Source organism: Rhodamnia argentea, chromosome 2 (assembly GCF_020921035.1).
Source record: "Rhodamnia argentea isolate NSW1041297 chromosome 2, ASM2092103v1, whole genome shotgun sequence".
NCBI classification, from domain to species: Eukaryota; Viridiplantae; Streptophyta; class Magnoliopsida; order Myrtales; family Myrtaceae; genus Rhodamnia; species Rhodamnia argentea.
This window is the reverse complement of record NC_063151.1, coordinates 31,444,096-31,514,654: the sequence shown is the minus strand read 5'-3', so window position 1 is coordinate 31,514,654 and position 70,559 is coordinate 31,444,096. Positions and strand designations below refer to the sequence as shown.

General features: G+C 40.4%; 5 protein-coding genes across 9 annotated transcripts; 3 read left to right on the top strand and 2 right to left on the bottom strand.

Moving 5' to 3' along the window:
- Positions 1–26,569: 26,569 nt before the first annotated feature.
- On the top strand, positions 26,570–30,839 carry LOC115734174 (metal transporter Nramp5-like). The gene is made up of 13 exons (XM_030664797.2): positions 26,570–26,812; positions 26,968–27,046; positions 27,786–27,826; positions 27,924–28,002; positions 28,087–28,191; positions 28,281–28,390; positions 28,895–29,076; positions 29,196–29,265; positions 29,382–29,555; positions 29,648–29,752; positions 29,849–29,980; positions 30,081–30,176; positions 30,349–30,839. Exons 1-13 carry the CDS (start codon positions 26,597–26,599, stop codon positions 30,685–30,687), a joined length of 1,728 nt encoding a protein of 575 aa, XP_030520657.1. The 5' UTR covers positions 26,570–26,596; the 3' UTR covers positions 30,688–30,839.
- A 998-nt stretch (positions 30,840–31,837) lies between these two features.
- Positions 31,838–38,948, bottom strand: LOC115734163 (SWI/SNF complex subunit SWI3C). The gene is made up of 9 exons (XM_030664784.2): positions 38,686–38,948; positions 37,987–38,547; positions 36,154–36,692; positions 35,613–35,976; positions 35,461–35,534; positions 34,824–34,963; positions 34,118–34,164; positions 33,842–33,999; positions 31,838–32,436 (listed from the first exon to the last, which is right to left on the bottom strand). The coding sequence occupies exons 1-9, from the start codon at positions 38,711–38,713 to the stop codon at positions 31,966–31,968; spliced, it is 2,382 nt and encodes a 793-aa protein (XP_030520644.1). The 5' UTR covers positions 38,714–38,948; the 3' UTR covers positions 31,838–31,965.
- A 3,321-nt stretch (positions 38,949–42,269) lies between these two features.
- Positions 42,270–45,218, top strand: LOC115749785 (N-glycosylase/DNA lyase OGG1). The gene is given in 5 exon segments (XM_030686789.2): positions 42,270–42,448; positions 42,451–42,512; positions 42,514–43,067; positions 43,650–43,860; positions 44,522–45,218. Coding segments are annotated over 5 exon segments (1,206 nt in total). The 5' UTR covers positions 42,270–42,273; the 3' UTR covers positions 44,726–45,218.
- A 271-nt stretch (positions 45,219–45,489) lies between these two features.
- Positions 45,490–53,087, bottom strand: LOC115736273 (beta-galactosidase 16-like). 5 transcript variants are annotated; one of them, XM_030667886.2, is made up of 20 exons: positions 52,942–53,082; positions 52,412–52,604; positions 51,677–51,772; positions 51,477–51,589; positions 51,220–51,286; positions 50,953–51,045; positions 50,719–50,862; positions 50,301–50,395; positions 49,846–49,951; positions 49,549–49,633; positions 49,355–49,473; positions 49,099–49,260; positions 48,682–48,863; positions 48,487–48,578; positions 47,391–47,500; positions 47,019–47,111; positions 46,457–46,564; positions 46,153–46,298; positions 45,904–46,029; positions 45,490–45,742 (listed from the first exon to the last, which is right to left on the bottom strand). In XM_030667886.2, the coding sequence occupies exons 2-19, from the start codon at positions 52,580–52,582 to the stop codon at positions 45,909–45,911; spliced, it is 2,103 nt and encodes a 700-aa protein (XP_030523746.2). In that variant the 5' UTR covers positions 52,583–52,604; positions 52,942–53,082; the 3' UTR covers positions 45,490–45,742; positions 45,904–45,908. The 5 variants fall into 5 exon arrangements, 4 of the variants coding, with proteins under 4 accessions (XP_030523746.2, XP_048130365.1, XP_048130366.1 ...); XM_048274408.1 differs by lacking the exon at positions 46,457–46,564 and having other exon boundaries at positions 52,942–53,085; XM_048274409.1 differs by lacking the exon at positions 47,391–47,500 and having other exon boundaries at positions 47,019–47,104; positions 52,942–53,084.
- Positions 53,088–61,366: 8,279 nt separating this feature from the next.
- On the top strand, positions 61,367–69,129 carry LOC115736144 (signal recognition particle subunit SRP68). The gene is made up of 13 exons (XM_030667670.2): positions 61,367–61,523; positions 61,647–61,713; positions 61,852–61,962; positions 63,607–63,802; positions 64,255–64,340; positions 64,583–64,778; positions 65,682–65,793; positions 66,100–66,227; positions 66,341–66,547; positions 66,677–66,786; positions 67,648–67,777; positions 67,917–68,066; positions 68,616–69,129. The coding sequence occupies exons 1-13, from the start codon at positions 61,442–61,444 to the stop codon at positions 68,832–68,834; spliced, it is 1,794 nt and encodes a 597-aa protein (XP_030523530.1). The 5' UTR covers positions 61,367–61,441; the 3' UTR covers positions 68,835–69,129.
- The last annotated feature ends 1,430 nt before the right edge of the window (positions 69,130–70,559 follow it).

The window sequence follows — 70,559 nt, the reverse complement described above, 5'->3', positions numbered from 1 at the left end:
ATTCGAGGCTTGGCGGGAGTGTTCTAATCGAAGCCGATTTGGCCCATAGAGGAGCTCACCTGGAAAAATGAGGAGTCACTTTGCCACAACTCGGTATATTCGGTTTCATGCCATCCCCGCTGAGATACTCCCGAAGATCCCGATCGTGACAATGCAGCATACCCGTCAAGCTCAACTCAAAGCTAGCGAAGAGAAGGCGATGAAGGCCCAAGAAAAGGCGAGATGCTTTGGCAAAGGAGAATGCACGATTGCGGCGCGCCTTGAAGGCCCATTCGTCTATAGATCACGTGGCCTCTAAAAAAGAAAAACCGTTTGATTTCTTGGTTTGCTTAAATTGAGTCATGTATTTACTTTCATAAGTTGATTGTTTAGGAATCTCATCGTCTTATTTCCAATTTCACACTTTGCTTATGTAGTTTTTACAATTTCATCGGTTGTCCTCAATTCGATTTGGCTTGTTCTGTTGTACGATTTTTACTAAATTCTATGATTGAGTTTTGAGTAAGTGCCAAACACGAAAGTTGTAGACCTATGTTTGAACTAATGTCTTACAAAATTTCAGAATTAAATTCATAATTTAATATGGCCCTTCGTTTTTTCAACAACATGCGGCTATAATAGTTTTCTGAACGTGATTTTTTGGAAAGACACATTAAACTGCTTTGATCCGTGCATTTCTAATCCGATTGGCCAACATAAAAGTTGTTCATCATCTTCTCAACTATAAGCTCGTAAAATTTGGACATGTTTTGATCAACGCGCAAAATTGATACGGATTTTTTCGTAAAAGCGGACAAACTGAAAATTACATGTTTCAATCCTTTGGTTATAATCACTTTGTTCGTTTGAGTCTAGAAGGATGCCATGGACCGGCTCGATATTCTTGCTCTCTGTACTCATTTTGCGTTTATTACTACGTACGGGTAATTTATCACGGATCCTCCACATATTACTCGATCGATCGCGAGGAAGATGGCCGACATCAACGCCACCGTCGGTCTTGCCCTAGACGAGAAACTTGGCTCCTTGACCGAGCGCTTCGAAGGGATGATGTCCCGAAAGATGGAAGAAATGATGGCTGCCTTCGCCGCCAAACTTCAATCATCCACCACCAGCCCACCGCTAACCATTCCCGCTCCATTTCCTCCTATGGACAACTCCGGTAAAGCCACGGAAACCTCCCTATCGAGACAATGCCGCTAGAAGATGTGATCTTCACAAGCGTGAGCGCGAGCACGAGCACGCCGCCCGTAGTCCCAATCCCCCAAGCCAGCCCCGTGGCCCCGGGTTGAATGGTGATACGGCCAAGCGGTTGGCCCAAATGGAACAGAGGATCCGAGAGGTTGAGGGGACTCACAACATACCCCAGATTGACTTGTCTGTCTTTTCAAAGGTCACAGTGCCGGAGAAGTTCAAGATGCCCGACTTTGAGAAGTATGATGGAACTTCCAACCCGGTTCAGCACGTTCGGATGTACCAGGCAAGAATGAACAAGCATGCGACCAATGGCCCCCTAATGGTCCAGACTTTCCAGGCTAGTTTAAAAGAAGCTGCCATGAGGTGGTATACGGACTACGAGATCTATCGGATGGATGATTGGGAGAAGGCAGCTAATGCTTTCATCAAACATTTTAGCTTTAACTTGGACGTACTCACCACCAGAGAAGATCTTGAACAGCTTGAGATGAAGAAAGGAGAAACAATCAAGCAGTATGCCACCGGGTGGAGGAACGTGGCATCTCGGTGAAACCCAGTCCCTCCCGGAAAGGGAGCTCATGAAGTTGTTTGTTTCCACTCTGCCGCGAATTATGAAAACCCGAATTCAGGGATCCGTTGCTACGTCATTCAGCCATCTCATCGCAATGGCTGAAGAAATTGAAAACGGTATGAAGAAAGGTTGGTACGATGATGTCACCACGATGACTAAGAGGTTTGCGGTAAGGAAAGATAAGGAACCGGCTCCACAGGTTAACATGACCTACACCCGAAACCCATGACCCGGGACGCCGGTTGTGCAGATTCCTAATCGGCGAAAGGGGCTAATTTCGGCGTGCAACGACAAAGAGGGAATCAACGGCCCCCTCGGCGGTTTACTCCTCTACCAGGGAACCCCGTCACGGTACTCGCGGTTCTACGTAAGAGAGGTTTACGACTTCGAGCCTCTACGATCCGGTAACACGAGCTCGCCAAGATATGATCCATCAAAGAAATGTGATTACCACTGCGGGGAGCCTGGACATGACACCGACAATGTTTTCGTGTTGAAGCATCGGATTCAAGATCTTCTTGATTCTAAGGCATTCTCGTTTCAAGGCAACAAACCGCCGAATGTCCAGAATAATCCTTTGCCGGATCATTCAAGTAAAGTTAATGCTATATTCGGGCCGGGGATTAGACGGGTTGGTCTTTGTTAAAGTTGAAGTAGCCGATGTTCTCAATGCTCCGATCGGGCGAGGATATTATGAGGTCGGTGAACCAATATCACTCGATCGAGTTGAAGGAAAAGGTCTCCGCTCTCATGAAGAATGGATTCATAGTCCGGGCAAGTCAAACTGGGACGGTGGCCACTATATCCCAGTTGTCATTGGTCGGATCGGGAGCTTGCAGCTTTGACCCAACCCGGGACTTTTCAAGAGTCTCGGGTGGAAGATGCTGATATGACTAACTTGATCAAAAATGACCCGAGGTAGCGAGACATGCCCGCCTTGGAAGATGTAGCGGATGACGAACTTGGAATAGTCATTGCCTCGCCTCAGCCTTTTCCGTACGCTAATGACAAGGCGGTTCCTTGGTCCTACGATCTTGCCACGATAACAAGATCGGGACGCGCTTATAGTGATGACCAACCGACTAAACAAGTCACCGAGAAAGATGCTAAGGAATTCTTGGCTGTAATCAAGGCGAGTGAGTACGGCGTTGTCGACCCGATTGCGGAAGTCACCGGCTCGGGTATCCCTACTCGAACTTCTACGAGTCATCCGAGAAGCATCGGGAGTCCTTGATGAAGGTACTCGGCGAAATTCACGTACCCGAGAATGTTGAACATGACAAACTAGAGAACTTTGTGGGGACGATCCTTCTAAAGGATCGAGGTTGCATTCGGCGACGATGAGATTCCTCTTGAAGGGCGAGGTCATAACAAAGCTTTGCACATAACGATCAAACATAAGCAAACTCACGTAGCTCGGGTACTTATTGACAACGGGTCGGCACTAAATATTTGCCCATTAGCCACATTGAATCGTCTTGGAATCGACTCGCCGGGTTGCGGACGGCCAAGACTTCCGTCCGCTCATTCGATGGCGTAAAGAAAGATGTCTTTGGGCGAGATCAACTTGGAGATTCAGATCGGGCCTTCTTTGTTTGACATTCTCTTCCAGGTATTAGATATTCCTTCGGCCTTTAACCTTCTCTTAGGCCGACCTTGGATTCATAATGCCGGAGCTGTCCCATCAAGCCTTCATCGAAAAATTAAGTTCGTGGTCGAACGAAGTTGGTATTTGTCCATGGGGAGGAAGATCACCCGATTTTCAATGAGACGGCCATCCCTTACATCGAGCCGACTCATGTTGAAGAAGATTCCTACCACGCTTTTGAGATAGTACACACTATCCATGCATCACCGAAAAAGTCCTTTGCCGAGTTCCCGAAATATCAGCCACTTCTCTTATGGTGGCTAAGATAATGGTTGGCAATGACTTCAAACCCGGTATGGGTTTAGGTCGACATGGCCAAGGGATTCGCACCCCAATTGAACCCAAAGGCCAATCTCATACAGCCGGTGCGGGATGTCGAGGACGTGGACATAAAAGAGGCGTAATGGGTCGCGGTAGCGGGCATGCGATCCTTTACCCCCACCTCTATATACCACTTTCCGATCACCTGGAGTGGTTGGAGGTTACGATAATTTGACCCAATTCGAAGAAGACTTGGGGATTGTGTTCCCCAACACACCGAAGGATCGAGGTATTCCAGTTGAACCCATAGGGTCCGAAGAAGATGAAGGAGTCTTCGATATCGCTGGTTGTTTTGACGATGTAACCATTGCTTTGCTATATCCGAAGACGGAGCGCATGAAGAGGAACCTTACCCAGCACCTAAACCTTCCAAATCATTCGTCAATGCCATATGTGATGATCCACTTGGAGGGTTTAGATTCGAGAGTAACATCTTTATGTTTATGCAATCCCTGCGTGGGACCTTTTCTCGTTTCCTTTAGGTTTTGGATCACATTGGGATTTCTATTACGTGTTGCACTCTTGAATTTTTTCCTAGAAGATGTAATTTCATATCAATAAAATTGCACTATTTTTCGAATCTTGTTGAAGTATCCCAAACCAACCCGATGACGATAACCAACGACCAACAAGTTTGTCATCATGGTAAGAACCGAGGGTTGGGCTTCTTCAAGAATTCATGTCCCACGGTTTTGAAAAAAAAAAAAATAATAACAAAAAATAAATAAATAAAGTTCTTCAAAAAAAAAAAAAAAAAAACACCGCAATTAAACCTTGTTTGTTTTTCTGATTTTGTTACTTTATGTTTCGGGGGGATACATGAGGAGGGAAATCTAGTGGATTCAGAAGTATACGACCTAGATGAGTGCAGTCCAGATTATGAGGAAATTCGTCGGGATTTCGAACGACATGAGGAGATCAAGCCCTTGGCCAGGTGAACAAACTGTCTCGGTCAACCTAGGCGATGCAGAAAACCCTAAAGAAGTTAAGATCGGGGCAAACCTTTCCAAAGAGATGACTGAGCGCTTGACTAAGCTCCCGAAGGATTACCGGGATATTTTCGCACTTGGTCCTATGCGGATATGCCCGGTCTTGACCGTTCCATTGTCGAACATTGTTTGCCGATAGATCCTTCGGCTAAGCCGGTGGTGCAAAAGTCAAGGAGGGCCGGACCAGCATTGGTCCAGAAGATCAAAGAGGAGGTCATGAAGGCGCTTGACGTCGGATTCCTTGAGACTACGAGAATATTCGATTGGGTTGCCAATATAGTCCCGATCATGAAGAAGGATGGGCGTATTCGGGTGCAGTGTCGATTATCGAGATTTGAATAAGGCCGATCCCAAAGATGATTTTCCCCTCCCGCATATCGACGTACTTGTTGACGATCTTGCGGGATTTGAATTGTTTTCATTCATGGATGGTTTCTCCGGGTACAATCGGATTCTCGATGAATGTCAATGACAAGTTGAAAACCACTTTCACCACACCATGGGGAATGTTTCATTACCGGGTGATGCCGTTCGGTCTCGAGAAATGCTTTGGAGCTACTTACCAACGAGCCATGGTTGCCCTTTTCCACGACATGATGCATAATGAGATTGAGGTTTACGTTGATGACATGATAGCAAAAACAAGGCATGGAGAAGATCATGTCGAAACGCTCAAGAAATTGTTCGATAGACTCCGAAAGTACAAGTTACGCCTCAACCCCGCCAAGTGTGTCTTTGGGACCAGCTCGGGCAAGCCGCTCGGATTCGTGGTAAGCAATAAGGGTATTGAAGTCGACCCTTCTAAAGTCAAGGCTATTCGTGAGCTTAAGCCGCCGACGACGGTTAAAGAAGTTCGAAGTCGATGGGCGAGGCTAAACTATATTGCTCGATTCATCTCTCGGTTATCGAAACCGCTAAGCCATTCCTCAAGCATGTTAAAGAAGAATGCGCTAATCCAATGGGATAGCGAATGTGAAGAAGCTTTTGGGAAACTGACGACATCTCATGAGTCCACCCGTGCTTATTCCTCCAACACCGGGCAACCTTTAATCCTCTACCTCACAATCCTTAGTGAGTCTTTGGGTGCTATGTTAGCACAAGAGAGGCGGGAGGATGGAAAAGAACGAGCCATTTATTATCCGAGCAAGAAATTCACCGCTTCAGAAATGAAGTACACCAGCGGAGAAAACATGTGCGGCGTTAGTGCGGGTACTTGCACGGGCTTCGGCAATATACCTTGCATTACCGGGTACTTTTGGTGACAGAGTGCGATCCTATCAAATACTTGCTTAATCAACCCGCCTTGATTGGTAGACTTGCCAAATGGCGGATCCTCATCTCCGAATTTGATGTTCAATATTTGTCCCAAAAGTCAATCAAGGGACGGGCTATAGCGGATGTCCTAGCTGAAAATCCGGGGCGAGATGATGATGCCTATTATTCTGAGGATCGGATCATGTCGGTGGAAGATTACATCTGGACTATGTATTTTGACGGAGCTGTCAATTTATCGGGGATCGAGCACGGGCGCGGTTCCGATATCTCCGGGTGGTCGGCATTATCCCGTGGCCGCAAAATTGGTATTCCCTTGCACAAATAATATAGCGGAATATGAGGCATGCATCCTCGGTGCACGCAGCTGCGATTGAAATGGGGATAGGCCGACTCAAGGTGTTCGGAGATTCCGCTCTGATTATCCTTCAGACTGTTGGAAAGTGGAAGACGAGAGATGCTAAATTGCTACCCTACCATGAGTATTTGGATAAACTGGTGGAGGAATTTGAGGATATCTCATTTGAGTATCTATCCAGGACTCATAATCGATTCGCCGATGCATTGGCTACCTTGTCTTCAATGTTACAAATCACCAATGGACTTGAGGTTGACCCACTGAAAATCGAGGTGTTAAAAAAGCCGGCATATTGTATGGCCGTGATCGATGAACCCGATAGTAAGCCGTGGTACCATGACATCAAAACTTATATTCAGAAGCAGCGGTTCCCTGAAGAAAGTACCGTATCTGACCAAAAGTACATAAGGAAGATGGCTTCGAAGTTCTTCTTAAATGGAGAAAATTTATACAAGCGATCATTCGATTACGTCCCGCTAAGATGCGTTGATTCAACCGAAGCGATTCGTCTGATGATGGAAGTGCATGAAGGGATCTGTGGTCCACACATGAATGGCCACATGTTAGCTAAGAAGGTTATGAGGATGGGTTATTATTGGCTCACGCTCGAAAGAGATTGTATTCAGCATGTCCGGAGTTGTCACAAATGTCAGATTCATGGTGACAAGATTAATGTCCCTCCGAATGAGTTGCATCGGTTATCCGAACCATGGCCGTTTTCTATGTGGGGCATTGATGTTATTGGCCCTATCAATCCTAAAGCATCCAATGGGCATCGATTCATCTTGGTAGCAATTGACTATTTCTCTAAATGGATCGAAGCCGCATCCTATTTAGCGGTCACAACGACGAAATATCGTGAAATTTATCCGTCGAGATATCATCGCTCGATATGGTTCACCCGAAGCCATAATCACCGACAATGGCTCAAACTTGAACAACAAGTTAATGGACGAATTGTTCAAGGAATTCAAGATCAAGCATCCGAACTCTTCCCCATATCGTCCTCGGATGAATGGAGCGGTAGAAGCCGCCAATAAGAATATTAAGAAAATCTTAGCGAAGACGGCTGAAAATTATCGCGATTGGCATGAGAGGTTGCCATTTGCACTTATGGCGTATCGGACCTCGATCCGGACATCTACGGGGGCAACCCCGTATTCTCTTGTATATGGAATGGAGGCTGTTCTACCGGTTGAAGTGGAAATTCCTTCCCTTACGTATCTTGTCTCAAGCTATCTTGACGGAAGCTGAATGGATCCAGCAGAGGGCAAGCCAATTGAATCCGATCGATGAAAAGAGAATTAAGGCTATATGTCATGGCCGGTGTTATCAGCAGAGGGTTGCTAATTCATTCAACAAAAAAGTTCGGCCTCGATATTTTCGGATCAATGACCTGGTCTTGCGAAAATTGTTGCCAATAGTCCCACTCCCGGGAAGGGAAGTTTGCTCCAAACTATGGTGGTCCATATATAGTAAAGAAGGTGCTCCCTGGTGGTGCTTTGATTCCGGCCGAGATGGATGGTCGTGTATTTACCAACCCGGTGAATTCGACTCCGTAAAGAAATATTATACTTGATTTACTCCGATGTTTTCATAATCGAGTTATAATATTAATCTGATTCACAAGTTGTTCACATTTGGGCATTCGTTTGTTTCATCGCTACCAATTTTCTTTGAGAGATCGTTTCGAATGGGGGGTCTCTCCGGCCCAATTGAATCGGCCTTCGATAGCGTGAGATTTACATATTCACGAGTAAAAGGGGTTATCTTGCGAAAAAATATGATGACCAAGATGAAATCGGTAAAAACTTGCATTCGTTTCATCCATCGAAAGCCTTACAAATAGATCATCGGGGTGGGAACGTAAAGCCAAACCGAGCCCTAATGAGCATCACAAAGGAGCTTAACCGGTCCTCCATACAATTGATGCTCCGCCTACACCGATCGCTTCGAGAATCAAGATCCGCCAGCTTAAAGAGGAGGAGCTCACATTTCTCTTTAAGCTCGGCTACCTTGTCCTCGTGATACTCGACAATGATTCCAAGTCATGGATCGACATTCTCCCGCGGGCTATATCCAGGGTCGAGATCGTCCATCCTTTCTTCCAGCCATGTGCATTGGAATTTCAAAACAATATTGAGCGGATCACGCTCAAAGATGGTCCGAGACATGGCCAAACGTTCCACCAAGTTTCTCCTCTCACGAACCAGCAAGGAGACTTGATCATTACCGTAGTCAAGGGCCTTCTTATAATTGTCGGCTACAAGACCGGCCAACACCAAGTTATCTGTCCGATCCTGATAGCGTGCCCTCACAAGATAGGCCAAAGTAACATCTTGATGAGCGTGATTGTAAGCCTCCGGGAAGTTAGTGAAGAGGGTAGGGAAGATCCTATATTCCTCTTCTAGCTTGGTACCTTGAATAGAAGTAATGTCCATATCCCTAAACATAAGACGAATTTCAGTTTCGACCTCCGGATGGTTGGCTATATAAGAGTAGCCCCGGCCTAGGAGATTATAAAGTTTCTCCCATTTGGCCAAAACCTCAGCCGAGAAGACGTGTGCGGGGAGGGAGGCCATTGTTGTTGAAGCAACCGAAAAAGAATGGATGCGAAAGAGTGCTTAGAAGGTTGGAGATGAAGATATGAAAGCGATAATCGTCTCGGCGTTAAATCCTAATTTAAAGGGCGGGAAAAGTCATAGCAATAATTATTGTGGGGGCCGAGTTAATTATCTCGGGTGAAATTACGGACGTTTCGTCCGTGAATCACGGATCTACCATCTCGAGGCTCACGAATTCGAAAAAGTTGCGAAACGACTTAAAGGTTCCGTCATATTAAAAGAGGGACAAGCATCTTGCGAGAAAAGATTTGAGGGTCCCACCATGTTAGAAGGAAATGAAGAAGACAGGAGCGGGAAACACGAAATCTTGGGAGAAGCACCGGCTTAGTGGTTTTCATCCACGTTAAAAGGGAGGCTACGGAACATGCATGTTTACTCGGAAGAATTTGGAGAGAGTAAGCATACAGCGGAGAGTAGAGTGAACAAAAGGCGGTAAGAAGTATTTCAATCCAACATGTTTGGAGGCTACCAGCACTTACTGGAGGCAACCAACCTAGACATCCCCGAGAATGAACTTGCTGAATTTCGAGGCGGATCCAGCCGCAAAAGCCGTAAAACCCAACTCCCTTGGCGGTGAAGTTCAAGATCTCGATAACGGCACCAACAATAGCGGCGGCAGCAGCCGTAGTCAACCCCAGAAAAGAAAACATCAAATCAAAGAGCTCGAAGCTGCCTTTAAGGAGTGCCCTTACGTGAACGGGAAACGAAAAAATGAGTTGAGCCGGAAGCTAGGAATGGAGCCCTTGAAGGTCAGGTTTTGGTTTCAAAACAAGCGGGCCCGAGTGAAGGTTCGAAGTGAAAGTCATGAACTTGCGTCTCTAAAGGAAGAAAATGAAGAGCTTCGAGCGGAGATCAAGAGGTATAGGGATGCTCTTAACATCGCTATTTGCCATGTCTGCAGCAACCCCATCACCTTTGGTGGCATGTTCCTTGATGAGCCACATCCGAGCATTGAAAATGCTCATTTATCGATTCATCCTCCCGAGCAAGTTCTCGCACAATCGGATTTCGTTGGGGATACATCCCAGAAAGTCGGCCTTGCGGAGGCAGAACCGATGCCCTTCGAGGGAAGTGACATGCATCACTACAATTGGAGTTTCCCGATGTCACAGTCGGCCAATTCAACACCGATGAAACTCCGAATACGTAGCCTACATGAAGCTTGAGTTTTTATTATGGGCTTTCAAAATATCACTCTTTTGAGCATTACTAGCTAGCCCTTATGAATTCTCAAGAGAAGTAGAGACATGCGTGAATGAATGTCTTGTTTGTTACAAAGTCCCCATGTGAGACATTCTTCCTTTTACGCCTAGAGTTAATCAAGGGGCAAAGAACAGTACTATCCGCAAATATCTTCATGCTTAAATGCGTGAATTCTTTGCCGAGTTTGATTGAACGCCGAAAGGAAAAGCATTAAAAGCCTTCACATAGATAGATGCAAAAAGATTTGAGAAAAAATAGCTGCCTCGTTATTAGAGAAAGCAAAAAGATTCGAGGAAATAACCGCCTCGGGAGGAAGTGAAAAGATTTGAGGAGGGAAATAAGCGCCTCGTTCGTAGGGGGAACCGAAAAGATCCGAGGAAGGAAATAACTGCCTCGTTCATAGAGAAAGCGAAAAGATTTGAGGGCTCCTACATATCAGAAAAGGAAAAAGATGACAGATTGAGTGAGAGGCAAGAGTTATTACGAAATGGATCCAAGGCACTAAGACCGGAAAGGAGAGAAAAAGTTGTCCTCTTTCGTAGAAAAAGCGAGAACCTATATGCGAGACTAACGAGATCAGAAAAAATTTATAAATGACCACCGGAACTCGTCACGAAAGACCACCATCACTTTTGTGATTTTCGGACGATTGTTTTGCAAGTCGAGAACATCTAAAGCTCGGTCTGCGGTCGAAACAGCCATTTTTGATCTACATATGGAAGGTTTTAAAAGAAAAACACGTTCATTCCAGAGGGAAGTATGGGAACCTTCCTATCCTGAAGATCTCATGAGTCATGGTCATTGATGGCAACCCCGTTTCCCTCTCAATCCTCGTTGCTATCTTTGAGAAGTTGCATGTACGGGGTTTTTGCTAATGCGAAAGCAACGGATGCCTTACAAGTGCGAGGCGGTACAAATATGATTTTGACGTCGTCGTCACACCGTCGTCGTAGGGATCGACATGGACGGTTTCGATCTCTTAAAGATCATTGATTCCGAGTTGGACATACAGGTCATCGTAGTATCGGCAAGTAATGATCAGCGAGTTCATAACGAGGGCCATATCGCATGGTGCTCGAGACGTCTGCGAAGCCGATCTGCGTTCAAGTGCTCCAAAACATTTGGCAGCATGCTTGTAAGGAAGCAATTACTTGTACAAAAAAACCACGACCAAGGCGACGACGACGATTTTGTCCAAAAGAAAAGGCCCCTTTGGTCCGCCAAGCTTCATTCTATATTCATTGAGGCGGTTCGACAACTAGGAATCAATTCGGCACGACCACTTTGGCTGTACATAAAATGATGAATATAGACGGACTCACCATGCAAAGTGTCACAAATCACCTTCAAAGGGTTAGAGATAAGGCGAGGAAGCACGATGCAGCTTGGGACCAAGGCGACCGGACCGGAGTTGGCTGGAAGATCAATTCGGGGAAAATCTACGAGCAAAAGGTACCCGGCCACTTCCCAATCAAGAATACAGGTCATACCAACCTTCCGCTGGTGGTTCTAGTAGCGAGACCGGTTGATCATCCCTACAAGTTCCCGAGCAACGACGGAGGCTCAAGCTTAAGGAGTCGGGCTCTCACGGCAATCTGTCACCGTGTTAGCAAGTAACAATGCCCAATTCGAGTATCAATTGCTCGAAAAATCAGAAGATTACTTTGATGATGAGCTTGCTACCTTGATGAGCCTGTTTGGAAATGAAGGACCTCCGGAGAGCCGTGATCCGAAGCAAGTTATTATGGGTCTTCAAACAACGATTGTTGGTGTTTAGTCCAAGACGAGAATCGAGTTGATCGTTGAAGTGGCCAAGCAAGAGAGGTGGAACCAATCTCGCATGAATACTCCTTTAATTCCATGTATAGTTCCCCTACGTGGGATATTTTTTTACTTTCTAACCTGTCTAGAATTTGCCTAGAGTTAAAGGACGAATTTTCTCCTCTCTTGTCAAATGCGTAAGTTCCTTACTAAGCTAGGCACATAGCAAATCAATTTGTGGACGACGCCCCGAACATCCGTAAAGAGAGATTCCGAATAGCCTTACTTGGGAGAATACGAGTAAAAGACCAAGCGGGCTCAAAGATGGGTAACTCCGTATCGTCCCAATTGGCTTTTAGTCGTTTCAAACTCTAATTTAATCTTATTTCATTCTCAACGGGGGATTGTCAACTGTTTTGAGGACAATATAGCAAAAAGCGAACCAACCATGGACGCCATGACATCACCATAGCCTAGTGGTTGGGGGAATGACAGTGGTCCGAGGCGTCCCGGGTTCGATCCCTGGGATTTGGCATCAATGTACAAAGATTAATAAAAACCTTTTTGCTTCGCGATTCAATGCCGATTGAAGCTCAGCCCAATGGTTACAAAATCGGAGATATAACATCCCGGACATACAATCCGATCCAGATGAGTTAATCTTTTCAATTCAAAGTTCACAAGAAATTCGTACAAGGGTAAAGCGGTATCGTTTCAACTCGTTTAGAACATGAGAACGTACATTGACGCTTTCCCTTTTGATTTTTACGGGGGTCATTGCCTTTCCGGATAGGGAAGTATCCCTTCTCTTTAAAATTAATGAACTGAGAAATTTTTTGAAGCCTTTGACAATCTCATGTCTCGAAGTAGACAATAAAGTTTTGCAACTCATTTGCATGAGCGGGGGCAACTCACGATCCACGCCCCTAAAAATTTTCTTACGTGCTTGCACCAAGATAAAAAGTTGCTACATTTTATATGCTCAAAAACACTCATACATTGCATAGTTTGTGCATGACCTTGTTCCTCATATTTAATTTACCAACTCTGAATAAGGAACATGAACTACATAAGATACATCGGATGTATGGAATGGGGCATGACGAGGATGATGAAAGGCAATCATTTCCCAAACACGTCCAATTTTTTTCAGAGCGAGATGAACGGTGGCAAAATTCCGCATTCCCCGAGGTAAAGAGTTTTCTCGCGAAAGGTACGATAACCGAAGTGACGGAGGCGTTCATTTCTCTATCTAAACACTACGGGTGATCCATTGATTACCCCTTTTGAGCGATGGTTTCATTTCTTTACCCCGTCAAGAACCACTCCACATCGGGGTCCGGACGGGTTAATTCTAGCAAGCAACACGAGGTAAATGGTTAGAAATTTTCTTGCTCGGACTAACATTAATCTTCGGGTGTTTCTTTGCATTTATACTCGAATTTTAGTTCAAGTGCCTTAGGATGATGAAGAGCATTCACTTCTCTATCTATACACTTCATTCTTTGCATAGCCCACTTGAGCCTGCAAATTCATTTCTTAAACCCCTGTTGGTGATCATTTGCTCATTCCAAAGACGAAGATAGCATTTTCCCAAGGATTAGAATTGGAGATGGTCGGGTCAACGAGAGAATTCCCGAATGGACTCATTTCTTGTATGCTAGATTTTTTATGTTTACATAATTTTTCTTTGTAAATGTTTATGTTTGTTGTAATTCCTGGTTAAAAATCATTGGATTGTAAAAAAAAAAAAAAAAAAAAAAAAAAGAGGCAAACTCAACTTAAAGGAGAAGGGCCCGCTCTCGAAAAAAAAAAAAAAAAAAAAAAAGCAAAATAAAGAGATGTCGAAGAGCTCTCAAAGAAAAAGGAAAAGAAATCTCTTCTCGAAAAAAGAGAAGAAAAAAGAAAAATGAGAGTCGGGAGTAAGAAAAGCAAAGGCGATCTCATATGAAAATTTCGAGCATAGGAAAAGCAAAGTCCCTACCAAAAGTAAGGCCAATGCACATTTATTTGTAAAGTACTTCTGAATTTTGAATGTACATTTTTGCATGTTAAGTTGTAAATTCCATGTATATGTTTGCATTGTGTCTCTTGCAAATCCTTGACAGACACTTGTTGTGAAGAAGACTCCCCAAGAAATCAGTTTGTAAAGTGCAATTTTCAATAGAAAATTACCATCCCTCATTCAATGATGGAATTCTTTACGAAGACATTTCCGGAAGACCATGATCGGTGACTAGTCGGCGACGATCACCAACGTCAAGCCCCTTCTCATTTAATTTATGAGCCAAAACGAGCCTTTTCGTTCCTCGGTCCCCAATCCTAGCCTACGTTATAACCATCCAAAGTCTCTTCCGATTAGGGCACTTGAGTTAACGTAGAGTTAAATGATTTTAAGCATCACTCGAAGAAGTTCGAGCAAGATTATTTCTCTCTCATTTTTGCAGGATTCTTGACTTGTAAATCCGGAGCAAATGATGAAGAAATTCATTTCAACAGCCTTGACTCAACTAGAGTCCCCTTTGTAAACCTTTGACCTAGCCCTCATTACGGTCCTAATCAAGACCTCCCGGATCGGCTCGGTCGTATCAATTGCGAGATTACTTGGATCCTTATCGAATGCGATGATGGAAAGATTGAGTGATTTCTCTTGAATCCTGCGAGACGGGATAAATAGCTTTTCTCGAGAGTGAGAGAAAGCCCTTTCGGACTTGAAGTCCCCCATTCCGCTCACATTCGAGGTATTCGTCATGTGAGAACCTCCCTGGACAAAATTGGTAATGCAAACTTGACAGAATGGTTATGCATGAACCATAGTATGAGTGATTGCATTATACTCATTGTTGAATATGTTTGTGTGTGTTACCTCTGACATTCTATGATACGTAATACATTCCCGATGTTCGAGTTCCCTCCCAAGGTCTCGAAATTCATCCAAGGATTATTGAATGAGCAAGTTTTGCTGGCAAATACCTACCAGGTACGATACAGCAATCTGTTTCGTTCCTTGATTAATCGTTTGGAGAACCCGGGTAAGTTTTCCGAACCCCTTTTCAAATTAACAACTCTTCTGATGATAGTTGTTATGATTCAATTCGAGGCAATATGCCCCTTTTGTACTTATCGATTCCATTCAATGGTGCTCCTATCAAACATTGGTCAATTCGGGCGGTATGCCTCTTACGTCGAGTCGTGAAGACATATGCATTGGCGATCTTGACATCTTATCAAATCATAACGACGTAGCTCTTATGATTTCGGTCTCGAATCACGAAGACGTATGCACTGGTGATCTTGACCTTTAGTCGGCTCATAATGACATAGCTCTTATGATTTTCGGCTCCTTTATCAAATCATGAAGACATAAGCACCCATGGTTTTGATCCAAACCAAATCATAATGACGTAGCTCTTATGATTTTGATTCCCTTTGTCGAATCGTGAAGACATATGCACTTTGGCGATTTCGACATTTAATCAACTCACAACGACGTAGCTCTTGTGAACTTGATTTCACTTCTTTCGACTCACAACGACGTAGCTCTTGTGATCTCAAAAGACACACATATCTTGCGCTGTCTTGCATTAGGGAGAAGTCTCTGATAACGGATAAGGCACCGATACCTTAAAATCCTTGCATCTGCAAAAAGAAGCTTGGAAATTAAGAGAACCATTAGCTTACGAGAAATTTGGTAAAACAGGTATTCTTGTATGCGATCCATGTGCAGGTTTCTCTAACATGAAAAATGAGAAGTTTTGACACATGTTATTTACTGATCTTGCATATCATGCATCACTTCATTACATAAAAAATGGGATTAAAACTCCCGCCAAAAAGTTCATCCATAATTTGCCTTTGTCAAAATTTAGGATTCAATTTTGTCTTTGAACGGAACCTCTACGAGCCTCCACTCAAAGAGGGGCAGCTGTTGACGCCTAAATTTTGACTAATCTATTTTTTGCATAAAAATTATAAAAAAAAATCATCTCATATATTTATTTTTAGCGTACATTGCATTGGCATATAATTGGGCAAGCGAGAACACTTAATTTAGCATGCGTCTAGACTAGGCACGGGATGGAAAAATATACCGAGAAGATTTGAAACTTCAGGGGACTGTATTGCAAATACTTAAAACTTCGGGGACTGTATTGCAAATACTTGAAACTTCGGGGACTGCATTGCAAATACCAAGAGAAGATGAAGAAGGGAAGATGATGAAGGGAAGATGATGAAGGGAAGGTGATGAAGAGAAGATAAAGAAGAGAAGATAATGAAAGGAAGATGGTGAAGGGAAGATGAAGAAGAGAAGATGAATATGATGAAGGGAAGGTGATGAAGAGAAGATGATGAAGAGAAGATGAAGAAGGGAAGATGATGGAGAAATTTGGCTATAAAAGGGGGAGAGTTCTTGAGAATTGAAGGGGGAGTGAAAGAGAATTGAGATAGTTTTAGAGTGGAAGAGAATTGAGAGAATTTGTGAGAGAAATTCTTTAGAGAGGAAAAAAGAGAGTTCTTGAGAAAAATCGTAAGAGAAAATTTGAGAGTGAAGAAAAGAGTTTTAGTCGAGCATCATCTTCGACGAGTCCCGGCACGTACTTCGCCTCTCGCCATCCAACAACGCCACTGCTTGCCTTTTTTCGACGATAGCCACGTTCTTCCAACTCCGAGATCTTGAAGGAAGCCATAACGTGTACGTGAGTAAGATTTTGTGGAATAGAAGGTAACCCTTTCCATCTCGATCTACAAAAATGTAATCGTTTGGTGTGAACATTTGTTTGTTTATTTTAGACATGTCACGTGTCCCAAAATTTAGCATTATTACATGTTAATTTATTTTTGTAAATACTCGTGATTGGCTGCGTTTTCTTTCTTTCTAAATCATCCATGGTGTATATCGTACAAAGTTCAATGTTTTACATCCCCATAAAAAAGAAGAAAAAACCAAAAAATTGCATCTTTGAATTTCAAGTAAAATCCATCAAAATTGCCAAATCAAATATTTTTCATGAAAATGGTACCGAAAGGGCGTTAGAGTAATCTAGCGTAACCAAATCCCCGAATTCAAAATCTCCGGTTCGCGGAAATAAGATAGTTTTCTCCCGCTATTTTATTTAGGTTTCTAATCAACCTACCGAAAATGATTAGTGGCGACTCCAAATTCAAAACACGTTGCATGTTAATTATTTGAACCTTAAGTTGCGATTTGGTATGGACTTGGGAGAATCCGAGTTAGGTTAGTTAATTAATTAACCTGATAATCCATTAGCCCGAAAATTAACTTGTTTATTTTTTAGGTCGTGACAGACTGATTAATATTTCAATTTTTGCCCTAGGGTTTATTTATTTTTTTCTCTGGCGACTCCTAGAATTAGATTATTCTTCTTTTGCGTAATCCAAATATTATTCGTATATATAAGTTGGCTTGGGTCCTAGTTCACGAACGCAAAATCATTGTAAAGAATGGGTCACATCAATGATGGGTTTTGAATAATTATCAACTGGCCAATCACCCAAGGTTTTGGGAAAAAAGTTGCATGGGTCTCGCCAATTAGGCGTGACAGATGATTCATGTGCAAACAAACATCGTTCGTTCGATTTGGTTGCCTTCCTCAGTCAATTATAACTACACGCCATCTTCGAGATTTTGACAAATTGCGGCTCGCCAACACCCCCATAAAGCGGGAACCGGATGATGCGGCGAGACAGACTTGTTGCTATCGTGTCGTGCCGAATTAAGATCCTCACATGGATCTTTCCGATACCATCACGTTATTTGGTAATGTCACACTTTCCTTTCTATTTTTACTACAAACATGATATAATTATCAAGTGCAAGATACGGCACTACACGACATTATCAGAATTGAGCTCAATTCAATTATTTTTTACCTACACGGTTCGAAAATTGGCCGTCCTAATCAACGCCAGTTGAACTAAGAACTGGTCTCGGCCAAAAAAAAAAAAAAACTAAGAACTGGTCAGCCGGAATTAAAAAAAAAAAATACAGAAGATTGCTTCTAAGTTCTATGTTATTGTACTCCAACGTTTCAGGCAGCATAAACATTTGTTTAAAATAAAGTATTCTGACATCACCTTCGTTTTTGCATGCCAACACTATAGAAGTTGCAATTTATTATTATTATTTTTTTGCGGCTGATGTATGCTTATTAAAATAATGTAGTGCTTTCTTTGGATAGTGGACGGTGGTTTTCTAGGACATATATCATAATGCTCGAATCCACTCCAACCATGGTATATGACAAGAGCTAATAACAATTTAATGTTTGTGCTTTGTACCTAACCGAAAATGACATGAGGGGCTAGCATCAAAAGATACAATCCAAATATGTATGACAAAAATTTACCTAAATCTTTAATTTTAGCGAATTTCCCATTCAAATTCAGAAGTGGCTTGAAATGAAAAATTATATACATATATATAAAGAAATATGATTCACGAGAGGGGAAAAATAGAATTAAAAGAAAGGCAAAAGCCACCAAGAATCATAAATTATGCCTACCGTGACATATTTACCCTAAACTTTTTTCTGTAACACCAAATATTCCAAACGTGTACATGTATGATAGATTTACCATCCGTCAATGATTATCGTAAAGAATCTGCATACACGGATGCCGGAAGCAATGTTGATATGGTGCAAACGCGATTTTAAAATGATGTTGTTTTGGCTAAAAAATCATCTGACTAAACCTTAACCGGGATAAATATGTCATATGAATACAAGGTTAAGGTTTTTTATGTCACAAGAAAATATTCAGGATAAATGTATCACAATGGACATAGTTTGAGATTTTTTATGTCACAAAAAAAAAAATTAGGGTACAAAATGTTATAATTGACATACTCGGGAATTTTTGGTAAACTTTTTCCTTGAAAGAAAGAGGGCAGTTTTTCACGAGGCAAAAAAGGAAAGACAGAAGATATAATTGAGACTCGAGAGAAGTTGATCGATTCAACATTGTCTTACGAGTTCTAATGACCGGCTTCAATTTTTTTGGTTACTATATGTCATCAAAATCGGACAGAAGAGAAGAATTTTTTAAATTACTTTTTTTTACAAATTCTAAAAATTAAATTAGATTCTAGGTTATTTTGCTTTTGCAGCTCTTAAAAATATCATACTTAATAGGGGTGAACATGGTTTCAGGGTACAACCTGAAACCGGATCGATGACGAATCTATCCGATTCCAGATTTCAAGGTATGCACAGTATGTTCCAAGTACATGGAACCTGTAATATATAACCTATAATAAGTTTTTGTGTTTTTCTTGATATATGTCTTCAGGTGATCTTGTGGTCTTCCATGGCGTTCGATGATAAGTTTGTAATCTAGAACTATTAGTCCGAATTTCTATTGTCGGCGATATTTATAATTGAAACTTTTACTTTGTTAATATTTCATATTTATTCATATGTTAAAATATGAATTGTGGTCAATGGATTGTAGAAGAAAATAATGGTTATTAAAGGTGATGATTTACTGTAATCGTTAATTAAAAATACATGTGGAACTTGGGTAGACCACGAACCTGGTTATAGAACCCGTGACGGGGTAGATTTCAGGTTTTAAGTTCTATAGTCTGCGGGGTAGGTTTCAGATTCTAAAAAATGAAGAACCTGTTCCGACAAATAGATTCCAGATTCCGGATGAAACCTATACGGAACCTGAAATCATTCACCCTTAATACTCGAACATTGCTATGGCATTGTATATGTATTAGAATAGTGGGATGCAAGAAGGATAGTTTGACTTTGGATCTCACTTCAAATATCTGAATTTCTTCTTCTTCTTTTTCCTTTCAAAACTTTCGGACGTTGAGTTAGATATTAAGACGGTCATTGTGGTTTAAAATTTCAATATTATTTGCTGAGTAATTGTAGGAGACATTACTAGTATAAAAGTGTAAAAGAAGTTCAAGTTATTTGAAAAGAACTGCCTTCTTCACCCTTGACTTAATGATAATTAATAACCTTGAAAATCAAGAGTCGATAAAGACCGCCCTATACTAGCAGTGTAGGCTGTGTATGGTAACGTTTACTTTCCTTAGAACATATTTGAAACAGAAACATTTTTTTGTGTTTCCGTTCCTGGCTACGATTTTCGAGAACAGAAACGCGTTTGGTAAGTACAAAAAAAAAATACTTTTTTCACCAGAAGAAAGGATTTACAAGCAGTGGGTGGTGGCGGCCGGCGGTGACCAGCGGGGGAGAGGGACGGCAGCTGCCGGAGACCCGTGACGGGCGGCGACGGTTGCTTCAACTCCTCGCCGATGATGGTGAGCGATGGTGGCTTGCACATGCTCGCCCTCGAGTTGTTTCTAAAAAGTGTTCCAAAACTCATAAACAAATTTTTTTTGTTTCTCATTTTTGCTCCAAAAGTGTTTTTGTTTCTTAAAAGTGTTTTCGGAACACTTTTGCAATAATTTTTTATCATACGCGTTTCTGTTCCCAAAGTGTTTCTGGAGTGTTACCATATAGACCCGTATACTCTAACTTTTCATATTCCTTCGTACGAATTTTGTCCAAGTATCTGTTTTTAATGTGATAAGTACATTGGCCACTAAATAAATTCAGGAAATGTACCAAAAATGTGTCAATTCAGTCTCAAACCTTTTGCATTTGTGCAAATTGATTCCATCCGACCAATTTTGACAGGAAATCACCGATGTGGATGTCGGTCGTTCTACGTAGCATGGTTGGCGCTCATGTGGACATTCTTATTAATTTTTTAATAAAAAAATTGAATTCTTTTCTTTCTTTTTCTTTTCTTTTCACTTTGACCGGCGAGCAACCTCCCCAGCCACTTAGCGAGGGCCAAGTCGCCTCGCCTAGAGCCGGCGGGGCCATGAAGGCCAAAGTGAAATGAAAACAAAAAAGAAAAAAATAATTAAAAAATCAATTTTAAAAAAATATTTTAAAAAATGTCTACGTCGGCATTAGTCGCACCACGTCGACAGCCCAGTATCTACATTGGCGATTTTCAGCTAAAATTGGCTGGATGTACTCAATTGATACAAATATAGAAGGTTTAGGGTTGAATTGGCCCAATTAAAAGATTTATTACTAAATTGATATCGATACAATAGGTTTAAGACTTTTCATGCACTTTTTCCAAATAAATTCTATGCTCGCAAAGCAATCTAATAATCCTATGGATGCGGTAAACCACAAGAAAAAGTCACAGGTGATCTCAATGTTAAATTTTTTACACGTGGTAGTTCAGAATGTGCTATGTTGAACTTATGTCATGAGATCCACTTGCAAACAGGACAGTGTACATTTAGTGGTTCTAATGTTTGCTTATTCTTTTCTTGTCGAATAATATTTGTTTCAACTCGAAATGAAACATTGTGTTTCGATTTCTCTTTCTCACTTTTACGCTTTACTTTGTTGTGATTGTGCGCCGAATCCTAACAGATACAATGACAATACTTAAATGGTATGAAGCTTCTGTTTTTGTTATATGAAAAATGGCTAATGCAAGTATCGTGGCGATCATTCCTATTTCCAAGGGGCTTCTAATACAATAATAAGATATAAATTTTTGAAATAAATACACGAAAAGTGTGTCGGTATAGACAAAGTTCGTTCGCACATTAATTTGATGTGTTCACGTTACCCTCCATAATGACCTTGTCAAAAAAATAATTATTCTAACGTATAGCAGAATATATATCAATAACAAATTTTGTCATAGCCACCACAAGAGAGCCAGAGGTCCCCGCAGTATCGACATTCTAGGTCAATGTGACATCTCTAACTATTATTATTTTTTATATGACTTCCAACATAAATGCAGCCTATCCTTCTCTTCCTTATTTAACAACAAAAAACAAATAGGAGAATGATTGCAAACCCAAGTGGATCAGATCATAATCGTGGATGGTGGTTGGAAAAATATCTTAGGCTTAATGATACATACCATCTTAGTAGAGTTAGAGATAGGACAGCTAATACATTTCACTTATCAAACAGGAAACCAAACCAAAGTTAGAAAAATTATAAAGTGAATAAAGGATAAGTTTCTCAATTTGAAAGCTACCCAAGTATCAGATAATTGCTTTCTTGCCCATACAAAAATCAGCTAAAATATATATCACTCAATGTAGAAGTACCTGCACCATATAGTAATATTTGACTTCATTAGCCTGCCCCATTACTCACAGCATTGACAATGACATAGCAAGAAAAGTAGAAATATTTTATTTGTATAAGAATTAATGCTTGTTCTGCCAGAATTTAATAGTGGGAATACCAGTTATATAGGATTAGATAGAATTTAATAGAGTGACACAAGTGATACAATAAGTATAGCCATCACTAATTAATTATTGATACTTCAATTTACAGAGCATGGAGATTATTTTTGGAACTTGGAACTAAATGGGAGGCTTGAGGGCGGGATTAACGAAAAAACGTCATAAACCTATTGCAATTGTGTCAATTCAATCTTAAATATTTTTATTTTTACTAATTGAGTCCTTTTATATTTGTGTCAATTTAGTTCATTTGACCAATTTTGAGTGAAAATCCCTAACAAGGGTGCCGACCATTCTATGTGGCACAACTGACATTGACGTGGATAATTTTTAACGATATTTTAATTTTTTTAATTATTTAGTTTTAATTTCCTTTTTGCCTTTTCTTTCTTTCTTTTTTCCTTCCCTTATTCCTTCTTCCTCTAGCAAATCACCGGACCTCGGCGACCGGCCGGAGGTGAGGTCAGCCTCTCTTGCTAGAGGAAGAATGGAAGGGAAAAAAATAAAAAAAGGAAAAATAAAAAATAAAAATGTTCGATTAAAGTATTACTAGAAATTATTCATGTCGGTGTCGGCTGCGCCATGTAGGACAGCCGACGTCCATATCAGCAATTTCAGGTCAAAATTAGTCGAATAGATTGAATTAGCACAAATTTAAAAGTTTAAGGACTCAATTTGCAAAAACAGAAGTTTAAGACTGAATTGACACAATTGTAATAGGTTTAAAACTTTCATTTGTAATTTTCCTGAGGCTCGGGTAGTGGCAAAGCATGAGTTCCTACTACGGATTGACGTGGAATGCTTTCTCATCGAAAAGATTATGTCTAATGTGACTAAAATTTGGGCAAGAGGATATTAGGAGTGTCAATATTTGTGTACGGCGCTCACCTTAGTGCCAATATTTTTTTTTGAACCACTTAATTGCCCATTTTTTGAAAAATGGTTATTTCGATGCCAACTCCGGTGAGTTTCACTGGAAATCTAATGTGGCATCTACGTGATTCGCCAGAGCTTCCAAATCAGCAAAAAAAATAAATTAAAAATCGATAAAAAAATCCATGTAATATTTAAAAAAATAAAAATAAACTAAAAAAAAAAAGTGGGAAGCAATTAAGCCCTCGCCACCGTCGCTTCACCATTGCCGATAATGGCCTACAAGTGGTGGGGGATGGCCGAGGGGGGTCGCCGAGCCCCGATGACCCCCGCCAAGGCCTCGCCATGATCGGGCATGACCGGCCTTGCCCAACGACAGCCAAGCATCGCCAAGCCATCGCTAGGAGAGGCCGGCTGTGCCCAACCACGGTGAGGCTCAACCTCGCCTAGATCCGGGCGAGGTCGGCTTCACCGTGGGTTTGCGAGGTCGGCTATAGCCGGGCCTTGCCACGCCAACCCCGGCAAGGCCTCGACGGGGGTTGCCGAGGCTTAGCAACCCCTCTCGGCCATTCCCCACCCTCGCCGGCAATGGCCGATGATGGTAGGATGGCAGCCCTCGCCTCTGTAACTTCTGTTTCTTTTTTTTTTTTTTGATTTTTTAAGTTATTTTTCTGTTTGATTTTAAGTTTTAAAAAAATTTAACTATTTTTAAGTTGAACAGTTCACGTTGGTTTATTTTTTTAAAATAATTGTCACGTAATATTAAAAAATTATTAAAAAAATACCACGTATATTGTTTGGTCGGAATTGGCACTTAAGTGATCGTTTTTGGCAGAAATTATCACTTAAGTGTTCATTTTTTTTTCGATTTGACACTTAAGTGATTAAAAAAAAATATTGGCACTAAAGTGAGGGCCATGCACAAATATTGATATTCCATGCGTCCTTTTACCTTGAAATTTGAGACTAAAAGTTTTTTTTAGGTGTAAGGTCTAAGTTGATTTATCACAAAACTAATCGTTAGTTTTCGTATCGTTACTTCACCATTTCTGCAAGAGAAAGGCTTCGTCCCTTCAAGGGTTTAACCCATGTCTGGGGCCAGCCTGAAATGCGGCTAAACATAGAAGTTTCGATCTTTCAACAGGTGACCCCTTTATCCGATAATTCCAATCTCGACATAAAATGGGTTGATGTAGGTCCGTCAAATCATTCAAGTATATCCAAAATTGGTCAAATTCCCTATTAAAAGAAAAAAAAGAAAGGTGTTTATCAATGTATCTCAAAGTAGAATCCCAACTCTTTTTCTATGCAGCGGAACGTGCAATAAAATAGGACAACAGGGCGAAAGGCATGAACCAAGCCTGCTACATGGACAGCACAAGTTGATTCATGAGAGGCATGGACCTTGCCTTATAAGAGAGTCAATTCTGCCCCCTGCCCCCTTTAAAGACGTCAGGCAATATTTTTATAGTAGAGAAACTATGATCTTGATGGGTTCATTAATGTGCCTTATTAACTCATTCCCTGTCCTATTCTATCAATGCTTCACGCTGTCCTCACCCCCATTAAATTCCAAATTATCAGATCCAAGCTTTCAAAAGGTCAAAGGAGCTGTTGAGATGCACCTTTAAGTTGTGAAAGAGAAGTCTCACATTGAAAAATTAATATGATGTTAAGTAGTTAATATATTCAAATTGGCCTATAATTCAATTACTTGAGTTTTTGAGTGAAGGTGGATTCAAATGTATATTTTGATGGGCTCGGACTTGAGCTCGCTCTTGGCGATCTCTCCGGATAAAGGTATAAGACTTCTGGTGTCTTCAAAATCTTTAGAAGCAATTTTCTTCTTAGTGGATGGGATAGTGGTCGAATTTTACTGGTTGGAATATCACATTACGACTCTTGTTTGGCAATACTAGGGCTGCTCGTTTAGCTTGATTTGAACCAATCTGGTTTGATTGATCGTTCAGTCAAAGATTGCATATTGCAGAAGGAAGAGGAGGGTATATGTCCAAATGAAAGTGTACAAATTATTATTCAGGTGTAATAATTTTGTTTTGTTGTTGAAGTATTTGGATTTATCTTTGCAGAGTCAAAGCTTAAACACTGGAAATACATCCAGACAGAAAATCTCGAAAGACTCGCGCGGCATAATTTTGGACACATCCTCAGAAACTTTGAGACGTCTTGCGCAACTCCACCGGTTTAAGGTTATGGGCACACGTGTCGCCTCCCCTATGTGTGCGACAAGTGACGTGGCAACACCATGGAAAATCTGGTCAAACAAAACTGTGAGACTACTTAAGAGCAAGGTAACATTCTCCAAATTGGAACTGCTGAAAATCCTACAAATGCAGCCGCTAAATTTTATGAAACAATTTTTATGGCGAGATTATTAAAAAAAGTCCCACACATATTGTAATTATATAAATGTAAATTCAATTCTAAGCCGTTTTTATTTTATCAATTCAGCCTTACACTTTTTGTACTTGTGTCAATTCGGTCCATCAGGCCAATTTGATCGAAAATTACCGACCTGGCTCAGCCAACACTAATGTGGATAATTTTTATAGCATTTTTTTTTCTTTTCTTTCATTTTGTTATTTATATTTTTTTTATATATATATACAAACAAACAAAAAACTTCCATGCGGGTAATTGGACGAAATTAATAGAAAGATTTAATTGCATCAACATGATAAGTTTTAGGATTTGATTGCACTTTTTGCAAGTTTTAGGACTCAATTACACTCGCATGACAAGTTTTATGACTTCCAGTGAACATGTTCGTTTTTTTCTTCCCTTTGTTTTTCCTGCGACCGATCGCCGGACCTTGCAACCGGCCCGGGCGAGGGCTGGCGATATTGAACCATGCAACCCTACGTCATTCCTTATCGTTCCTCATTAACTTCTCTAGTATTTATTCCTTCTAGCATTAAATTTGAATTGCAAATCTATCAATTTCGATGTCATTTTCCTGACAATTGCACCATCCACATGGATATGTCCTCTCAATTTAAAAATAAATCAATTAAGAATCGACCCAAACTTCACAAAAACCGAGTTTAGCAATCGATAATGATAACTTTTTTATTTATTTATGTATTGATAGGTAAGAAGAATCGATGAGGTAAATGAAGAGTATCCTAATCCTTTTAAAATGAACTATTAGAAAGCTAACTCATGATGAGAATTGAGACTTCGATAAGGAAAGGGGTGTTGGGTTGTGTAAGATCATTTTGTAGCAAGAAGATGTGACCTCTCACTTCCCATGGCATGGTGTTGTTTGTGTATGAAGAGGGTAGAGGTGGGGGCAAAAGCCACTTGGGTGGTAAAACGGAGACTCCTGTGCTGTCCGAATTGGGAGTCCAGACAAATTTGCTTTAACTCTCTCTCTCTCTCTCCCATGCACTATAAATACCCACTTCCAGCCACAATAAACTTCATTCAAGACTCTTCTACCTAAAGAGATAGAGAGAGAGAGAGAGAGGAGCATGCAAGTGATGCAGGACCAGCAAGTGATCAGTGATGCAGTTCCTTCGTCGCGGGGTCGTGGCGGCAGCGGTGGCAGTGGCAGCAACCGCATAGTGGCTATCAACTTGGAGGGGAGGAGCACCCTGCCACCCCCTCCGCTGCCTCGCCCGACCGGCGAGAACAAAAGCGCAAGTCATCATCACGATGAGGAGCTTGACGATCATCATCATCATCAGGTTCCTTCTTCTTAATAGCTCTCTTGCTGTCCATAACAAAAAGCTGTCTCGTACCACTTGATATTTGCGTGTAGCTGCTCATCAACAACGTCGAAAGAAGAAATTTTGAGAAGTGACTGACGAGTTCCGTTGTTTATTTTTTTCATGATGACCAGAAACCCGGGTGGAGAAAATTCATGTCATTCGTCGGCCCCGGATTCCTCGTCTCGCTCGCTTACCTCGACCCCGGAAACTGTAAAAATCTCTATCCCTACCTGCAATGGTCTTGAGACTGCTTGACAGTTGACAATACGCTTCGTTCAGAATTTAATATCAATCAACCAGTTACTTTGACCGCAAAAAGTAAATATTGTAACACCAACTCTGCTTCTTAAGATCAAGAGTCAAATTTGGAATGGAGAAACTTGCTGTAGATTGGATGGAAAACAAAACCATTTTGCCATTTGCTTGCTATGCTAACCATAGACACTGGTGGACTAAAACTAGTAAGTTAGCGCTCGGGTTGCGACTCCCGTCGAGTATCTATGGATCACTCGAGCTCGACTTGCAAATTACTCGAGCTTGGCTCGACTCCATTCTAGTTGGAAGAGATCACAAAGTCGAACTGATCAAGGTTGAGCATTCGAAATTCTTGACCGAACGGTTTCGATATCCTAATTGGGTTGTCGAGCATCTTTGTTTTTGTTCACATAAGCACCATCCTTTCTGGATTCATCACACTTTCAGAACTTCAGCTCGAGCCTGAGCATAAAACAAACATGGTTTTGCTAACGGAGCGACGCGAACCCAGCTCAAGATTGTGGAGTATCTCGCCGTGTTAACTCGAGCTTGTAAAATGAAGCCTGTTAACCAAGCACCAGTCACATATCGAGCTTCGACTATTCGAGTCAGATCAAGTTTGAACATAATATAGTCCTGGTTCTTTTTCTCCTTTTGATTTACATAGATGGTTCTATGGTTTTTTGTGCTACAGTGGAAACAGATCTTCAAGCTGGGGCTAACCATAGATATGAGGTACAAAATTTAGTTATAATATGTCTACTATAAGAGGAGCGCAGAGAGAGAAGTAAGCTTAAAACTAGCACTGATCCTTGCGCTTTTCTGATTTCAGCTTCTGTGGGTGATACTAATTGGGTTGGTGTTTGCTCTAATCATCCAGTCACTCGCCGCAAATCTGGGTGTGAGCACCGGTAAAAAGAGAAGAACACAAAGCAAGTTTCAATAAAGATGACATAGGTTACATCAGTTTTATAGTTCAAATTGAATCTTTTCAGGGAAACACTTATCAGAGCTATGTAAGGCCGAGTATCCCATGCTGGTGAAGTATTGCCTCTGGCTGCTAGCTGAAGTTTCTGTGATTGCTGCAGATATACCTGAAGGCATGTTCTCTCGGGACATCGGCTTTCTAATCATTTATAATCTTTTTGATTTCATCTAATAGTAGAATATGAATTTGGTTAATATGCAGTTATTGGGACAGCCTTTGCATTGAACATTCTGTTCCACATACCGGTGTGGGCTGGGGTTCTGTTCACTGGTTGTAGCACACTCCTGCTTCTTGGCCTACAAAGATATGGGGTAGGCTTGCAATTTTTGTTGTTCTTCTTGTTAATATTAATTTTATAGATTGTTGTTGCCCGCCTTTTGTATGCCCAACCGACTTCCTTGGCCGATTCTGTCATTCATACTCGTACATTTGGTACTTCGAATCTGTGTGACTGGTGGTTTGCCCGGGCTGTATTCCAGGTGTGACGATACCCTCCAAAATTTGAAAAAGTTGATTCTTCGTTCCAGAGCTAAACTTTAAAAGGATCCGGCACTTGATACCTAATTTTGCTAGATACTGATCTGGTGGGGAGTCATCAAACTAGATGGCAAAGTCCAGAGAAGTGTCCTTTTTTTTTATTTCTGGTGCAAGCAAATTAAAGAAGAATGAATCGGTCAACTCATTTAAGACTAAGTTGGCCACTTCAGACTTTTATATGAAATTTGCCCTTCTACCACTCTTTGCAGTACTGGCTCAACCATAACTTCGACCTAGTGTTGCTCAAAATTTTCTGCTTTCTCGTGAAATTGTTGCAGGTAAGGAAGCTGGAAATGTTGATAGCAGTGCTGGTGTTCATAATGGCAGCATGTTTCTTCGGGGAAATGAGTTATGTGAAGCCTCCGGCATCTGATGTCCTGATGGGCATGTTTGTCCCCAAGCTTAGAGGTCAAGGAGCCACTGGCGATGCGATCGCTCTCCTGGGCGCCCTCGTCATGCCGTAAGCTCTCTTCCTGCACATAAGAAACATCTCGTCTCACCGTGAAGTGACCTTCGACATGCTCTCAAATTGTCTTTGGACCGGTTCTTCTGACCAGTCATATTCTTTCTCTCCGACAGGCACAACCTATTTCTCCACTCTGCATTGGTGTTGTCCAGGAAAGTACCGAAATCTGTCCGCGGCATCAATGTAAGCATGACATCCACTGGAACAACTTACATGAATCTGCACCTACATGTTTATAGAAGTACCACAATGCCAATGTATTGGAGCTCCCAACGATCGATACTCTGTTAACTTCGCAGGATGCCTGCAGATATTTCCTTATAGAAAGCGGTTTCGCATTGCTAGTAGCCTTTCTGATAAACGTTGCAGTTGTCTCGGTGTCGGGCGCCGTTTGCTCGGCCAAGAATCTCTCCAATAGCACTGAGAACACGTGCAGTGATCTCACACTTAACTCTGCATCGTTTCTCCTAAAGGTGCATGATTATACATGATTTCTTGTACTACAGGATTCACTGCTATCGCGAAAATTCTCCCTTTTAAATTTTCTTGAAGTCACTCTATGCAGAATGTGTTGGGAAGATCAAGCTCGACCCTATACGCCATCGCACTGCTGGCGTCCGGCCAGAGTTCCACCATCACAGGCACCTATGCAGGGCAATTCATAATGCAGGTCTCTTCAGGGGAAAAAAACTGCTAGACATCGAATTCATCTTTATTTACTTTAAACTAAGCTTGCTAATTCATCGGGGTATGCATCGCCATTCAGGGATTTCTGGACCTAAAGATGAAGAAGTGGACAAGGAACTTGTTGACAAGGTGCATCGCCATCACGCCTAGTCTCATTGTCTCGATTATAGGCGGATCTTCTGGTGCAGGGCGACTGATTATCATTGCATCGGTTCGTAACTAGTCGACCTTAACCTCTGAAATCTGTCTCTCTGCATGTTTTTCTTCCAATTTCGACTGATTGAAAGAACTTTTTATTTGGAACTGAGCAGATGATTCTTTCTTTTGAACTTCCGTTCGCGCTCATCCCTCTCCTCAAGTTCAGCAGCAGTAAGACCAAGATGGGACCACACAAGAACTCCATCATCGTAAGTTGATAGTTTCCAGTTTAAAGCAATCGCCACTTGCTTTTCGCGTCCCACTAGCACTGTGTGCAAGTGCACCTAGTGAATCCATCCTTGTGAATGAGAACTGTAAGACCGAAATGCCGGATCTTTAAAGCATAAACAACGCCGATACTGATCGAAATTTTCAATGCAGATAATCGTCATCTCGTGGATACTTGGCTTCGGGATAATTGGCATCAACATATATTACCTGAGCACGGGTTTCGTGGACTGGCTGATTCACAACAGTCTACCGAGAGTGGCGAACGTGTTTGTCGGGATCATAGTTTTTCCCTTAATGGCAGTCTATATCTTTGCGATAATCTATCTGACCTTCCGGAGGGACACCGTTGTAACTTTCATAGAGCCGACCAAGCACAACCCGACAAGATCCGGCAACGTAGAGAGCGGGTTGAAGGATGCCGATGGAGAAGAAGAGGAGGATGAAATCCCATACAGAGAAGATTTGGCCGATATCCCTCTGCCCGAATAGGAAAAGTTGTGATTGAAGAGCATCATCATCGACCATGTACTCGAGTCGAGGGAAATGGCCATGGGATGTCAAAACTTTTGAGAGAGCCGTGTTATGACTTATGAGGTCATAATTTGCTGTATTCTATCTGATATATGTACGCATCCCCAAGGCCAACTCTCTTAGCAGAGGCTCAACTTCTAAGGACCAAGCCTTGGCTACTGTAATCTAAGTGTGTCTTTATGCTTTCCCTGTCGCTTATTAAAATCGTAGCGTAAGTGACTAGGCAGTAGGCACCATTCGAATGTAACAGTATTAATTACTTTTACTTATTCTAGCAGTCTCTCCCCGTTTCACAATCTCCCTATGAAAAATTGGATGGGCTTAGGGGGTGGACCGATCCACACCGCAGGAACAAGAAATCGAATTAATTGTAATTGAGCGTCCATTAGCGAGAGTAAACTTGATGGGTGCCGCAGTGATTTCGTGCTTAACCCTGCAATTCTTCATGTAAGCAGCTGGAAGTTAATGTGACGACGGAAGATTGAGCTCGTGGTCCGAGCCCCGCTTTAACGATGGAGGCTGGGCCTCTGATTGATTGTCGAGCCCTCCATCGCCAGCGACAAGATCACCGTCGATCTAGTCAGCCAACGAGCAGTTCACGGCCAACAAAATCTTTCCTGTTCCAATAATTTTCCAAATGCCCACATACTCATGGGCACCCATGTAGATGCTATGTGGTGCCAACAAAAAGCTGAAAGCACCGCGTGGCAGGCATTACAGTTTGGCTAATCATGGCAGCACTTGGTCAAGATCAGGTAACCGGTCGAGTCCACTTGAAGGTTAGCTACCGAAAAAGGACACAGTGCACAGTTTTCCTCCAATCTTTGCAATCAGCCTGTGGGATCAGAAATGGCCAATCTTTTGTGCGCTTAACCCAACGAGAATTATAATCTCTTAAAGTCCCGCTGCGCATAGTCAACTCTCTCTATTTTCGGAAATACACTGAATTCTCGATCGATTACTCCTGGCAAGGTGGCACATGACCTACCAAGCCCCACATCTATCTCAACATGTTGGAGGTTCGACTCTCATATCTTGGGGGTTTGGGGAAAGGGCGAAATGCCAAGCCTAAAAGATAAAAAGTAATGGAGCAACATACAGAGAAGGATGTGTGAACAATTCTTTTTATACCTTAGTGACAAATTCCCTTGGTCCTTGGAAATTCCCAGCATAATAATCACGTCCAATTTGTTAAATTAATGGACCACCTACTCTAAGGTACATTTGCTATCCTTTTCAACCTAAACTAGAGTTAGTCCCTGGTACTGACCTCAGCATTTGATGATTGAGACTAGGTTGGGAATTTCCGGGAGCATTAAAAGCGATGCTTGAAGAAGGTGCTGATGACGAGTTTATCGCTGAAAGTGGAAGCCTTGGCCCGAGTGGGAACACTGCCTGCCGTTGTTGGATGAATGGCATGTGAGGAGGAATCTGTTGATTGGAGGCATATCCCGGTGTGCTCAGTTGCGAAGGTGATGCTGAGATGCCTGCTTGTCTAGGGTTGCCAGAGCTGCTGTTAGCCATTGGAGAAGCAACTCCTGTTACGCCTGCATGTGAAGTGACTCCTGTGGCTCCAAAGCGGGTTGACATAATTCGCATTCGTTCAGCAGCCAATCTCTGCCTTGTCTTCTCAACCTGCTCACATTCTTTCATCAACAAGGTCTCAACTTCTGCGAACTGCTTCAGTTTCAGCTCCAATCTCTTTAACTGCACATGTAGATAGAGCTTATGAGAAACCAAGGTCCAAGATAAACCAAAATTATTTTTATCCCCTTTTAAGAGGTGGATAATTAGCTTATCCAGTTTTATCTGGATGAGACACTCTCAGCAATGCAGACAACAATATCCATTGTCCAATCATCCAGCCAAAAATAATTGATCTTTCTTGTTATAACTCACTAGTAGAACTTGCTCACAATTGTGACCTGCCTCATGCTCTTCTGAGCAGAACTGCTGAGACAGAGATATTGCGGACACCAACAACGCGTCAAGATAACATAGAAACAAGCGAACGCTACAGCAATAACAAAAAGGTACCCTTCAACAAATTTGCTAGCTAAAGTTTTACCATCCAAAAGATTCACAGCACTCAAGGGCAATAATGGTAACCACAATGATGACTGGGCAAGTAAAAATCAAGATACCGAAATATTCCAGTTCCCCAGAGACCGAGTTCTCACAGAAGAGTTAAACAAGTCTTCATCCAAACGACATCAATGTCACAATTAACACAAAGCTGTTTCACATGCAGCCTAATATACATCAGAGTAAACTTAAAATTTGTTTAATCAAAGCAAACTTGATAAGCTAATGCTGTGTACGCAAAGATTGGTTTACCCGATTAGTATATAGAGCAATGTCGTAGATTCTTATGGATTCTTAAATATAATTATAAATAAAAAACTTGCAGTCTAACTCCACTAGTATATAAATTTTTAAATCGGTCTTTGCATACCTAGCATCACTCTGTTGACAAATCATCTGTCCAAAAAACTAGAAAGCTTGTAAGTAACCCAGATAACAAAGCATGTATTGATAAATCAAACACAGACAAGCTTAAAGCTTGATACAGGGTCATAACCTCTAGTTAAACTTCTATGATGTAGAACAAGCGATGTCAGGGTAAAACACAAAATTTTGTACAGTTATTTCTACTGGTGCAAGTTGTGGTAGAAGGCATATGGAAGAGTCATCCATAAGCATTAGTGAGTACAAGTTATAAAAACTCCAGAAACAATTGTGACCTCTGCCAAACACAGAGGAAACCTCAATGGCATCATGATACCCGTCCTTTCAACTTCAAGCTTCATAAAGGTTCTGCAGCATTCAACTTTTCCTATTTCCTATTAATAAAATCCTTCAAAGAGGTCTTTTCATGTTCCATATAAAACTAGATTGGACTCGCCGTGAAACTAAATTCTTACCGCTATGTGAAAACGAATGATATTCATTCTGAAAACTAATTGTCAAAAACTTGAGAAGATTTTAGCAATAAGAAATTGAAAATATAAATCTCTAACTAAAGATCATCTATTACTTTTACATTTAGAAACGGCACAACAGTTTAACTAAAGGAAGTCGAATTGAATAAATCAAATAATCATAGTTTCACCTGATGATTTATGATATTAGCTGACAACCTTTGAATTTCCCGTTCTTCATGATCTGCAAATAATTTCGCCTTTGTTGCAGCAGCAGCAAGACCAGCTTTTGCAGCAGCTTGGACTTTTTCTTGGGACAGCAATGAACCATCTGCCTCATCTTGATTACCTAAACCAATTCACAGGCAAATCTCTTATAAAGTGCAACCATTAGAACCGTAGTGAAATTTAGTTAGAGATCAGCATAGAATAAAAAATGCACAGAATCTGGAAAATTTCCAACAAACCTTCTTGTTGGACTGAATCTCCAGCTCGTGATGTCTCCAAATGCATCCTTCACGTAAGTAAAATATAATTAACTCTACATTCCAGGAAAAACTTGACCAATACTATGAGTTCAAGGTCAAGTCAGATGACTGAATAGAAAGCTTTGGAATATTTCTTCGAATGGAGATCAGTTGATATCGTGAGATGCTATTCAGGTCTGGGAGTACATTTAGTGGCTGTTACAGTACTGCAAACGGCAACTAAAAGGCTTAGGCTGAATTCTGACAGCAGTTAAGGAAAAAGTGACGAGGGTCTGAGCGAAAAGGTCTACTGAAAACACTGGGAATGAATAAACAGATTTCTGAAGAAAATGTTAAATATCTTTACGCATCACTCCAAAGACTTCCTAAGCATCACACTGAGAATTATGTCATACAAATCGCGGTAGCAAATAATTGCCAAAACTGAACTTTCATTAACCAAATCAATTATAAAAAAACAGAAGGAGTGCATGATATATAAAGACATTACACCACATTAAAAAGGAAATACATATGAGGAACATAAATCCTACTCAGAACAGGAAGCAAAACCAGAAAGGGAACTTATTAAAATCATCATAATACTCTCTAAGAGCTCACAAAATCAATTCAATTGAAATCCAAACAGCAAGGAAACAGTGATATTGAGGTGACAATGAGAATCAGAACTAAGAAAGCTGCTCACCTATGTCCCTGACCCGATCCCTCCACCTGTATGATGTTACCTGATTCAGCCACACCATTTTCAGCAGACAACACTGCCAAGGATGCATGGGCACAAGCTGCAGCAACTCTTGGTGCTACAGCAGATGCCAGAAAGGCGACCTAGAAATTTGATTGGCGTTAGATCCATGGAAAACCAAGTAAAACACACCCCCCCCCGCAAACCCCCAAACTAAACCAAGTAGGCAGACATAGGAATTGTATCCGAACTCTTGCTAGGTGGGTAGTGGTACAAAACCGAAGAGTTCTAAAGATAAGAAGACAACTAAAGGCCAATACTCATGCAGTTCCATGTTTGCGATAGATAGATAGATATATAGATAATATCCTGGTGACTGCACCCTGGTCAAGCAATGAAGATGGATCATATGCCACCTAAGAAAGAAAAATCTAAAAGATTTGACAGCAATACAAGCAGTAAACACAAGCATCCTCTGTCCAAAGATATGGGCAGGGAAGCGTTAATAGAAGTGTTGAGATGTACTTTTGACCTCGCACTAGCAGAAGTTCTCTCATGTTCCTCCCTCCAATGTTTTCCACTGTGTAGCACTATCATCTAATGGGAAAAATTTTGGCACAAAATCAACGTTGAGACTCACCAGAGACATCACTGGATTACCGGAATTGGCAAAAGGAAGCCTGTCTTCAGAGTTTGCATCTTGATGGCAGGAACCTGAATAAAGAAGAAAGGTTGCAGCCAAACGATATTGCAAGCTCACAACTAAACGGAACTTTAAATATCAGCAATTACCTCTTATATCCCCATTGACATTTGAATTTTGACGAGACTGATCAGCTCCATTTGATAAACTGGATGACATTGATGTACCTGGAACTTCAATATTCTCCAGTATACCATTTTCCATGGGCAACCGGAGAAAATGAAGGATACATTGCGCTTTAGACTTGGTGCCTACATACTCCGCAATTTCATTCCAGTTCTCGTTGTATTGTTCCACCCCCTCGAGCAGCAGCAATGTTTCCTGATTTGTCCAATTTTCTCCATCTAGATCATCGTAGATTTTTGTGGAATCTACCCTTGTAAAATCTATACTTGAATGACCAATAACAAATCTTCCTTCATGGTAGCAATCAGAGCAAAGATATACATCCACCTGATAAAATAGAAGTGTTAGTCAACCAGAATACTGGGATCAGGACCTGTAAATCCACAGTTCAAAAGATAGAATGAGTCTCTATATTCCCAATCTGTGGACACCGACATAAACATGAATCATAGGGAGAACAATACATGTTAAGAACCTGAGATGACAAAGAAAATCTGAAGTTACCTCCTTATGCGACTGATAATACACAACTAAAAGAGGCCGAGAACAATGACTACAACAATTTCCAGATAGGAGCTCTCGAATTCTGTTATCCAAGTCAGAAACCTTGCCATCCTTATGTGATGAGGATGAATATAGATCAGCTGCTTTTCGCCTACATTTGGGCTTCTCAAACTTGATTAAACTATCAATGGACTTCAATGCAGCTGATGGCACATGAACCTCCCCATTCGGATCCTCCTTTAAATACGAACCATCATTCCAAGATTCACGAGGAGGTGCAGAAGCAGCACAATAATTAATGATACCCCAGTGATCCAGAAAGCGGACAATCCGGTTTAAATCGTCATCTTGAATACTGACTGCCAATCCCTGGCAATCAGAAACTCTGAGTCTCTTGTCTGGATTGTCCATATATTTGGCAACTATATAGTTCCTACACTCCATATACTTCTCCGGGGTATGGTCTGCTGATTTTCCAGAAAAAAAATGTGGCACCACTTGTCTCTCTAATCGATGCACCGTAGTAGGCGAAAACCAGTCTGAACAAAAGGAAAGCCAAACTATTATACAATGTCATGATACATATTCAAGAAAGACGAAAGAGAGGATGGTTACCAGCACCATCTCATAACCAATGAATAGACACGAGCTGGGGGGGCAAGATGACCATAAAAAGTTCACTTACATTATTGTCTACCAAAAACCATTAACCAGTCACTAAACTTCCTTATCAATCAAGGGCCGAGCATATTACAAAAAAGGAAAATTTTCTATTAACAGAACATCATGGACGTATGCATGGTGATTGGTGATGTGCTTATGACTTATCTACTCAGTATCAGACTAGTAGCAAACTTGAGTGGAAGTGACAGTAAATCTAGGAAATAACACGTGCGTGCCAATACCAACAGAATCTTCTAGTGTGAAACGGTAACATGTCTATGTTCTAGAAGTATAAACAAGACTCTTTTAGCATGTTTACTTTTTAGAGCAGTTCCAATAGATTGTAAGATGAGAATGATCATTTAGCACAAAGCATTACAAACTTATCGAGAAAGAGTTAAGTCAAACTCCTCACCAACGGTAAAAAGAAACTGCTTGTATCTGCAGGTTACCACGGTTTCTAGTACGAAATGGGAAATTATTCAAAAGTAAACATGTAACATAACTATACAGAACACCAAAATGTCCATCATTGCAGGAGCCAGAAAGTACTTCAAGTAGGAATCAAAGTACATCTTCCTATGATCATATCCTATAGAGCAGAGTCTTAAACTGTGAAACTTGAATGAAAGTACATCCAAGACATCTTCCTATCCTGTAGAGCTTGGTCTTAAATTGTAAATTATTGATACCGGCATAACTTTCTTCACCCAACTAAATTAATGAGTATTCTATTGAGCTGAAGTTGTATCATATTTCTCCAAACTTGGCTTATGGTTTCCAAAAAATTCACTTCTCAAAAATCAAGTGTGAATTCTCAAAGCTACCTAGGCATAGATAAAAATGTACCTCATGAACAATCACAACAATCGTTTTTAAAGGCAAAACTGAAGCATTTCGCATCAACACACCAAGACCCTTTAACCAGAGGCAACAATTGGCAAAAGCTTTCTATGCTAGGGATACCTCATTGTCAATTCTTTGACTGAATCTGCTTAATGGAATATCAGCTATCAATCAAGGGAACTCTTATGCACCAAGAAAACGTGTTTCACTACCACTTCAGTAGTCAGCACAGCAGGAAAAGCAAAATAATGAAATCTAACTACATGATCCAGATTTTTATCGGTGGCAAACTCATATACACATTGGTAGTTAGAGAGAGAGAACCTGAATGCATTGGCACCACATGAACCCTACTCCCATACCGCTTCACCATGCCCATCCCCTCCATAATCGAGGGCGGTGTCGCGACGAAGGACGGAGTATCCCCCTCACCCTTATCCGAATCCGCCAGACCAGGACTATCCGCCGGCACAGCAGAAAGAGCCTGGAGCTGCCCATACGAGACATTCTCCAAGCAAACCACCCCACCCTGCACCTGATCCCTGTTCTCTCCAACCGAATTCGCCCTCTCGAGGGCCACGAGGTCGAGCACCGAGGAGTGGGGGCGGTTCACGGGACGCTTAACCACGGGAGGGAAGTCGCAGATGCGGACCCCCCCGTCCGACAAGACCTCGGTCTCCTTAGGGCTGGGATCGGCGGCCGCGTGGTTGTGGTTGCTGGCGCTAGGGTTGGCGTCCTCGGCGTCGGCGTCCTCGGCGCGGTCGAGGTCGTCGTCGAGGTCGTTGGGCTCCTCGTCTTCGTCGTCGTCATCGGCGGCGTCCTTGTGCCGGCGAGAGAGCTGCGTCGCCTCCCGCTTCCGCCTCTTCCACCGGTTGCCGCGCGTTCCTGCAGAGGGGGAGGGGGAGGGCTTTCGTGAGAGCGCGAAATCGGGACGCGCCAAGTGAAAGGAGAATCGGAAGTTGATGAAATCGCGGCAGTCGAAGAGAGAGAGAGAGAGAGAGACCCAGGGAGAGAGAGTTTCACCTGAAGGAAAAGAGGGAGAAGGAGGCATTGCTAGAGAGAGATTTTGGGGGGATCTCTGCGTCTTCTTGGCAGGATTTGAGCTTGCTGCTGCTTCTGCTTCTTCTCCTTCTTTCTTCTTCTCCTCCTCCTTCTTCTTCCGGACAAATTTGGCTCCGACGAGCTGAGAGGAGTGCAGTGCTCACAGCTTAGCGAGGGGGATTTTCGTCTCTCTCGGAACACGATAGTTAATGGATTTGGAAAATCGATTTTCAATTCTGTATTTTTCCAATTGTTTTAGAGAAAATTTCCAGATGGACCTTACTTTAATTAAATACCACAAGTGGATCTTATATTAAATTAATGATCTCGAGTGGTCATATCAATCATAAAAAGTAGGTTTGACCTCATTAGCCAAATGGCATTTTCGTCTTTTGATTTTTTAAAAATTTTTGTGCCTTTTCTTTATTTATTTTCCTTTCCTTTTTTTTCTTTTACATTTTTCCTCTTTCCCTTGTCGGCATCGACGTCAACCTCGAGCGAGGTCACCCCAGGCGAGATGAGGGTTGCCCTCACCAGACACCAGCGAGGGCGACCCTCACACGAGGCCGACTCACTATGTCTAGGGAGGGGAGGGCAAAAAGGGAAAAAATGAAAAGTACAAAATCAAAAATATATAAAAATATATATGTTTAGTAATACCCCTCCTCCGACGAGATTTGTTAGCTATTTCATGTCCTTATTTAAAATGATTTTACTACTTCGGACCCTTAATTAAAATAATATGTGACACTTCAGGCTCTTATTTAAAATTTTTCCGTTGTTTTATTATGAGCTATTTGATGTTTTTTTAGAGCATTTTTCACAATGATTATAATATACAAAAAAAAAGTCACAAAAAAATTTAAATTATGCCAATTGTAACTCCATAAGATATTTCACTCTAATCTTTTATGAGACATCATAAATTCAAAATTTATACTTGCGTAACACATTTAGCCAAAAATTTCTCCAGTGAAGTCAAAATCCAATCTTGTACACTTATGACACATTTATCTCAAAAAAATACTCGTACGACACATTCGTTCTCTATTAATGGACATCACCAAAAAACTTATGTAGCTATCTACTTGGACAATGAAAAGCAAATGGTATTGATGCAGCACTCACATGGCAAAAGTACATCGACTAATTGTATGTTTTTCTTTTCTCGTTTTATTTGTCATTTTTTTAATTTCTTCCTTTGTTTTCTTCATTAATTTGGCAATTGTGAGAACGATGGCCATGGTCACAATAAGGACGGCGGTTGCAGTGAGAGCGACGACGGAGATGAAGGAGGAAGGAAAAAAGATAAAAGATAAATAAATCTTAACAGAGAATAAATGTGTGGGGCTGGCCTAAATTTAAAACCATTTGATCACGAAAAGTAAGTTTTGGGTAAACGTGTCACATAATACAAGTCTTGAGTTTTTTGTGTCGCAGAAAAAATAAGTGTTGAGTGAATGTTCATGCCTCTCACGGGTATAAGTTTGAAATTTTTAATGTTGTAATATAAGTTTGGGGTTAATGTATTGCAGTAGATATAGTTTAGAGTTTTTAGTGGCTTTTACCATATAATTTAGGGTTATTACCACGAAAACAATCAAATTGTTGCACTTGGATAAATTTACTTCAAACTAATTTTTTATTACCAAAAAAATCCAAACTCGTTCTTCCGTGACAAATTTATTCCAATCCAATATTGACCATAAAAAACCCAAAATTACTGCACATGTGACAAAAATTATCATCTATTGATTTCTATTAAATTTGAACAATACTACAAAAAACTCCAAACTAATACACATGATAACAAACGAATGCTAAAAATTTCAAACTGGTATACTCCGTCAACTGCTACATGTCATACAACTCAACAATTTAATGAAATAATCTAACAAAAACTGACGAAAAGTAAATTTGTCACAAATGTACTAATTTGAAGTTACCCAAAAATCTTAATATCGATAAAACACTAAGCGAAGAATTGAATTTTGATGAGTTTGCTTCTTACTTGTGTGGCGAAAGTGTTTGTTGATGCAGGAGTGAAGTACTGGATATGAGGTTTCCTGTATTCTTTAGGGAGAAGTTTAGGATCAAGGATATAAGAATCTGCACCAATATCTATGAGCGCAATGAGGGAAATATGCTTATCATAGTTGGATGCGAAGAATTGGAGGGGAATATATGGCTTGAAAGAGAGAGATTTCAAATTAGTTTAATGTAAATTTGTTACAGACTTGCTTGTTTAAAGTTTTTCTTAATAATAACCCTATGATTTATTTGTAGCTTCATATCTAAATCATATGTTTGGAATTGTTAAAAAAAATTCATGTTCCATATTAGAGAAAATTCCAATTAAGAACCCAAAGTGTCCTCGTTTTTTCATATAAGAATATGAAGTGTACATTATTTCAAATAAGAGCCTAAAGTACTTAAATTATTTTATAAAAAAAGCCCGATCGAATGGTATTTTCGTCCTTTATTTTTCTTCTTTTTATATTTTTCTTTTTTCCATTTATTATTTTTTTGTGCCATTTCTTTTTCTTTTTTCCTCCCTCCCCTCCCCTCCCCAGGCCATCGCCAAAGGTCGATGAGGGCCGCCTCGCCTGGGCGTGGCCTGGGCTACCCTCACTAGGTTGGCCTTGGCCGACGTCGGCGAGGTTTCGCCCAAGGCTAATGATGGCCTGGGGAGGGGAGGGGAGAGGAGAAAAAAAGAAAAGAAAAGGCAAAAAAAAAAATCAAAAGGTAAAGGATGTAAATGCCCTCGACCACGCCCTTCTTTAAAAATAATTTGGGCACTTCATGCTCTTATTTAAAATAAAGTTCATTTTAACCCATTATTTGACAAAATAAAGGCACTTGAGACCCTTTAATTGATTTTTTTTTTTACTTTTTCTTAAGAAAAAAATAAGCTCAATTTTCTGTTCTCCTAAATTTATGTTTTCATTTATCAATTTATTTTGACAAGTTATGCAAAAAATAATTATTATTTCTACTTACGACTTTCACTCAAAATAGTGGAATTTTTTAAAAAATTTCGAATAAGGGCCCAGAATGTTATTGTTTTCTCAAATAAGAGTTCGAGCTGAATATTGTTTTAAATGAGGGTCTAAAGTGCTATTTTTTTCTCAAACAAGGGCATAAAATGAATCTTTTCATTTTTCTGTTTTTTAAAATTTAAAAAAGATAAAAGTGACAGAAAAAATATGTAGGCTAGAGAGGTAGCCCTCTTGCCTATGGCTGCGTTGGCTGGGTCGCCGGCGCCTCGGCGAGGATTGACAATCTTGCCGAGCGGTTGACGACCACGCCGGCCATAGCGACGCCCCCATCGGGTGTGCGAAACTCTATTTCGGATTTTTGGGATCTACTTGCTTAGGGGACATCTCCTTCTTCGAGTTGAAGCATTTATTGATTTTCTTTTTCACGCATAATCTTAGGTGACAAGTTTCTCTCTTTGATCTGCCCCCCGTGGTTTTTTTTTTTTTTTTTTTGGGTCCTCCATTCCTGTAGAAATAAGATTAAAAAAAAAAACGAGGGTATTTCGGGCCTTTCAGTGATCTTCGCAGCAGCATGACGACGTCGTCGTCCACTCTTTCTCCTACCTTGCTTCTCCCTTGCAGTTGCAGGCATGGAGCTTCTACGCTGAAGAAACTCCAAACCCTAAACCCCAACTCCCCGATAGGACTCTCCTCTTTCCTGAAAACCATGAAGAGACCAAGACCATCACCACCATCCACTCCTCCGACCCCTCAAACCATCCACCGCCTCCGTCACCACCACCGCCGCGGCGAAAAAACCGTCTCAATCCGCCAATCGCTCACCGCCGAAACCCTAGAGTGGGTCCCGCTCGACCTCACCGAGTCCGAGCTCTCCTTGCCCCTCACCTTCCCCACCGGCCAAACCTTCAGGTGGAAACGCACTGGCCCCCTCCGGTTCACCGGCGCGGTCGGCCCTCACCTCGTCTCCCTCAAGCACCGCAAGGATGGCGACGTCGCGTATTGCGTGCACGGTGATCGGCCCGATGGCGCGGGAGCTCGATCGGCATTGCTGGATTTCCTTAACGCCGACATTCGATTGGGTGAGATCTGGGAGGTGTTCTCGGCCTCGGATCCGCGCTTCGCTGAGCTGGCGAGGCTCCTGCGCGGGGCTCGCGTGCTGAGGCAGGATCCTCTGGAGTGCTTGATTCAATTTCTCTGTTCTTCGAATAACAACATTGCGAGAATCACCAAAATGGTGGATTTCGTTTCGTCTTTGGGGAGGTGTCTGGGGACTGTGGAGGGTTTGGAGTTCTATGAGTTCCCGTCGCTACAGCGACTCATGGCCGTCTCTGAGAAAGAATTCAGGGAGGCTGGTTTCGGTTACAGGTGATTGTTTTATCTCCTTATACTCGCTTGACATGTCGGAGTCTCTTCGTAGCATTCCTCATTTTCTTAAGCTGTTTGATTTGAAACTGGTTACATGCATTATCTTCTGGTGAAACTTAGGCTAGCTTATGGTTTTCTGACATGTTGATATGGATTTAACTAGATTTTTTTTAAGTGGAGTTCTGCACATTGGTAATGGACATTGAACACCCTTGTTTCGATGGCTACAAAGAAATTTGCTGTTAGAATGGATCACTAAAGTTCATAAACTGATGACGGACTACCTCATATGTGATTCAAGGCAGTATCTAGAAGCTGCTCCTATAGTTCTTAGATATGTTTCTAGCTTGTCTACGTTTTTTCCGAAATGTGTTGCCAAGTGTGGCTGTGCCAAACTTCTCCTTCTCAAAGAATCTTAAATCATGTTGATTCTCGTAGGAAGTTATCTTGTGATTTACTTGTTGCTTTGTTGGTTCCTTGGCTGTCAACCTGTGTCAAACTTTATCCAACTTTATCCATCTTTTCTTTTCATGGTAGGCTTTGCTATATGCTTCCCTAATACATGACAATGTGACTTAGCAGGGCCAAGTATATTGTGGGCACCGTTAAGGCTTTGCAGTCAAAACCTGGCGGTGGTGTGGAGTGGCTTATATCACTGCGTGGATTGGATCTACAGGATGCTATTGCTGCTCTCTGTACTTTACCTGGAGTTGGTTCTAAAGTTGCAGCATGCGTAGCTCTCTTCTCTCTTGATCAACATCATGCCATTCCTGTTGATACGCATGTGTGGCAAGTAAGTTCTTTTGTTTTCTATTTATCAGAAAAAGGAGCTATGGCTATCTGAATTATTATGACTTAACTGTGCCTGCAATTGTAAATGAAAAATCAGTAGATCCATATATGGACTTCTATGAGGAATTTATATATGGTTGTGAATGTCTAAAATGGGGTACTTACTTAAGTTCCTATGTATTTATACAAGTTGTTTCACCCTAAAGGTTCATTGCACATCATTCATGCAGAGTTTCTTCCCTAATTATGTTTGGTGGGTAGTGGGTATGTGCCCACACGGAAATAACATATTTCTAAATTTGTTCTTTGTTCACTAGAAAGCTACGATAACCATGCGTTTGCCCATATTTCCCGTACCAGACATGGCAATTTTGGTGTGGAAGCAAATGATTCTGCTGAGCATGTTGATGCTTGAAGTTGCTATAGTTGACTTGAAGCCCACTAATAAAGCTAACCATTAAAAAATGAACTGCAATGCTTGTCCATGTTCATTAGTATGCAGTGTTTCCAGCCTTTTATTGGTAGGTTCTTCATTTTACAAAAGAAATATTTGGTTTGTACCTTTACAGTTTTAACCCATTGAATGTGAGAAGTTTTCTGTGTGCCTTTGTTCTGCCAGTTTTGAATTCTAATCTGCATAAGTTCTCTTGTTTGATCAAAAGATTGCTACCAGGTATCTATTACCTGAGCTTGCTGGTGCACGACTTACAGCCAAGCTCGCTGGCCAAGTAGCAGAGGCTTTTGTGAGCAAGTATGGGAAATATGCTGGTTGGGCTCAGACTATGCTTTTCATTGCTGAGTTACCTTCTCAAAAGGCCATTGTACCATCACATTGTCAGACTATCCAGGAAGATAAAAGAGGTTGAAAGGATAGATAAAGAAGCTTGTAGTGCTGAGTGAGGCTTTCACTAGAAAGGGATGTTTTATTGAGCCGTGTGCCAAATTGGGTTTGGCCATGGTAATTATTCTGCTTGCCAATTTGTCAAATGAAGGATGCTATATGAAGAGTCGGAGACAAATGCACACTCTGGGCTTTGAAGTCTGAAGAAAACCCAGTGGAAGTGTGGCTGCTTGGATAATTCTCGTGTATGCTGGATAATGCTCTCTGACAGACTTTGCTCTCAGTTGTCACTGCTTGGTTGAACGTCTGGTGCATGCACATGCAGATGCTATTCTGGCTTCATGAGTAAGCGACTTTCATTTCTTGTATTCAGAGGATATCTCCATCTGATGCTTTGTGAATGCCTGCCCCCCTTCATGGTGCTAGGCATGTATCTTAGATAAGTTTAGTATCAAAATTTGTGGTCCTTGTGGCCAGATGATTTCTTAATTGAGACATATATGCTCCTTTTCACGTTACTTGATTCTTTTGTGTTGCTTTGTACTTTTTATTTGGTCAGACTTTGGTGAAAAGTTGCTCAATATCTTTATTTGACTCCTTTTAGTGCCAACTTTCTTTTGCTATTATGTGTAGCTTCACAATTACTTCCCCTAGAGTACCGTTGAAGCAATTTTATCATGCAATCTGAATCTCTGCTGAATCTGTACAAGATTTTTGAAATTGCCATCATTCTCTTGTATGCTGGCCTTAAGCATGGCTGCTTCCTTGAAATATGTAGAAAGTTCTCAATTTGCAAACTTTGTTTAATTGTGAAGATGTTTAGATTGAATCTACCACATGTTTTTCTCCTGTCCACATTAGATGAAGAATTTACATGCGATCTGAGTATAATGACAACTCAATAATGTGAAACAGCCTAAGGATAGTAAAGCTTTTTAATAGCATTTATCTACAGTTGAACAGCCTATTGGAAGGAGCTTCAAGAAATATGATCATCCACCAGTAGATCCTTACTACTTTACTGATATTGCTCTCTGCAGGCCTACAGATATGTAGAAAACAAGTGTTGGCGTCAACAAAGTGAAAAAGTAGTATGCTATGACTCAATTTTGAGTCTCTTCTTGCAGTGATTCCTGCATCATGGATGATTCCTAAATCATGGTGCAAGTAAAATGTAATCTTGAAAATTCAGGAATGACTAACCTTTCCTATTGTTGTTCTGTTGCCTGAATGGTGTCTATTGTAATCCCCAGAGGGTTTCCGCTTTCTTCTTCTAGTATGACTAACAGGTTGCCTTTTGGTTTAAGGTAAGATTGAGGAATGTGGTACCTGAGAAGCAAATCTTCATTATTTATTCTGTCATTGAAGAGCATTGTTAATTGATATGTACAAATTTTGTGTTTGATAGTAACCAACTAATCCCAAACCCAGATTTCTGAGTAAATAAGGTACCATGTTTGTGAAGGAACCCCGGAGGCAGTGCGAAATGAAACCCAATATCGACCAATGCTTTGCCCATTGATATAAACTTCACCCTTCCCCATTGAACTAAGGTTCAAAGCCACTGGATCGTTTCCGACTGGTGCATCGAATGTAGTCTGCCAAAAAGCCATTAGCAGGTTGTTGTAAACTATTAGCTTTCTCTTCTTTTGGTCAATTGAATCAGTGTAATCCAGTGTAATGCTGTGTGAAGAGCTAGTTTAACTTGTACTTTTTTTTCCATCAATGTCAATCTTCTTAGCAGATAAATTCATACCTTGTACCATATGAGTTGATGACTAATTGAGCTACCGTACTTATTCCATTGCACTTTGAGTGAGCCAACGTCTGTGTAGATCCCCTTATTCTCTCCAGAGAGGCCAACCTTTGTGAGTCATTCAGTTGAATCAGTTTAGAACGTGAACCTTCTAAGTTTTGACATTTTGTATCGTGTATTAGAAGATTTGAATGCTAGACATCTTTTTATGCATCATCTTCAGTTGATTTCTCTCTTGAAATTGCTTTTGAAGTTATAATCTAGTGAAGTACTGATAAGAAAAAGGTTTTTATGAGTCAAATTTAGAGTCATGAAAGGTGAAACAAGACATCAGCTTGGCTGGAAATTAATAAAAAATATAATCATTAAAAAGATAAAATAGTTACTTTATGCACAGTCAATATTTCCAGTGGATTCGAGAAAAATGAGTAAATTGTAAGTATTGCATGTACTGCATTTGCTTTCCGAGGAGACCATAGCGTTTATGACATGAAAGTGTTCACTTTATCGTGTATCACCTTATGGATCGAGAGAAGCATATTCTTTCTATGTAGAAAATTACCTGGTAGCCCCATGCATAGTTTGTAAAGTCCACCTTGTTGATCTTTAATCTATGTGGTCCAGCAATCCTCTGCTCAAGATGTGGCCCTGAATTCTTAACATCCAAATGTACGGAGGATGTCATAGCTTGTCTTTCATTTGATAAAGCAAAGTATACACGAGAAAGAACGGAGAGTGTGTTAACGGGACAGGGAGCAACTTCAGCAGAGTGATTCACATTAGAATCTCATGCGATAGTATTGCCCAAGGAAACTGCGGGTGACATAACCTAAGTTTGATAGTCATATTTGTCATCTAGTCCTGAAACTTTAAATACTAAAGCAAAGGTTTGAAGTTTGAATACAGTCGGATGAGATATGATTTTGAATATTACCGGAAATCCTACTGTGACACTAAGCAGGGATATATAGTTTGTCTCCTTATTGAAGAAAACTGATTGCTGCAGACTGAAAGTTGGATTGCCGTGACTTCCATGAGCAGATCCTGATAAGGAAAATACATAAAAAAAGGTGACATGCATAATGAGGCTGTGAAAAAACCATGCATCCATAATTTAATTTGAATCATAGGGCTACTTCACTGGATCATTCTTCAACTGGACCCTCTCTATTTCAACTTTTGGGACTAAGAAGTAGCTCACTATGTAGCTCTTAATTTCTCCTTAGATTTGCTGATATTCTCTTGTTAGAACACAGTTAGAGTCCATGGATGCGCTCACTGGTTGAAATCACTTGCAAATTATATTAGCAGCACTAAGTGTTGTGATGAACAACTTCCGTTGAGTGAAGGAATTACTGGAGGTGGCAATCCATAGGGGAGTTTCCATTTTTCGAACTATTTTAGACAGCCATATTTCAGTTTGACGAAGTTCTGACATTCTGGCCCTACGCTATATTTTCTGTTCTGCAGTTTCAATGAAACACTTGCCTGGTCTTAATCCTATAAATCAAGCCAACCACATTCACAAATGCTTTGGGGTTCACATTAGTGCCTAAAAGAAGTAGATGGATTGGACCAATGTGCACTGTGGTTGATTTTGATCTCTATTTTGCAATATGCAATTTAGGCGAATTAATTGTAGTTGTAGATTTCTAGTGTCATATTTGGAATTTGGAAATCATACTGCAAACTGAACTGAGGAATGGTCATTCACCTGAAGAGGTTAAAGATGGATTGTCCTCTCCCTGGCCATTTATTAGCATTGAAGAGGCCCAACATGGAATGTCCTCTCAAGAAAGAAGTTTTTGTAAAGAGCTGGCTTATTAATACGGTTTCTTTATTAATATGTAGGTTTTCTGGGTTGTTTCTTTCTTTCTTCCTCGTTTCATTTTCTCTGCCTAGGGGGTTGGGGGGTTGGTCTGACTGAGAAACACTGCATATAATGCGTGCCCAGGACAGAACACATCCCATTCAAGAGTATTTATAATCTCAGGTAATAGTGAAAAAATGAAGGGAATTTGGAGGCTTGCCTCTATATACTCCATTCACGAATACGTGTAATGCGTGCCCATGAGAGAACACATCCAGTTCAGCTTTAGAATTTGGTGATTTTTGCTGAACCCTGCATTAACCAATGTGAAACAAACAAGCTTTTAGTTGAATGTTGTCTCATGTTCAAAAAACTTTGGAGCCTGATGATGGTAAATGCTTTAATTGTGCTTCACCTGAATGTGTACCAAAGGTAGTCAGATGCATCCTTAGTTATGTTCATGTGATCCAATAAAGTGTTTGCTCTGAAGGAAGTCATGTCAAACAAAACTATTGCTTCTTTGTACTCTTGCCATTTTTCACTGGAATCGAGCTTCTGGTTGATTGTCATTGTTCTTATACTAACTTTTGTGCTTGTCTGTCAAAAGCAATAGTCAGCATTAATAACTGCTTCATGGACCATCGAGATCCAGGTCGTTGAACAGACTAAGGACAAACGGTTTTAACGTTCATGTATCTTTGAGTTCTGATATGGACCCCCCATCGATCTATCATTTACAATTATGGAGGCAATTGAAAGTTAAATATTCCTTTTGTACAATAACTAAACATGTTTTTTGCAGTTTAAAATCCAAACTCTGTTGAACTCATACCTCTGCTGTGTTAAAAACTGCTGTCTTGCAGTCTGGCAGAATACTGATAGACTCTGGAGGCAATGCATAAGGAACATTTTGAAAGAGGATGCTTGTACTTCTTGTGTCATTGTTTATCAGAAATGCTGCACAAATTCCTGGTGATCCTCTGAAGACAATGGCCTGAAATAAGTCAAAGCAGATAAACTTCTGAGAAAGCCACTGACTACTCCAAGCATGGCATTAAACTGCATGATCACTGTGATGATTTGCGTACATGTTGAAGTCGACCTAAACTAATATTAACTGGGGTTCCGTAGAGTAAAGCATTTGAGCATAACTTGATTGCGCTGTGTAATCCCGCGAGATGACCCCACTGTGGTTGCCTCATCAAACCTAGATTAAAGCATACAATATAGAGTATGAAGCTCATACAGCTCTTATGCAAAGATGATGTACATATACACATACCATACTCATCAAGAGGAGCTTGATCATAATAACTTGTTGTCACGAATGCAGAAGCTGTTCGTCCAAAATTAGTCCCTCCATGGTACTGAAATAGAAGTGTATTTCTGTGAAGGAGGTAAAACTATCCTTTTCTGCATGTGTCCAGATTTAAATGCAGTGATTGGAACCTTATGCATTCTTCTGATTGGTATAGTAATTATTGTTTCGTCCAAGTAGTCTCGATGTGACTACGGTTTTTGGAGTGATACACGGAGAAAAGAGTAGCATAATGATGATTCTGTATAATGAGTAGTGTACCATGTAATAGTTGACATAACTCCCTTTCTTAGCTACGAATAGCGCAACATGAAATGCAATGTCTTCAGCCGATCTGGTATGCTGGTCTTCACCGAACACTGGGTAGCTGTAGAGTGTAACATGCATTGTCAGTAGTAAATAGTGGAAAAAATAGTAGTACACGTCATCTGTGATGAAAAAGAGTTTTTTTTTTTTTTTGGGGCGGGGGGGGGGGGGGGAAGGAATATTATGGTTTCCTGATTGCCAATAATTAAAGTGCCGCTGCACAATGTCAGCAAATATTTGGTAACTTTTCATTCTGGATTAGCAAGTGATTTTAACTTGGAAATCCATCGGTTTGTCTCTTTTCTTGGCTGACTATGCCTTTTGTTATTTGTTTTGTGCTAAGCCTAGGAGCTTGTTTAGAATTTGCATTCTAGAAGATTCTAGTCGTGTGAGGAGTTGATGAAACTTACTGACTTGTCCAGTTCTCTGTCCAAATTGACGGCTTATTTGGTGAGTTGGGCCCTGCAAATGTTTCTCCACATCGCATGCCATTGCATGCATTGATCTGTAAATTTGATTGAACGGTTCTTCATTGGATAATGTAGTCATGGGTTTAGAGAGATGACGAGCATAACTGATGAAAGTAAGGTCTATCCATAACTGCTCTAGCTCATAAGGCTGTGATTACCAATCCCCATCATCCTTATCATAAGTTATTTAAGAGGGAACCAAAAGGATTGTGAATTTTGAGTGATTTGAACTTGCCTGTTTGAATCCTTGTTTCCCATCAGGCTGTTATTTGAGGCACTGGGCTATAATGTATTTGCATTTCACATGCATGGTCTACTGCATTGTTTTGCGAGGCTAAAGAGAGAGAAGGAAACTAACCACGGGGTCAGGAGCATCATCTTGCTTGCACATCACCCAGGGCACGCCTGTTTGGAGTCCCACAGCCATTTGAGCTGCCCAACGAACATAAGGCGGCCCTCTCTCATAGAAAGCTGCTTCCACTGTTTGATACTCATTCTCAATCTGCACTTTGTTAGATCGCTTTTAGGTGATGAAAATAGCATAGCGCTATGGCTATCTAGCAGATGAATAGCTTTTTGGCGAGGAAGTAACCTGTGATAGTATGATTGGCCCTCCTTGCGATGCATATAAGTTATTTGCTTTCATCATGTTGACTATCATTGTTGTGAACTTCTGCATTTGAAACTGCCACATGGAAAATAGAGCACAACTTTTTATTGATTGCAGAATTTGTGGCCGTGCTTCCATAATATCAGCCACTTATATGCATCTGGTGGTTTATTCAGGTGCAGCCGGCGACATCAAGTTGTAATAAATGCGTGATCTGTAAGCGAGTTCATTTAGTCAACTGATTTTCACCTTGAATGGTTCATTGTCTGATCGGTATACCATGCCCGGAATATCATGTAGCCAGTAGGGTAGACCCCTGCAAACAACAATTGCATGATGTGATATGAGCAGTTTATTAATGAATCGCGAGTAGAATATATGAATGGTGTGATTTCATGTAAACTTCATGCAAGATGAGCTGGTGGGTGGGTTCAATTAGTGTTATGTTTTTTTCAGAAGTTAGCGCAAGAAGGTAGCTTGTTTTTTTTTCCCCCCCTCTTTTGTACCCATAAGTCCATTCGCTCTCTATGTAGGGACCAATCCTTAGGCATGCATATAGTCCCTGTGCTTGAACTTCCTTCATGAGCCTCACTATGTCCTTGTTTCCTCCAAAGTCATACTGCAAGAACACCCGTTAAGCAGCTTCAGTTCAAAGGGAATCAAGTCCATCGTAGAGAGAGAGAGAGAGAGAGAGAGTCCTCTTAACCTGTCCTTGCTGGGGCTCATGCTGATTCCAGAATACATAAGTTTGTATGACATCAATCCCTCCTTGCTTGGCCTTGGCTATTAGAGACGGCCACATCTACAGGAATTTGTCAAACTTTCTAATTAGGATGATCGAAATTTCTCTTGTTCCTTTCACCCGAAGTGAAGTGCACTAGACTTTGCATTATTATGGTTTTCTCCTACCCTTTTTCCAGCCTTGACCTGGCAAGTCATTTTGCTTATATAAGCACTCGAAAATAAAACCAATGGGCCCCAAAGTACCTTCTGAACCGCCTAGGACAAAACCGTGTCGCTAAACGTGAAAAAACAAAAGTAAGTTTCTTGGTTTCCCCAGGGGACATTGCGGGAGGATTATTTTGACAATGGAACAAGAACAACGGAGAGAACCATGGGCCTTTTGCCTCGTTGCTCCTGGTGTTTTCTCTATTGCAATCTCATGCTCTTACGTTGGACAATCTGAAGCTCGGTGAAACATCTCTCTCTTGTGATATTCTACTGCAAATTGCTTAGCATGTCATCTCCTTCATTGGAGAGAGAGAGAGAGAGAGAGATATCAGAACTAAAAGTTTAAGTTGACGGAGGAAGTAAGAGACGCTCTGAACCTTGTCTAAACCATGCTTGTCAATTTTGTAAGAAGATAATTATTGAATTCATAAACTCGCAAGAACATAATCAAAGAAGATCAAGTAAACAACTGGAAGTCCTTGTTCCATACCTGTGGAGTGCTACGAGGATAGTGAATCGAACCGGAGAAGAGGATCTTGCGCTCACCATCAACGATCAGCGACCTCCCATCGTACGTCACGTTCCATGCGCTCGCCACTTCAACCACCGCCATTGCCAACAACAACCGCCAGAGCAGTGGGCAACAGTCTTTTCCTTCCATCTTCTCCGGCAACAACTCCGCCGAAACTGAATCCGAAAGGCAAGAGTGGGTTATGCTAAGCAGTGCAGCTTAACACACCCTCAGACTTGCTTATATAGGTTGCACGAGAGAGTGGACTGAGCCGTTCGCATTGGACGCAATGTGTTGCCATCGCCAATACTTAATATGAAGGTTGACTCAAGAGCATCTGCAGTAGCATGACTATGAAAACGAGGTCTATTAATGATATGGCTTCTAATATGGCAATTAAATAAGGTGGACACAGCTGTGACCAGGGAAGCAATGCATGGCCTGCCTGAGAAAAAAATGTCACCTGCATAAGCCTGCCATAAAATTGCAGGTTGGGATTTGATTCCTTACCTTAAGAGGCAAATTATCATTGACCGATGATGGAGATTAGGTCATTAATCCCCAGGGAAGAACCATGTGCCTACAATAGTGGGTCTATCAAGATCTTTGAGATCAATTTTGGTCATGCCTCCCTTTGTGTACAGAACACTTGCCTCTTGGGGTGTCCTCATTTTGACAAGTTGTCATTCTTGAAATTCGGCCTTCATGGTATCGGAGTCTAAACTCTTTTCTATTGAGAAAAGTACCAAAAAAATGATAAACTTATTGCATCGGTACTAATTCAGTCCTAAACCTTTCAATTGGACCAATTTAGTCCTTAATCTTTTGCATTTGTGCCAAGGCTGAAAATCATTGACACGGACGCCCGTTATTCTACATGGCACGACCGGCGCTAACGTTGACAAAATCTTCATATTCTATAGGGATTCAAATTAAATTAGCCAAATTAAAAAGTTTAAGGATGAGCTGGGGTCCGCATAATGAGTTCTCGTCATTTTTTCTATAACCTCGTGCTTTGCTCTTTCGTATGGAAGAAGTTAAATGATCCAGACGGAAATTCGCTGCAGCTCAACGGGTCCTCTTCGCGTCTGGCAAAAGCAAACTCCTCTGCGTGGTCGAACTCCCTCTCATGCTTGCCGAGTGCGAAGTGCGTGGTCAGACATTGGGATTCCGATTCTCTGATTCATGCATCGCGAGCTTCAAACCTTAGGTGGAGAACATGTCTCGTGTGATCTGGCAAATTCTGGTAATGATATTACCAAGTATCACATGTTACATCAAACTCTAAGGTTGTTTGCAATAACAAATACGATAACCATGACATTGTAGTCGGGAGGATTACCAAAACGGTCATAAACCTATTGCACTTGCGGCGATTCAGTCTCAAACATTTCAATTTTGGCCAATTAAGTCTTGAACATTTTGACAATTTGTCAATTTAGTCCTATCGAAAGGAAATCGTTGACGTGGACGCAAGCTATCCTACGTGACATATAGGCGGCGTTGGCGTGCGTAATTTTTATTTTCTTTTTTTTCTTCTCTTTGTTTTTTTTTTTTTCATTGTGCTAGCGGGGCTGTGAAGGCGGCCAGCGATGGCCTCGCTTAGGGCCTTGCTGGCACAATGAACAAAATACAAAGAGAAAAAGCAAAAGAAAAATTAAAAAAAAAAAATTCACGTCGGTGCTAACCGTTCCACGTAAGACATCCGGCGTCCATGGAAGAGATTTCTGGTCAATAGGACTCAATACTCAATTAGCCAAAATTGAAAAGGTTTATGACCGAATTGAAAAAAAAAAAAGCGGAATATATTTAAGAATTTTTAGATATTTTTCGCGATATTTTCCGTTTCCGATAAACGTGAGGTTATCAAAAGTTCTTTTTTCTGGTCAAAAGGTTATCAAAAGTTCGACAATCATTAATTCGACATGCATATGAGTCGTGGATAAAAATAACCGCGCAGATACTAAAGTTTGAGGAGTAAATTCCGTCCTTTGGGACATATCGAAACCCTAAAATCAATCAAAACTTGAGGACCATGAGTTCCTTGTTTTCTCCAAAATTCGACACATCCCTCCCTCGTTCTTCTCGTCCCAATTCACAAATGGACTACTCTAGATTCAGTAAAAAGACCGGCATAGCATTGTTTAAGTTATAGAAGCTATGCGAGCACAAGCTAAAAGACACGATACCCTCCTTTGGGCTTAACGCTTGATCAAGCTGTCCCCGAAGCAAGCGGGAAACAATCCCGAACAAAAGACGGAAATCAAAGGAAGAAATGATCGTGGAAACCACCAATTTCGTCGAAATGCTCCGCGCAAAAGCCAAGTTTTTCAGTGATGCATGTCTACTTCGGTAGTACCTGCTAATCCGACGGTACGGCTCCCGAGAATTAATACAAGGGTAAGTATTACTAGAGGTCATAAAACTTGACACGAAAGTGCAATCAAGCCCCAACAACTTACAAAAAAGCGCGATCAAGTTCTAAAACTTATCAAGTCGGTAGTACCCGCTAATCGGATCGTACGGCTCGTGAGAATTAATACAAGGGTAAGTATTACTAGAGGTCATAAAACTTGGCACGAAAGTGCAATTGAACCCCGACAACTTACAAAAAAACGCAATCAAGTTCTAAAACTTATCAAGTCGGTAGTACTCGCTAATCCGACCGTACGGCTCTTGAGAATTAATACAAGGGTAAGTATTACTAGAGGTCAGAAAACTTGGCACGAAAGTGCAATTGAGCCCCAACAACTTATAAAAAAGCACAATCAAGTTCCAAAACTTATCAAGTTGGTGCAATTAAGTATTTCCGTTAACTCCGTCCAGATAAGATAATGGAAAATGCCGACGTTGGCTTATTTTAATCATTTCTCTCTCATAGGTGGAAGATGTTGTCGAAATAGACTTGAGTAGCATTCACAGTCTAATATAATTGAAGCTGACGGGGCTTTTGGGTGGGTCTAGTAAATCAAAGAGAATGGAAAATACGACAGCAATGAGAGATTTTCGCATGTTGGGGGTCGGAAACATTACAAAAGTTGCATGGGATCTGCAAGAATTTAATGAGCTTGCATGCGGCAGATCTCATAACACGGCTTGAAAAGTTGCTTGTTTTGCGAAACACACACACGGGGACACAAAAAGCGTTGACTCGATTGTCTCTGTCGTTGACTCAATTTGCATGTGCGTTATTAGTGCTTGATCTAGGCTCTGTTTCCACGTCAACCCTCGTATTGTTTGGGGACATTATGAGGAGATCCGAATCCCGATGACGCTATTGAAGAGCCCATTCTTTTTTTCGAGCTGATTGTTCTTGGTCAACGTCGCATGAGTCGTGGGATGCCTTCCTTTTTTCCCACGTGCGCTTTCATCGGCAAGCAGTGTCAACAGATCTCGATGGGATTTACAAAAAGCCGCCAAAAACCTTCAAAAAATTATGCTTATTATGGCACATTTACTCTAGAATTTTCTCCGCGACATGAAAACTTACAAACTTGTACATGTGTGGCACAATTTATCCTTCATCGAAATTCCGTCAATGAACGCTGTGAAAAATCTGCTCACATGGACGATGGAAGCAGATAGTATTTTCATGATGCCAACGTGACTTAAGTGAAATAAAAATGACGTCGTTTTGGCTAGGATATCATCTGACGGGACCTCAACGGAGGGTAAATGAGTCGCACGGACACAAGTTTAAAGCTTTTTATGTCATGAGAAAAAAAAATTTAGGGTAATTATGGGGTTTTTGATGTCATAAAAAAAGGTGGCAAAATTACCAAAACAATCGTATATCTATTACGATTATGCTAATATATTTCTAAACTTTTTTGTCGATTCGGTTCTAACCTTTTTGCATTTGTGCCAATTTAGTCCATTTGGTCTGGTCGGACCGACATGGCAAAATTTTTATAATATTTAATTATTCAATATTTTTATTATTTTTAATTATTTTTTTGTTTTTCTTTTCTATTTTTTGGTCTTCCTTCTTTGTGGTCGGGACAGGTTGCCGAAGCCCGTCGGCTACTAGGAAAATAAAAAAGAGGGTTAGGATTGAATTCACACAATTATAATAGGTTGAAGACTAATTTGATAATTTTTCAAAAAAAAAAATTTCATGGTAAATGTATTGTAGTGGACATAGTTTGAGGTTGTCAGTGGTTTTTTCCCTTTTAAAAAATGCGGTTCCCGAACTTTGTTGGGTATCGCATGTACATTTTGTAGTGGCACTGTGACTTAATTGGTCGATTTGAATGGGTATATGCTTTTGTGTAACAGGAAGTAAAGTACTTAGGCTGCATTTAATCGTCAAGATAAAAATCGGGATAGAATATCTTTTATTTTATCCTGAGTTTGGTAGATGTCTATGATAGGATAAATATGGATATATGAGGATATAGCCTAGATAAAAATATCCTAGAGAAATGGGTGGGATAGGCCCGGATAGGATTTCTCAATAGAATAGTTATAAGAAGAATCAAGTTTTTTTCACAACCATCGTCTCTCCTTTGCGCCAAACTGCCTCTCATAGGTGGGGGGCTGCCTCTTTGGCGACAATGACCGTCAAGTATGCTCGCCTCTCCGACAATGCCAAGCCGGGTCTCTAACAATAAAATCGCGTATCTCCACGATTTCATTCTTTAATTGATAGAGTCATATGAGATCATATCTTTCATTTTTTAATTGCTTGAACCTTTTCAATATTCGAAAGGAGTCTTGTCCTATTTTGAAGAATTAGAGGTTGATCATCGACTTTCAAGATAGCTCTTTTAGATGACCCGCATGAGTGCATCTTCAATTTGTGAAAAGAGGTTGAATAATTTCATTGTTCAACACTTGTTTTCTCACTCGACAAGACAACGAGCAAGGCCACCGAGTCATTCTCAAATGCTTGGACTTCAAATGAAGACCCTTGGTTCTACACGGTCTGTTCGATGTCGTTCCCTGATTTAGATGGCATAAATTTTTGCTCAACGATAACTCACTCGTCAAAACTCATTACTTAATACCGAATAATTTCTAAAGCATTCTGATATTTTAGCAAAACAGAGTCGATCTCAGTTGCGCATTGCCTCTGCTTATCCGACTTTATATCCACAATTTACCAAACAGTAGATATGATATGATAAAATCCTTGAATTTCTTATCATATTATATACGATCTTATCTTGACTAAAAATTCAGTCAATCAAACTTAGCCTAATGTTTGTGGAATAAAGGATTGGTATGGTGAAAGATGAATGCAAGAGGGATTGCTTGTGGTAGTCGATTTGGTGGGATCGATTAGATTGTTTACATGTGACAGTGGCTACTGATTGAGGCGATTGGTGTCAAAGTCGATGGTACAATGATGGCGACGACTTTAGTACTCTTCTGCAAATTTATCTTCCTCTTTACATCTTGCAATTTACATGAGTGGACCCAATTGTCATTTAAATTTCTTGTCATTTACTTTTCTTCTCAAATGAAACAAAGGACCTTTCACAACCTTTGTTGATTCACTCGTTGATTCATCACATTCTTGAAAGATATTTCGTCGACTTTTTGGTAAAACGTCTTTTTGATACACTTGGTGGGACATGTTTTGTTGATTTGAGGAGACTACAATGACAAGAACTAGAAATCAACAAGAGTGTGACGATGTTGTTGGCAACAACAACTCATTACCGCAAAATGGTAATTAAAAGGTCACGCATTCTGATAATTTAGAAACTACGAGAGCGACAGAAGATAATCGACATGAGGAAGTTTGATCTTCCGATGCATCACATTGAATCATGAGAAGAATGTTCGAAGAGCAGTGGAATGATATGGTCAACTCCATTGTGAGTAATGTCCTCTTGCGGCCAGGATCGTTCAACAAGTACCTTTATCGTCCTTATCCATTTATAAATGTTAATCACGTTGGTTAGAGTAGCCAACCTTTTATAAGGATAATGCAAAGACTTGAATTTTCTAATTAAGATAAGAATAATGAGAATCAAACTGACGTTAGTTAAAATAACTAAATTGATAATAATGATTTGGCAAATTAAATTGATCAACACCCAGTCAACAGCCAAAGGTTGAAAATATAAGGCTAGTGGCTCCAGTTGTACCAATCAATGTGAATATTCTTATCAACAAGTTATCATTATTTGAAATTACCAATTTATCCTACATCTAACAAAAATGAGCTTCTCTTTTCATTTACAAACTATTTTTATCTTTCTTACCAATGCTATAATTAAGTTTACCAACTATCATATGAAATTACCAATCATTTATCGAGTGAGTTATCATTTTATTATTAAATAATTAACTAGTTTTACATTGCCAATTTTTATTGAGTTGTTTATTTTCAAAGACTATTTGTATTTTAAGGAAAATTGTATATGTCATGGATGTACTTTTACAATTTCTTCTGATCATGTCCTTAATACTCTTAGGCTGCTTTGGTTGTCCGGATTTCTAGACGGGATAAAGTTTAGCTCTTATGGATTCAAGGGTAAATCTTTATGTTATCGAACAGTTCCTTAGCCTCTTTTATTTCTCGAAATCACCAATGTGGCTGAGTCGTACAATATGGTTTTTAACGAGTTTCGTATCTATCATGGATTTCGCTTTCAGTAAAACAAACAATACTTAATTCTTTTGCCAGTGAAAGCTCTCGTGGGTAACGGGTGATGTCCGTTATAGATGACTTTACTGATGGTTTATCGGTTCCCTTCGAACTGTCGACTATTCCGTTTATGGATGACTTCAGTTCTCATCAACCTCTACCCTCGCGAGTTAAGTTTGTCACTTACCTACAATAATCAGAAGCTGGTCACTTTTTGGTGTCAACGTAATTATTATTCTTTAACCGATTAAGTCAATTTTTTTACAATTATTGGGGGCAAGTCGCTAGCTCACCAATCTTTTTTTCCTCAATATTTAAGCGGCTAAATATTAATATGAGTTTGCGTTTGGAGAATTAGTATTAGATTAACACTGTCGACTGAGACTTTCTAGAGGCCCAAGCTTTAGAAAAAGAGAGGCCCGATGCACCAATCCATTCTCAAATCTCCTCATAATCCAATTTGTGTAAAGCGTTAATTCATTAGCCGACGGAAGAAGAATTGCTAAATATTTACTATCAACGAATCTCTTTATCATTAGATTTTTTTTTTTCAAAATTTGGAAATAGATCCAAGCAGAAAAATTTCAAAGAACATTTTGCAAATTGCTATTTCGAGCACTCGCATTCTGAGGAGGATAAGAAAAAGAACGCCACGAGGAGGGCCGAGAAAAGTATAATTTTCTACTTCACATATCATAGAGTCGTTTGAAATATGTTTTTCCCGATAAATTAATAAGTCTAAATTCACTATTACATTAAATGAAATAGTTTGAAATAATGATTTGAAGTGGCCAAATCAGTTTCAAAGAAAGGCCTAACCTAATTGGACAAAGGGCATTTTCGTTATTTACCTTTTAAAAATGTTTCCCTTTCTTTTTTCTTTTTCCCTCTACCGCTTGCTGGCCATGGCCGGACCTTGTCGATGGCCGGTGGAGGTCGTTGGCCTCGAGCGAGGAGGCCAATGATGTCTGGGGAGGGGAGAAGAAAAGAGAAAAAAAGGAAAAGAAAAGTAAAAATAAACATAAAAAATATTATTGTATTTTTTTCTTAAAATTCCCTTTTCTCCGACGGCCGAAATAGCTACATGCTTGCTGGCCGGCTAAAAGTCCTTATATGTGACGATCTAACCATTTTATGCTATTATTTGAAAAAAATTCAATTACTTTTAACAAAAAAAAATGTATTAAAAAGATATGGCCATTTTCCTTTTATAGAAAAATGAAAACAAAAACACAAGAAGAAGAAAAGAGAAGGCCCGTGCTATTTCCACCTCCTTATTGTCTCCTGACATCCATTTTACACTGAATTGACTACCTTGTCTCTTGTGGGTCCTACTCTTGATTAAGATTTTTTCTTACAATTTTTTCTTGTTTCAATTTTACTACAGGCGAAATTACCCAGGCTCCTCTTACACAATATTTATTAAGTTAAATGTGAGGCCCGTTCTTGATTTAAGACTAATGTTTTCCCCTCTCTTTTTTTTTTCCTTTTGCCTTTTCTTTCTCCATTTGGAACAAAATCAATGTACTTCTTTCCCAAAAAAAAAAAAAAGTTTTTTTTTTACGGATAGCTAACTAACTATTGTATTTCTAAGAAAAAAATATTCTAGTTATTCCATTAATGAGTTGTATTTTCCTGTACTTTTTGTCCTAGGAAACTATTATTGAAAAAATAACTCAAGCACAAGTTAGAGGATAATCTAGGCGTGAATCGTGCATAATGCATACATCAACTATAATATTTCATTTTTGGGTAAATCCATGTAAATTCAATCCAAAAATCAAAGCCGAAAAATTCACGACCATGAGAATAATCTAAAGAATTACAGTAAACAATTTTAAATAAAACTAACATTTTTTACTAAAGTATATGATTAGTGCTCGCTTAGATTAATAATGGAGAATAACTTCAAAAGAAGACAAACACGAAGGAAATGTAAAAAATGTGATGTGTCTGGAAGAAGTGGCTCGAGTGAAAAAAAAAAAAAATGTTGTTGGAAAGGGATGTGGATAAGTTTTTTTTTTTTAGTAAAATTTAAAAACAGAAGAAGAAGAAGAAGAAAAGAGGGTAAGAAATAATCTTATATGAAGAGTGGGACATACAAGGAATGATGTGATCAGTTTAATGTGAAAATAGCGCGAGTCAAAGAGAAAACGGAGATATCATTTTCATTGACATAGACGAAGAATTCTCTTCAAGCAATGAAATTTTCGAGGCAATAAACTTTTTTTTTTTTGGTCGAAGGACGCTATAACCTAGCGCCGCCCCTCTCTTTCTTCTGCGGCTCGCCGACTCCGATTTGCGGCCTCTCTTCGCCGCCGACGTGCCTGGCCTACCGATTTTCCTCCGATTAATTTCGGGTCCGAATCGGAGCGCTTCCTGCGATCTCCCCCGTCGAGCGTTATTCCATGGCGAGAGAGAACGGCGCATCTGCAATGGAGGTCGACGACTCCCAATCCGATCCCAACATGCAGAAATTCTCCATCAATGGTCTCTTCTCGCCTCCGATTCTGTTTCCTTAAAGCCTCGCTTGAGTGAGGTGCATCGATTAGCGACTCATTACTCGGTTTTTCTTTGTTTGGTCTTGCTTCTGTCTTCCCTCGATCGTACCAGTGTTGCAGCTCTTGAAATCTGCTCAGATGCAGCACGGTTTGCGTCACGGAGATTACACTCGCTATCGGTAATACTGCATTAATTTGTCTGCGCACGGTTGGTGTCTTCCGGGAATTGCGATGTAGTCGGAGACGCTGTTTAGGTGTTTGTGCGAATGCGGTGCTTATCGGATGGATATGCTGTTCACTTGTGGCTTCTGTGATAGGAGATACTGCACGGCTCGTCTTAGGAGGCTGTACAGGTCACTGAAGTTCACGCATGGCCGCGGTAGATATGCACGGAAGGCCGTGACTGAATCCTGTGTCACTGAAGTCAGGTTGGCCTTGTTCCATCTTCCCTTGTGAATCTGCGATTCTTTTGTTTTTCTCTTGTAAGATGGGAGAGCGTTGCATAATTAGGAGGCGAATGTTTCTTGGCATCCATTCACTGGTAGGAATATGGTCAGAAGGTAGGAATGGTGCGATTGATCGAAATTGCCTAATTGTGTTTGTACTAGCTTCAGCTGGATGGTATCATGGCTTCTGTGGACATTGCGTGGTCACTATGCCTAACTGGATGCTTTACATCTAGTAAACTGCAATTTGTTCATTTACATTGGCATTTTCACATGAAATGCGACATTGCTGTATATCTAGGAACCTAAGCTTTTACGTGGTTTCTGGAACTAAATTCTCCAAGTGCAGTGATTAGTCACGTGAGAGATAGCCTTTTCCTTTCCTCCCCGAAATATGAACTCTTAACATATTCTGATACTCTCATTGGAGGATCTTGGAAGTTTATCTTCCCGTGAATTTCCAGAAATGATTTATGACGGATAAGAGTAGCGCATTTTTTTTTTTTTGAGAATTTCCTGAAGCATCTGAGATATATGGACATCTTGGCACATTGTTGGAGCCTAGGTGGCTCGATGGAGAGATAAAGAAACGAGGAATAAGGAGTTTGGGGGGATGTAGGCGCTGAGAAACAAACTCCTGCTTGTCTCCTGTTCATAGGACTAGAGATGTCTCTGAAAGAGAATTTTGCTCAGATGATCATGATCGAAAAATTTATGCGGGGACAAAATCAATGGCGACATGGCTGAGTGAAGGTGATAAGAGTACAAAGCTCCTCCATAAGTTGTTTATTGGGCTCACAGGAGTTGTAAGGTTTAAGTAGATTATAATTTGGACTTGGCAACTTGAAGCAGGAAGTTTAGAAGATTTGAGGCGTAAGCTAGATGGGATGAAGTTTCTTTGCCTTTGGATGACTTAGCATTATGTCCTGGACTTCCTTTTTATGAGTTGAATGAATACGATAGGAGAATTGCACCTGAAATCATGAGCCTTGTTCACAAAATGCAATGAAGTCCTTACCCTTTTTATTAATGGAATTAATCCCTCTACCCTTTGAAAAAGTGTAATCAAGCCCTTTTGGTCAAACTTCTCCAATGCCTCCTATTTGACATCCCATCAGGCAGCCATGTAGCTGATGCACAACTGCCACGTAAGCAATTAATGGCAGAAGGACTTAATTGCAATTCTTTTGAAATTTTAGGACTTAGTTGCCCCATTGAAAAGTTTAGGACTCTTGTCCGTTCCTACTCTATAAACCTTCAAAAATAGATTGGGGAGAGAGCTTAGAGGTGTGCACTGAAAGGGGGATCTTATGACATATGCTGCTCGGAGGCGAGAAGAAGTTTCATTGAATGCTACTTTCCTCGATGTGGGACCATCTAGATCGAATACAAAAAGTACACGACTTTCGGTGCACTTTTCCTATATACAGTATCATCAAAACTGCAGGTTTTGCCAGTGTAATTTACCTTTCCACAAAGTGCCAAAGCCATGGGATTCTGCTGGTGCGCAATTAATTGTTCTGGATATGATTTTGGTGAAAAAAAATTATTTTGGATATGATATTATGAATAGTTATGTTTTGCAATAGTTTTCTCTAATTCTTTTTATCTTGTTCCTTCAAATAGGTTTCTTCATTTAGTTCTCTACACCGCAGAGAGGGCTTGGAGTCATGCAATGGAGAAAAGACAACTTCCGGATGGTCCAAATTCCCGACAACGTATACATTTGATTGGTAGGCTGAGGAAGGCTGTAAAGTGGGCTACCTTGTTCTCACAGTTGTGCTCTGTGAAAGGAGATTCGCGGACATCTTTAGAAGCTGAGGTGTCCTTCAATTGGAATTAGTATCTTTCGTGTGCTAATTTCTAATGCTTATGCCTAGAACGAAATGATTTCAACAAATAAGGAAATCTGTGCCTACCACACTCTTCTATTCATCCCTCTTCAGTGAGGCCAAAATGTAGACAGAAGACTATCATTAAGAATTTCCTTTTTTAAAACTATCCTGCTATTAGGTTGCTTGATTTACTAAAATAGATTTTATGTGGAAGCCAGTCGTAGTTTGTCATGATAAAACAATAATTGGGAGGGTTAATTGGATTTGAAGAGGTAAATCCATGGGCTAAGGTTAATTTTTCTTCATATCTTCTAGTTTTCTTCTTGGCTTCCATATTGATTTTATTAGTTCCAATGATCATTCTGTTGCTCTTTCTGATAGATGTTAATTGCGCTGTATTGCCTTTCCATTTAGCTTAGTTGAAGGTTCATATTTTCAGGCCTATGCTTCCTATATGAAAGCGAACCTTTTGTTTGAGCAAGATCGGAATTGGGATACTGCATTGATGAATTTTAAGAGTGCCAGGTAGTTCCTTTTCTGCTTTTGAGTAATCATTTTCGATTCTTTGCTTTTAGTCTGAAGTCTGAACAAAGTCACATGGATATGCAGTTTGGGTCAGGTTATTGTTTTAATTTGACCTATTTTGAATTTTCTTGGATGGGTTTCCATTTGAAAATTGCTTAAATAATATGGAACTTACGAGAAATTCATCATATTTCCTTCTTTGAGTAAGTATATTGTAACTGTTGGCATTGTCACAATTACAGGGCTGTTTATGAGGAACTAGGTAAATATGGGGACTTAGAAAATCAAGTGTTGTGTCGTGAGCGAGTTGAGGAGCTGGAACCGAGCATTCGGTATTGCTTGCACAAAATTGGCGAGTCCAATCTCCAAACCTCTGAATTTCTGCATATTGGGGAGATGGAAGGACCGGCGCTCGACCTTTTCAAAGCAAAATTAGAGGTATGCACTTCCTAAGTATGAAATATGCAAATGCGTACTTATATTTTTCTCCCTAGAAGGTAGTTATTTTTTTCTGTCTTTTGATTTTTCTTGCAGAAATCATCATTACTTTTAGCCTTTAATCTAGGCAGTAAAGTTTCTTTATCTTCTACAGCGAAGAATGTTTCTGATCTATATGTTCTTTGGTAAATGTTAATCTTGCTTTTGTGCCCTTTTTTTAACTTACATAAGGAACCTGATTTTTGTGTATTGAAATGGCGCAGTGGGTTATGTCTTTCAATAGGAATTTGCTCTTCCCTTTCTCTCTATTTGGACTGTACATAATGGAATATATCTTTTTTTATCTCCTTGATACGTCATGGGTCTTATGTTGAGATTCTTTTGCCTGTGTCCTAAGGGATTTTCTGGTTCATCATTCCGTCAAGGATGCTTTAGATAGGTTTTCTTTTCTGACATGGAGTCTATGAAGATCCTTTTGAAAAATATCAACTATTAGTATACCTACCAATAATTAGCTGAATTCCGGGAGTTATTTTAGCATAACTGTGACAATTCTATTTTAAGAGTTGTTGACCACAACATGTGTTATGTGTGCAGTTGTTTTTTGTTACTGTTGGCTATGACTATACATTGGGCATTCCTGTACATGAAGTGGCTGCCACTATGAAAATGATCCTCGACTTCTTTTGGTAGCTATTGTTTGTTGTGTTTCTTTTCTCTACCCTTCTATATCTGTTACCTTTTGTTTTGACAAGACTCAATGTCGATGCCTCTTGATAAAATTTTGTACTGCTTCTTTGATTTTTATTGTTAATTTGGTTTGGAACTTACTGCCTTCTCTTCCTGCTTGGCCTTCATTCATATGTTAAATGTCAATGATTCTCGAGTTGTCTTGCTTCATAGGTGGTTATGGCTGAAGCAAGAACCCAACAGGCCGCATCACTGACAGAGTTCCATTGGCTTGGTCATAGATTTCCTATTTCAAATGCAAAGACTCGAGTTGCCATTTTAAAGGGTTAGTGCCAATTCTTGCTAAATGACAATGGATTTCTTAGACTAGATCGTAAGCAGTGTTCTTTGCGAGCAACTGTATTGCTCATCCCTGATGCTGTCTACCCCCACCCCATGCCCTCATAACACCACCCATTTGTCACACAACATGGAAAAAGGGAGGGGGAAAAAAGACATAAGAGGAATACTGAGGGGTCTTGTCACATCTGCATGGTTTCAACACTTGCATTCCACCTCACACGACAGGGGATGAACTTCTTTACGGTGGTGAAATGGTTCTAAATGATGTGTACTGTGGTACATCATGCAGCACAAGATCTAGAGAAAGATTTAAATGGTCCAGCAGCAGAATCCCTTTCATCAGAGAAAAGATTGACTGTCTTTGACAAAATATTTGCTGCTTATAATGAGGCGAGGAGTTGCATCAGAAATGACCTGGTAAGGAATATTAGAAATGGATTTTCTTTCCAGGGAGGAACTTTCTCATGTTCAATTGCCCATTCTTTTGAGAAACTTGTGACCTATTCCTGTCAATGAAATTTATCTTCTAGGTCAGTGCCGGTAATGCTGAAAATGTGAAAGATGACCTGAATGGTCTTGACAAGGCTGTTAGTGCTTTACTAGTACAGCGAACCATTGAGCGCAACCAGCTTTTGGTCAGCATTGCCAAGAGTAGACTCACTAAGCGTCGTGAGGAAAAAAATGAGAAAGTTACCAAGCCTGAAGAGCTCGTTCGCTTGTATGATCTCCTACTTCAGGTCGACTCTTCTAGTCTTTTGGTTCCGAATGTTGCATATTGACATACAATTGCATTGTGCAAAAATTCTGGAGTCATGTTTGCATTTCCCTGGCTGGTAGGGTGAATTTTTGGATGCTTCATACTGCAGAATACTGCTGATCTTTGCGACCTACTAACTTCTGGAAGAGACCAAAAATCGGAAGAAGTGGCACTAGCAGAGGAGTGTGAACTTAAGACTCTTGTTTTGCGAGCGGAAAGGTTTTCCTTGGTCCCTTTGCTCTTATCTGCATCAGCATATGCCTTATTAAATGTTCTTGAGAAGTTCTTTGTCAAATTCATACAGTTTCTCATCAATAAGTTCATCTTGGTGTTCCTTGATGCTAAATAGTTTATGAAACTTCATTTATGAGGGTCACCTTTCTCTGCGATAGTATCTTCAGTTTTTGCTCTTTGCCCATCTTCTTCCTTCCCCCATTACCCATTCTAGCTCCAATTGTGTGATTTTTCTTTTCGTGAATGACTTTTTTTTCAAAAACCAATCGTACATGAGGCTCTCATATTGTCTACTTTTATTGATCAATACTTCTCTCTTATTCGTTTCCTAGCTCTACTTTTGTAGGGACAAATAGCTACTTTTGGGGTACTAAATATTAAAAACATGGCTTCATATTACATCTTATTTGTTTAAGTTAGCAGAATGCAAGTAAGAATTTCAAATTTTTGACACTCTTATTTCTAGCTTTTATGTGTTGTTTTGGCTTCCAAGGTGTGTTAAAAAGAAATGCTTGATATTCATTGGTGGCTTGTTTCTAATAGCTTAAGAATGGTCATTTAACATGGCACGAGGTCATATGTTCGAATCTTTATCGACATGTCATTACCCATATTCATAAGTAATGTCAACACTTTGCCTTTGTTTGAATCCCAGTCTATGCTTGAGGAAGAACTACAGGACATTATGTATTAAAGTTGTGGTTTTGTTTAACAGCTTAGGTTTTAGATAAGTAGGCTGAAGGTCTCACTGTTGGCATAACAGCATGGGTTTTAGATAAGTAGACCTTATTTTTCAATTCCGTGTCGATGGATGTTCTTTAATTTAAAACGCTTTGTGGACTTCAGGTGCTTTTACTTAGCCTTGTCATATGGTTTGGCTGGAAAAAGGGTGGAAGCATACATGTTGTATTGTCGTGCTCGCTCTTTAGCAGAGGAGGCTCTTCAAAGATGTGACAGTGCAGGCAGTAGTGATGAGGTAACTGGATTTTGTGTTTTTTATTGCTTTTGGTTGATAAGCTATTCAGAGATGCTCGCTCCTTAGCTGAGAAATGTAATATCCACGGGAAGCTAACTTGTTACCAAATTCATGATTTTGGCTTCTGATCATTTCACAGACGATGCGGAGAGAGTTGAAGACTTTACATGACGAGAGCAGATCTAACAGTTGCATAGAGCATGCAAAAGGAATTATAGAGGAGTTTAAGGGTCCTGAGAATCTCTCGAAGAAAATATCTACTATATCATTGTCTGGGACTGATAAGAAGGTACTCTTTGGTTTCCTTTTTTCCCTCTTCTATATGCTAAAGAGAAGACTAAGCTGGAGTCATGGTTTAGTGTAGCTAAATTAGACAGCGAAATGGGAAAAAAAAATGCGGAGATTTTACTAAATTATAGACCGAAATAAAAAAAAAATCAAAATACGGAGATTTTCCACAGTAGGTAATCTGTCCTTGAAAAGTGACAATGCTTGATTATCTTGCAAAGTAAGACTTGATTAAGAAATCAGAGTTGTTTTAAAGAGGAGTGAGCTAAACATCTCGAAGTCATCATGACACCTGAGGAGTTTTTGTATAACATAGGGTCATTTGTGACAATGATTATACACCAGAACTTTTAGAATGTTTCTTCAGGTGACACTGTGTCATTGATGGAGCTTATGTCATAACAAAATAACCTGAGAAAAATAACAAATCGTTGATTATGGATGTGTCAATTCTTTTCTCATGCAAGGAAAAAGAACGATCTTCATAGTATTCTTCGACTGGACAATATTGCCTTGACATGGAAATTTTGTGTCCTTCACTGTGTTTCAGCTGGAGAAACTTCTCGAGAAACTTGATGTGTATGAATCTTCAGTCGGCGATTCTTCGGTGAAAGGTGTTACTCACATTGCAGCCTTCCCTCCTGCTTTTGAAGCAGTGCCCCGTAATCCCATTGTTCTCGACCTCGCCTATAACTGCGTAGAGTTCCCATCTCTCGAAAGCAGAATGAAGAAGGACAAGAAGGGCTTCATAAGCAGGCTATGGCGATGAGCCCTGTAGATGAGGTTTCTGATTGCGCAGATTCATCTTCCATCTGCTCCCCGTTTCATGATCGATTTAATCTTGTGGGGAGGGGCGTGTCGAATTTTGGCTTACATTGCTTGCATTTTAGCGACGGACCTCCATTGTGCTTCTTTTTGAAAGTTTAGGTGCTCGTAACTTTTTCGGTTGACAAACAACTGCATAAAGCCTCTTCTTCTACAAGCATGATGCCGAGGAAAATGAAGCATAGCTTGAAATTTCATCCGGTTTACTTCATTATATTCCGCATCTAGCTACCAGGAAATACGGGAATTTTGGTATGTATCTATAGATGTTAGACGACAGTTTGAATTTGTCTCTTTCTAAACTACCAAAAGAGCGGTGTGTGCGTGCCCGCGCGAGATGAGAAGGTGGATTCTACAAGAGAAACAACAATGATGCGAAGGGAGATGGTTTACAATTGTTAGATGCTTTCCAATGCAAATTCTCGTACCTTTTGAGACATGAGTTGATACCCCCACCTTTTTTAGCAAATCTTCTACTTTGGGTAATCTCCCAGTGCTTTGACATTCTTTCTCCGCACGGGAAGTTACTGACCAAGGACAAGGTTTGCTCCACTGGTCAATTTTAGATTGCTCGTTTTATCACCAACTCATCTAGCAAATGACCACATAGAAGAAATCTAATCCACGCTAAAAGAGGTAAACACGCGCACGGATTGTTTTCCATTGGTGTATGGATCTATCCACAAACTTTTTCAAAGTAATTCACTGATTAATTTAGAGATCCTGTTCTTGTACACGTTCTGTAAAGAACGGATTTCTGCCTTACAGAATCGATCTTTGTAAAGTTATCCTAATTTGTTCAGATATTTCGATGAGCCTCTAATGTTTGCTGAATATGATAATTGAGATGGGTGTGAACTTACGAATCTTGTAAACTTCATCAGAATAAGTACTATAATATAATATGGTGTAATATCTTTTTCATGAACTTCACCAGATAATTAGTTTAGATTCAGCTGCACTTGTCAACGAGGCCCATAAACATAATATAATATATTTTCCATTAACTTCATTCTATGATAGAGTTCATGATAAAGAACTGAATTTTGTGGTCTATCTCGGACTTTCTTTGTTTATTCGGCCCTTCAATCACCCTTTTGCTAGTGTCTTCTTCGTACACTAACACGGTCCTTTTAACTTCCATTTAGGAGACCACTTCACCGATCACAATTCGACATTTTGTGGGATACCCATGAAAAGAGTCAGTCCAAAAGCCATCTCTAACATCAGATTATTATCGTTACCTATATTACTTTTGGAATGACAAAACGAATGCGTGCTTGAAAAACTAGTTATTTGATGGAAAATATGGTGGGATCATTCATTTCTGGGTTCCCCAAAGTTATCGGTGGTCTCTTGGACTCTCCTCTCGATTTCATGCCAGAATAAATCTTGCAGGTCAACATTGTTATGCTCCGAGTCATTCCATCTTTTGTTATTAGTTCTACGTAAAATAAAATTAAGTTCATACTGTTCGGTTTTTCTGTTTAGTAGAAGCCTGTGCTTCTAAAGTTATATGAAATACTGTCTCTGTCTTTATTAAAAGGTACTTTGGATTTGAATTTTGGGAGCGTTTTTTTACTGTTAAACTTGCATACAGCTCTATCTGCGGATCGACATGGGACTTCCTCTGTTACATAGAGAACTTCTGTATTGTCAATCTGGTGAA

Bases quoted from the DNA above. Each gene is read 5' to 3' on its own strand.
- LOC115734174 (XM_030664797.2), top strand. From the start codon at position 26,597: ATGCAAGTGATGCAGGACCAGCAAGTGATCAGTGATGCAGTTCCTTCG. The intron at 26,813-26,967 runs GTTCCTTCTTCT...CATGATGACCAG, and splicing joins ACGATCATCATCATCATCAG to AAACCCGGGTGGAGAAAATT. The intron at 29,077-29,195 runs GTAAGCTCTCTT...TCTCTCCGACAG, and splicing joins CTGGGCGCCCTCGTCATGCC to GCACAACCTATTTCTCCACT.
- LOC115734163 (XM_030664784.2), bottom strand. From the start codon at position 38,713: ATGCCTCCTTCTCCCTCTTTTCCTTCAG. The intron at 36,693-37,986 runs GTTCTCTCTCTC...CCTTTTGTTCAG, and splicing joins TGTGGTGCCAATGCATTCAG to ACTGGTTTTCGCCTACTACG. The intron at 34,165-34,823 runs GTGAGCAGCTTT...ACTTACGTGAAG, and splicing joins GGATCGGGTCAGGGACATAG to GATGCATTTGGAGACATCAC.
- LOC115736273 (XM_030667886.2), bottom strand. From the start codon at position 52,582: ATGGAAGGAAAAGACTGTTGCCCACTGCTCTGGCGGTTGTTGTTGGCA. The intron at 51,046-51,219 runs GTGAAAATCAGT...TCCATGTGGCAG, and splicing joins CAGACAATGAACCATTCAAG to TTTCAAATGCAGAAGTTCAC. The intron at 49,952-50,300 runs GTAAGTTTCATC...TACACTCTACAG, and splicing joins ACAGAGAACTGGACAAGTCA to CTACCCAGTGTTCGGTGAAG.
- LOC115736144 (XM_030667670.2), top strand. From the start codon at position 61,442: ATGGCGAGAGAGAACGGCGCATCTGCAATGGAGGTCGACGACTCCCAA. The intron at 65,794-66,099 runs GTTAGTGCCAAT...TACATCATGCAG, and splicing joins TCGAGTTGCCATTTTAAAGG to CACAAGATCTAGAGAAAGAT. The intron at 67,778-67,916 runs GTAACTGGATTT...ATCATTTCACAG, and splicing joins GTGCAGGCAGTAGTGATGAG to ACGATGCGGAGAGAGTTGAA.